Raw genomic sequence first — 72,089 nt, forward strand, 5'->3', positions numbered from 1 at the left:
TGTACATTTTAGACTTAGAATAAATTCTTAGACAATATTTAGACAAAGCAAAAGGCATAAATTCGATCCTTGGTTCGATTATCCCTAGTAAAGGCGTCAGGAACGGTCGAACCTTGTACCAAGAGCGAATCCCGTCTCTCCATTTTCCCGCAAACTTTCAAAAATGGAGGTGAGTAATTTTCAAAATCTTTTCAAAATTTAGGTCAAGTGAGACCTTTGCAAAGAAGTTCCTCTCTTTTTTTTTTCTTTTCACTTCTCTCTCTTCTTTTCTATCTTTTATTCCCCTTCAAAAAGGGAATAGAGGCTAGAAAGGCAAAGTGAAGGAAAAAGAAGGAACAAAGAGAAAAAATTTTGCAATGATCACAGATTTGGCGACCATGATGGGACTCATCTGCATTTGGTCAAATTTTTGCCTTTGCTTTGCTTTGATATTGTCTAAGTCTTTATTCTACAAATGACAGCTTCATTTTTCCATACAAACCTTAGGAGCGTAGACTTTGTCCTAGCTGACATAATGCATATAGGTTTTAGGAATGGTTTGGTAGGACCATATTGAGGAGATTATTGCATGCTCACTTAGACTTAGGTCTGAAATACAACTCTCTTCAATTCTAGGGATTAAATGCAAACAATGTATGCAATTGTATGCTTCTCTTTATTTAAATTCTATCTCTTTAGGACTTACATTAGAAACATCTGGTTTTATTGCATGTTGAACATGTTTTCAAAAACATCCCTACCTATATTGTCCCGGTCTTCACGTTGCTGGGCTGTCTCACTGAACCATAGTTCGGGAGAGAGCCTCACAACTGGACCACTTATTTGGGTTAACACCCCCCCTATCACATACTTAAGGGCCATAGTCCGAAGTATATCAGTAGATGCTCAAGGATGTTGGGAAGCCATTACCTTAGAACCGGAGAAATATTTTTATGCCACGTACTTCGAGCTTCGGCTTCAGTATATTGGCATATCTTGATCGAAATCAGATGATTTGAACCATAGAGTTAGGATTAAGGTCCTACCAGCCATTTCAAATATTGCATTTAGAGTCAGCTTTAGGGAGTATTGTTTGTGCATCCTTGTTTGTACAACTGTGATTTTGTGATATTTTATATTTCCATATATTTTTAAAAAATCCTGGGTATACTATTCAAAATTTCCTCTTTATTTTCAAAACCCAGGTGTATTTTTCTTTTTCTTCTTCTAATTTCTTCAATTCTTTTGATCCGGCTGTAAACACCCCAAATTTTTACCCTCATCTAGTGTTTACATTTCATATATCATCGCGATATCATTTCATCCATTCGGCATACCATTTCATTGCATTGCATAGCATTGCATGTCATCACATCTCATTTTCGAGATCCAACATTCTTGTTTTCAAAATATTCAATCCAGAATTGAGTTTTAAAGCTTTTCTTTCAAAAATCAATTTCAAAACCTGGGTTTTTATTCAATATTCTATCATTTTCCAACCCCATGACTTTATATTTCGAAATATTTTCTCAGAAAACAATCTGGATTCATTTTAAATTCAAATTTCAATTGATTTCAATGCTGAGATGAGACCCATTTAGGTGGTGTCGCTTCTGAATTCCTTTGTTTATCAAATTTCTTAGAAATCTAGATTTTCAGTCCGATCAGGACTCTGTCTCAGAGTCCTAATCCAGTCAGGAGTCTGTTTTGAAGTTCTGTTTTACTTCCATTTTCAATCTTTTCCGTTTGTTTTCAAAATTTAGGTCATTTTACAGAGTCCAGTTAATTCAGGACTCTATTTTTTTGAGTTTCGGTCAAGTTAAGATTCTAATCCTGATTGTATTTTCTGACTTATTTCATTATTTCTTGATAAAATCTTTCAAAAATTCTTTCATTTGGCTTTTAAAATCCAAAATCTCAGAATCCTAAGAGTTTAGGACTCTAACCCAGAGTCCCAGTTTGCTTGAGACTCTATTTTCAAAAATCTCAAATTTCAATTATTGATTTTAACCCCTTTTCAAAGTCATTTTTAGTGTTATTTCAAAGATTTCAAAAATCGATGTGGACCCACTCAGTTGGAACCATATCCAGAGGAGTTCTGACCCAGTTAGAACCCTATGCCATTTCAAAAAATTTAATTTCAAAGTTTATTTTTGAAAATCTTTTGAAAACATTCTCAATTTCAAGTTTTAAAATCGTTTTTTTTTAAACTCAAGTAGGGCCCACTCGGGGTGGCGCCATATTCGAGTAAGTCAGGGCTAGACTAGGGTTAGTCAGTGTCTTGATTAGTGTTAGAGGTTTAGAAGAGTCAAAAGCTATTTTAAAAACTCATTTTGAAGTTTGGATTTTAAAATTAGTGTTTTTAAAGGTTTTAAAAGAACTTTAAAAACCCAAATGTGGAAAATGCCAAGTGGCATCACATTTGGAGATTTTTTAGGTTTAGCTAGGGGCTAATTAGGACTTAATTAGGATAATCTAGGCTAGGGGTAGTTAGGTAAACTCACACCAAAATCGCCCCCCCTTGTTAGAGTCCAAAATTTTTAAAAGACTTGATTTTAAAACCTAATTTTTTATTATAAATAGAGGCTATAGGGGGGTCGATTTTTCCATCTCTCTCATTGAGGTTTCTTGAAGCTTATCTCTCCTCTCCAGCCCTTCCTCCATTGCTGTAACTCCAAGTTAAGAAATTTCATTAATTTCTTTAGTTTTATTTAATATTTTTCATGATTTAATGCTAGTTTAGCCATTGGTACCATCTATTTCATGGATTCAACCATGATTCAACCTCAAGAACCATCAAGAACGGTCCAAGAAGATGATCTAACATGGTTTTATTGTTTTTACAGGGATTCTAATCCATTAGAATCAATTTTAGCATGGGTCTTTACATTATTAACCAATAAAACATGTGATTTACCCTTTTAATGGGTTAAATCCATGCTTTTAAAGGTAAAATCAAATTTCAGCCATTGATTCCCTAAGTTTTATTTATTTCTTTGTTTGTTCATGTTTATTATACGTTTTCTAGCATAGAAATAATTTTTATTTTACTGTTTTAGTATTTCTTTTATTGCTTTCATTAGTTAATGCATATTTCATTAGATTTTATTAGATTTCTGTGTGTTTTTAGTTTAGAACAGAAAAGAGCATGCTGTTTTGGATTGAAATATTTACTGTTAATTCCTGTTTTTTTTATATGTGATATATGCATGTGTAATTGAACTACTGTAAAAAAATCAAAGGTTTTGAGATTCAGGAACCCTGTCAGAAAAATCAGACATCAAATCGGGTTTTTAAAACTTTAAAATCGTTGTTAAAATCAGAAGGGTAACTTGCACTTGTGTGGGTTTTCTCATCTGATGTCCGATTCAAAATCTGTAAAGTGCCATGGATTTATATTGATGAAATCTATTTACTGTGAAAATTTGGGAATTTTTTATCTTTGTTTAGTATTTTTCCTCTGTCAGAGAATCTAATTTTAAATTTAAAACTCGTTAGGGTTTACCAAACCACAGATCCGATTCATGATCTGTAAAAAATGAGTATTGTTATTTTTCTGTTCACTGTTCATTGCTAAAAGTTCAGAAATTTTTTATTAGGTTTGCTATTTATTTCTGTATTTTCAATCCTAAGTAGTTGTTTTAACCCCTGTTAGATTTGTTAGATTTTAGTTCAGATTGCCGGAAAGGTTTCTCTCTAACCGGAGATGATTTTTCTGATCTGTAAGTTGGGAAATCTCTGTTTTTTTTCCTAGTTTATCTCTGTAAAAATTCAAAAGTTTTCATGGAGGATTGACCCCTGATTCGGGTCTAACTCTGAAACTGGTTTGTGACTTAGGTTAAAAATAGCATATTTTAGGGTTTTAATGCAATTTTCGGATTGAAATAATGTCAAAAATTATTTTTATGATTTCAATCTGACTTCAGAGACATAACAAGTGCAGGTACCAATTTTTATGAAATTTGGAATCTTTTTGATGTCTGAATAGATCAAATTGCAAAACAGGGTACCTGAAAGATCCAAAAACACTGCCAAAATAATGATATTTGAGATCTTTCTTGATTTTTGTGTATAATTTCATGTTTTTAGGGTTATTCATGTTTATAATCATATTAAGGTGTTTCATGTTTGATTTTGTGTTTATTTCCATTATAAATCTCAAGTTTTATCAAAATCTATTTCAGAAAACCTTGATTTCAAGGCCATAGTCTTGCTATCAGGGGCATTTCAGTCATTTGACCTAAATTTCGAAATTCTAAACCCTAATTTTCATATTTTTAATCATGTCATATCATATTTGGTTTAATTTATCTTCATTTTAATTTTAAAACTTGCATTTTACAAAATATCTTTCTGAAAACCCTGATTTCAAGGCCATAGTCTTGCTATCAGGGGTATTTTGGTCAATTGACCCCAATTTCAAAATTTCAAATTCCATTTTCATATTCATTACATCTTATTTCATATTGTATTAAGTTTATACAAGAGAATCATATGGAAACTGGCTTATATCTAGCAAAATCCAGCAATTTCTAGATACTATTGGATAAATCTAGAAAAGCCAACATATTTTCACTAACCAGTTTTTCTAGTTTTGCAGGAACATTGAAGACTTTATTTTCTTTGTTTTCTGTATTTAAATTGGATTAGTGATGTAAATTATAATTAATTTTGGAATAAGAATTTCAATTCCTGCATAGAATAGGATGCATTGCATATAGTTTTAAACTTTGATATATTATAACTGCTATGTATGCCTAATTCATGCATATTTTTATCAATTCACTATGGTTTACATGAATGGCACGTGCACAAGCTCTTATGGAGTTGACAAACTTGGTGTAATTTATATTTATGGTCATAGTCAGAATACGAATGATACCTAGATTTGTAATCTTCGTATTAGCCACATTCAGCCTACACTCTTAGGCTAACTTCAAAATGCACTGCATTTCTCAAAAATACAAAAAGGATTTTCTCAATTCCTTAAAATCAAGTCTTTCAAGTCCATATTCATTCATTTCATTCATTTGCAAGTTCAAATTCCAAATTAGAAAATCAATTTTCTCAAAATTTTTCTAAGTCTTATTCAAAAATCGAATTTCTCAAAACATTGATTTTTCAATGATATTTCAAGTATTTCCCAAGTTCAAAATTCGATTTTCTAAGTTATATTTTCAATTTCAAAATTTGAATTCCAAGAAATCAAGTTTTCCAAAGCTATTTCACATTTCTCAAAATCGATTTTTACAAAAACCTCTAGATTCTTCAGAAATCGATTTTCACTTTCTCAAGTACAGTATCTCAATCATGATTCACGATTTTCCAAGTGTTATCTTTTCCAAGAATCTCAAAATATTTTCCAATATTCAAAGCAAACATCATGTTTTCAAATGTGCTTTTTCAGAAATTCATAGCACATGCCTGATTCTTTGTGCATTTAGGAAATAGAACATGATTTAGACAAGTTGAGCAAAACTAAGCACATAATTGATCCTTGGTTCAATTACCCCTGGTAAAGGTGCCAGGAACGGTTGAACCTCGTACCGACGGGCGAGTCCCATTCTTCGAAATTATCCCGCATTTTAAAACGGAGGCGAGTTATTTTCAAAAACTTTTTCAAAGGTGTGTTCGCCTGATCAATTGTGTGCTTAACTTAGTTCAAATTGTCAAAATCGTGTTCCATGGAATGTCAGCTTTTATTTCATGATATCATGTGAACCTAGGAGCCTAGACTCAAACGCAGCTGACAAGGATCTCATATAGACTAGGCATGGTTTGGTATGACCTTATTGAGGAGGAAATTTTCATGCTCACATAGACTTAGGTCTAATACAACCCTCCTTAATCTAGGTTTGATTGAAAACAATGCTTGCTTCTTCAAATATTTCAAAATCTCTATCTCTTTAGGACTTAGAGCCCTCTGTTTTCTTGCATGTGCTTATATTTCAAAAACCACCCCACCTATCTTTACCCGGTCTTCACGTTGCTGGGCTTTCTTCCAGAACCATAGTTCGGGACAAAGCCTCACAACTGGGCCACCTATTTGGGTGAAAAAAACCCTGCCACGTACCAAGGGCCATAGTTCAATGTATATCGGTAGGTGCTCAAGGATGTTAGAAAACTTGAACCTAGAACCGGAGAAATTGAATTTATGCCACGTACATCGAGCTTTGGCCCGAGTATATAGGCATAGAATGATTGGACACAGATGATCTGAACCTTAGAGTTAGGATTAAGGTCCTACAGCCATTTCAAAACTTGTGCATCTAGAGTCAGCTTTTAGGGAGTGTTGTATGTGCATACTTGTTTGTGCAGGATGTAATTGAATGTGTTATAGTCATTTCCTTGTTATTTTCCATATTTTCCCAATTTTCTAAAATACTGGACGATTTTTCAGAAATCCCCAATCCATTTCCATATACTGTCCATGCTTTAAACCTTGGACGATTTTTCAAATACTTCATTCTCCATTTTATGATGTATTCCTTCATATTTCATCAAACCCTGGACGATTTTCCAAATTTCCCTTAATTTCCTTCAAAACTCCAGGTGATTTTTCATCCTTTCTCTCTTCTGGATCTCAAATTTCCTACTTCATTTTATCCTGCTTGCATTTTTTCAAAATCTCTATATTTTCCCAAGTCTTATTCCAATTTTTCATGTTTTTCAGTCTGATGGCATCCAGTCAACTCGATTCAGTCTTTCCTGAAGGTCACATCTCCTACAAGGTGCGACAAGGTCTTCCAGAACATCGAGTCCTCAGCACCGGATCCTTCTTTACCCGGTGGTACTATTCATTGTTCAAGAACTTCTCTCGTATGTTTCCGGACCACTTGAACGATTGTGGGTTAGAACTGGTGTCCGCAGTGGGAAAGCAGACAGTCAACGACAATTTGATCCATGCACTAGCAGAACGGTGGAATCCGAGCACTTCTACTTTCTGGTTCCCATGAGGCGAGATGACAGTGCTGATAGATGAATTTTCAGAAATCATGGGATTGCCCGAGCCAGCCGATCAGCCTGGAGATCTATTAGAGAAACAATTTTTGATTAATGTCAAGGGTCTGGATCCCCGAGACGCTTTAGCTCGCATGACAGGACTAAAGTCCTAGCCCTTGATCGAAGAGGATGGAAATGAATATGTGAGCTTAATCGAGATCTATCGGCAGTATGGGGCATTTGTGGAAGTCAGCTCGTTATCTCGAACAGCCTAAGAGAGAATCCAGCATGCGATGGTCTTATGCACTGTGAGATTAACTCTCTTTCCCGATGGACAGAATTACATGGATATCAGGATAGTTCAACTTCTGCGAAGATGGGGAAGTCAACAGACCAGCCGCCTCTCGATAGCCATGGCCGCACTCGCTTTTCTGTACCAAGGGTTAACCTGCTTCACACTTGGAGAATCGATCCTAGTCGAAGGGTGCACCTATGCATTGCAATCTTGGTTCCTCCGGCATGTGTCAGCCCGAACCAGTTCATTCAGATACAATGGTGAAAAACTTCTGCCAGTTGCGCGATACCGGTTCTTGATCGATAACCTTCAGGAGGAAGAAGTCGTATGAGACTACTTTGATCGTCAGGAGTCACCTCCCAGATATACTTATGCATACGGCAAGCAGTTCAGGCTACTTGGTCCATTCTTTTGCGCATACTACCATCCAGAGCTGTGTGTCAGGCAATTCTCTCAAAGACAAAAGCGTGTCGAGATTCATCCACTATCAGGGGTCTTGCTAGAGTTTGATCTCACATCAGATCAGTGGTCCGGAGCATACCATTCTGCCAGACATGGCTGAGATTCTTTTGTTACTCTTACTATTTTTCCTGGTCCTTGAGTGTCCTCTGATTATCAGGAGTGGTGGAAAATTGTTTGTCCCCCTCCCCTCTGTCAAGTGTATTATTAAAATCATATTTTCAATAAAATTCCTTTAATCTTCATTTCACCTTGGTTTGACAACCTCGCCTAGGTAACAAGGCATATTTTCAGTTGTTTATTTTGCAAAGAATAGCAGCGCAATTGTCGTAACTCCAGCGACGACTCAATCCCTAGTAATGGGATACTCTTTCAAATTGTCTACCAAAATTCTCAACAAATATTTTCCTCCAACCAAATTTTCTTCAAAAGCCTAACCATTAGTTCTACCTTGCAAAGAGCATCAGTGACATTCAAGAGAACATTTTGTGATACTCGATGGTTCATATAAGGTCCGGAAAGAAAACCTTATCAGTTGAAGGTGTTGCATACTCAATCGCTTCAGAAGAAGAAATGGACTCACCTCGATCAGCCAAAAGTCAAGGACAGCAGGTTAAGGATGACATTGATCCTCAAATGTATGTTATGTTTAAGAAAATGATGACCAAGATGCTGGCAGAGCAAGCTGAAGCCAGTGCTGAGCAGACTCAGATCAAGCAGAAGGATAGGGGTCATGCAGCCAAGAATGTGAAAATCATCAAAAAGCAGAGTCGTCATGAAGAAATGTCTGACGGGTCAGAATCAACAGATGATACTGACAAGGAATATGAAAATAAACAGGAATTCAAAAGGTTGACTCAGGGGCAGGGGTCGGCTTATAAGTCCAGAAATCAGTCCGTTGACGACCCTACTCAGTCGCAACTCAAAGATATGATGAAAATGGTTAAAGACCTGCAGGCCCGCGACAAGGACAAGAAAGTCTTCACCAGCGAAGACTTCTATGATGGTTTGGATGGGGATGACAATCTGGATAATCTCCTCAGAAAGTTTATCAAGTTTGACGGTTCTGGCGACCCCTAGGCTCATCTCGCCATGTTCTTCGCTGAATGTTCAAGATTCAAGCGAGATAATCGGGCACTTTTCCTTTGTTTCCCTCGCATCCTGGAGGGAACGGCAGCCAAATGGTATTCAGAGCATGTCAACCCGATCAAGCTGAAAGAATTTGACAAAGTGGTGAACATGTTCATCGAGTGATTCCTCTTTAATGCTGAGGCGCTTTCCACCCTCAGTCCTCTCTGCGGCCTCAAGCAGAGAGAAAATGAAAAGGACAGAGATTTTATCCATCGTTGGAGGTCAGCCTGTAATAAGATGAGAGATCCCATATCAGAGGGGCATGCTTTGTCCCTAATATTGAGTAATTTCTCGCAGCCTCTGAAAGGTCTCATCTCCACCGCACCGTCCAGAACATTTATTGAGTTAACAGAGCGAGCCGAATGACTCGAGTTGAGTATGGAGAATGGTTTCTATGAAGGCTTTACCTTCACCAAGAACAGCAACCAAAACGAGTCGAAGAAGAAGACTCATTTCACTAATTCTGTCAGCAATAATAAATGGAATCATCACAAGGGGCAGAATAAAGACTTCTGTTATGGGGCAGAAAATTCAAGCAAGAACGATCAGAAAGGGAAGTCGATCCTACAATTCAGCAAACCACTTCAGTTAGAGCAGGGACCGAAACCCCGAGAGAAAGTAAAACATGAAGGATGGAGTTATGACAAGAAGTTCACTCCATTAGACCAATCACTCAAGACTGTGCTCGAGTACATGTTGACCAAGGAGATGGTCAAATTGCCTAGGCTGGTTGATCCTTCCGCTCCTATGGGAAAATTCAAAGACTAATTCTGCAAATTTCATAGAGTAGTAGGACATAATACCGAGAATTGCTTTGTTCTGAAGAATATTGTTCAAGATCTCATTGACAAGAATCTTCTGGTAGAGGGTGCCGAAGATGAAAATATGAACATTATGAAACAACCATTTCCCCCTCATAATACAGCGGTCATCTCTAAAGGAATGCACTAAGGGCATCTGCTTGTCTTTTCATTTTCATTCTTTTCCACATTTGGGATGATACCCCATTTCATTTTCATCACTGTCATTTTGATCAATTCTATCTTTTAATAAAGTTGCAAGTTTCCTTTATCTATCTGGATGCCTTTTGTCTCTTTACTTCTCATTATCAAATCTTTGCAAAATTGTCATTACGTTGATCTCTTATTTTTCCAATTATCTTCTCAATAAAAGCAATTTGTTTTATGATGGACGATTTTCCTGAATCAATTTACTCTCCAATTTTCAGAATGTTTGCCCGATCTATCAAGAAGCTCGTCCTTAATCCAAATGTCTATTCGAAGTCAGCAGTAATTCATCAGGTCAAAATAAGAACAGAATACAGACAGACTACAAAGCAGTCAGAAGAGTCTGCAGAGTTTGATTCAGTTCTTCAAGAGTTACCAGAATTTGCATCAGTTCAGAAACAAGATGAGCCATCATCCTTAGTTTAGGATCCGGCTGAGGACATCAATATCGGATCAGAAGATGATCCTAGAATTCTCAAGATTGGCAGCGGTTTGAGTCCGGGAGAGAAAGAAAGGCTCACTAATTTTCTCAAACAGCATGAAAAAGTATCCGCATGGACTTATGAGGATATGCCAGGTTTAGATCCTAAATTGGTAGAACATTGTCTCGTTCTGAAACCTGATGTGAAACCTGTTAAGCAGAAGTTAAGAAAAATGGATCCTCGAATCGAGCAACAGGTCAAGGAAGGACTGGAGGATCTGCTTAAAGCAGGATTCATTCAAGCAATTGATTATCCGGACTGGCTGGCAATTATCGTAGCAGTTCCCAAGAAGAATGGCAAGGTTCGAATCTGCATTGACTTCAGAGATCTCAATAAAGCCACTCCAAAGGATGATTATCCGCTCCCAAATATTGATCTCCTTGTTGATAGCACGGCTGGACATGCTATGTTTTCCTTTATGGACGGATACTCCGGATATAATCAGATCAAGTTGGCCACTCGTGACCAATCCAAAACGTCCTTCACCACTCCTTGGGGCACTTTCTGTTATACGGTTATGCCTTTTGGGCTTAAGAATGCTGGAGCCACTTATCAGCGTGCTATGGCCGTCATTTTCCATGACCAGATGCATAAAATCATGGATGCATATGTCGATGATATTCTGGTGAAATCCAAAGAAGAGAAAGATCACATCGAAGCTCTTAATCAAGTCTTCAAGCGACTCATTCTTTACAAGCTAAGACTCAATCCACAAAAATGTGTTTTTGGAGTCGAATCCGGCAAGTTGTTAGGCTTCTTGGTCAGCAAGAAGGGCATAAAAATGGATTTCGCTAAGGCCAAGGCTATCTTTGGCATGCCACCCCCGACTAATCTCAAAGAATTGCGTAGCCTTCAAGGACACATGCAATCAATTCGGCGATTTATTTCTAATTTGGCCATGAGATGTGAGCCTTTCAATCATTTGCTCAGAAAAGGAGTGAGGTTCGAATGGGGACCAGAGTGTGATCATGCATAATATTTGCATTTTATTAATCATTATTTATGCATGATCCGTGTGAAAAATCGCTCTAAAAACCCATTTTTATTGTTAATTCTGAGAAATCGCATTGAATCAAATTTTATCAGAAAATCGAGTTTTCAACGCTTTCTCTACGGTTTTAGTATTTTTATTAGATTTAGATTTTCTTAATGGTACTTTAGTTAGCTTAGGTTTGTATTAGCTAATTTGTAATTTTTAATTAGTTTAGGAAGTTTTCTTTTTAGACAATAAAATAGGTTTTACTAAAGTGGGTCTTTTTGAAAATTATTGAAAACTGTTGGACTTGTGTTGAAAAAATTGCTTTAACCTAATATTATATTATAAATAGTATACTAAAGCAAAAGGGAGACATTTTTCCCTGGTTGGAGTTCACGCCTCTCTCTCTCTCTCTCTCTCTCTCTCTCTCTCTCTCTTTCTCTCTCTCTCTCTCTCAAAACCGGCTTCCTTTCTTCTTCCTCTTCTTCTTCTTCCACTTCTTTCGTTTCCTTGTCTTCTTGCTATTAACTGCTTCATCGCTGGCTACCTCATCATCTTCAACAGAAAAGTGCAGCTGCAGCCCAGGGATCAACCGTTCTTCTCTCAACCCTTCTAGCGAATCACTCGGTAACCCTATTCGTCTCTCCCATCTTTGTGGATTTGAGCTTCATCGTATGGATATTTCTTCACGTTTTGCATGAGCATTGCATAGAGTATATTTTGTATTCTTTTGGTTGTCATTACAGCTAATTAGATTAATAGTTTTCAACCTTTGCAAAAAGAAAAAAAAAAGAAAAGAAAAAGAAAAAAAATTGTAGTATCGGTTTTGACGTTAAATTGTGAGGCCGTGTAGTTGGTTCCACGTTTTGTTAATGTGGCTGTCGGTTGTTTGATTTCTGGTAGTTAGTATTATTGAGTATTGGTTAGGTTAGAGTATAGTTTCAGCATCACATAGTGTGTTGGATTAGGCATAGTATTTACTTTGTTGATTGTCATCTATTTTCTTTTTTTTGAATAGTGGTTAAAAAAATAATATTAAGTTCACATCATTTTTTTTTCTGTTTTGAATTAGCTAGTGTCAGTTGTTACCTAATACCTTTTATGCATTAGTACAATAGTCGTTCTTTCTTTGGTGCATCATTTTAGTAGTTTATTGCATTAGCTGTTTGGAATTTAAGTTTCATTAGTTGTTTATGCCTAACGTTATGTCATTTTATTTCACCAGTAGGTTATTAGCTCTTAGTTATTAGTTGTTGATTTCTGCATTATTTATTTCATTAGACGTGGGGTACTTCATTAGTAATTGTTTGTTTTGGTTATTCATTACATGGGTCATTGATTGCATTATTCCATGGTTGCATTGATTTCATTAGTTTGAGTGCATTAGGCATATGTTTTAGTTATTTATTTCATTAGTTTATGTCACGTTATTTGTTTTAGAATTTTATTTCATATGTGATTCAGCCATCTTAATTCAGGTTGCTTAGTTTAGTTGATTCAACATAGGGTGATTAATTTGTTTTAGCTTAGCCATGCTTAATTAGATTTTTCGTATTATAGTGTCGTTCACGTTCTTCTCTACATTAGAAATCATTAATTTGCTTTGAGTCTATGCTATCGGTAGTTAGATCATAGTTGTTTACTCTAGATTCACGGGTGGTGTTTATAGTTTTATTTTAGTTTCTAAGTTGTTACAACAGATTGCTAGTTAGTTATACTAATTCGTCTTGTAGTGGTTTGCTAGAGTTAGTTTAGATCTGTTTTTAGTATTTTTAATCTTAGAATTGTTTTACTTCTATTCGTACTGCTGCGTTTTGTATTGTTGTTTTGCAGGAAAGCGTTTGGACGTGCGAGAGAAGTGATCTCAAGCCTCTGAAGATTCCTCAGTCCCTCAGGAAAGGCCCCTCAGAAAAGCCAAAGTTCAAGAAAACATACATTACCTCAAGAAGGGATAGGAAGCCTCAAGCACTGAAGACTTGCTTTTCTTTTTAGATTAGGATTTTATTTCATTTAATTCAATTCATTTGGGTTTGTTCGACCCGGACTCCACCACTCGTGCGAGCCGGTTTTTATATTTTTGGTGTCTGGCTTTCACTGAATTTTCATTAAAAATATTGTTTTAAAAAGGGTTTTCATAAAATTCACACCAAATTTTGGCGCCGTTGCCGGGGAACGGCGAAATACTAGTATTCACTTTATTGCCTTGTGTTTGTTCTCGTATTTATAGGTTGTTAGTTTAATTCAGTTCTTTAATTAGGATTATTTAGTTTGCTTTTCGCATTTAGGCTTAGAACCACGTGTGTGCATACCGTAGAGACAAGCTTACTTTTCTGCACAGCTCACCCATTAGGATCCCTTTAGAAGTGACTGTGTACGATTGGTACCGTGCACATAGATTTCATTTTCGTAAATTCTCTACTGAGTGCAACTGCGTGGTGCTTGTTTATTTCTTGTTTTTAGTAATTGTTTTTGTTACTCGCTTTGTGGTTTGTGTGGTTTGGCCGCTAGCACGTTAGTGAGGTAGAAAAACCCAATTTAGGACGGTTGCTGCACCGGTCTACCCTTTGGTGCATGCACGGGCGACATTCGCGTGAACCTGAGCTTGCCGAATTTGTTGAGGATCCCGAATCTTTCTTTAGGAGAGCCCATCAATCTAGCCCCATGGTTGAAGATCAGTAGTTGATCCGTCCTCTTAGGGAGTACTTCATGCCCAACACATACACTCCTGCCTCCTGCATCACATGACCTGATGTGGGAGCGAACCATTTTGAAATCGAGGCCAGTGTCATCCAGATGTTACCCTCCTTTTATGGCTTAGCAACGAAGACCCATACCGTCATCTCGACGAATTTCTCGAGATCTGCTCTACGGTGCGGATCAACAATTTTGGAGATGACGCGTTAAGGTTGACGTTATTCCCCTTCTCCCTTAAGGATAAAGCCAAGCATTGGCTGAAGGCCCTCGATACAGTTCAAATTACCACTTGGGAACATATGCAAAGGGAGTTTTTAAAGAAATACTTCCCAATTGGTAAGACGAACCAGTATAGAAAAGCCATCACTAGCTTTTCACAGATCGAGGGAGAAATGTTTCATGAAATGTGGGAGAGGTTGAAAGATCTTCTCTGCAAGTGTCCCCACCACCAGGTGCCCCGCTGGCAACTGGTGCAATATTTTTATGATGGTCTCACTGAGAAGAACCGTCAAATGGTTGACGCTGCCTGTGGGGGCACTTTTATGCTCAAAAGTGAAGATGAAGCATGTGCCCTTTTTGAGACCTTGAGCGAGAACTCCATGCACCATGCTTCTGCTTCACGATCTGAGAGGGCCACACCTGTGCAAGATGGCGCAAAGAAGGCTAGTATATTCGAGATAGGGATGCACCTTGAGTTGCAAAACAAGGTCGACCAGCTGTCCCAGAAATTGGATCAGTTGTTGTCGGGTCCCTCTCCAGTCCTACAGGTGTGTGCGTTGTGTGCTAGCCCTGCACACCATGTTGTTGATTGCCCCGTTGCGCCACAGTACCCTGAGTTTGTCCAGGAGCAAGCTCAGATGGCGCAGAGTTTCGCTAGGCCCGCACCCAATCCATATTCCAGTACATATAACCCGGGCTGGCGGAACCATCCTAATTTTTCATGGAGAAATCCACAAGCCCAACCTTCCAACCCTTCCCAAAGCCAACCCAGGCAAGGCGGTTATGCGCCTGGATTTCAGAGAACTAGCTACCCTTCAGCTCAGCCTACTTATAATCAACCCCAGTCTTAGCAGCCTTCGTTGAGCCAGTCCTTTGAGGACAAGATGCTGCAAGCCTTCTCGAATATCAAGGCAAATCTGAGCTCCCATACACATTCTATTGCGAAGCTTGAGACGCAAATGGGACAACTCGCCGAGGCGCTTAGCAGGCGGAGTGAGGGGGCTTTACCTAGCCAACCGGTGGTGAACCCTAGGGGTAAGGAGCCGATGCATGGCCTGCACATGACAGATGCCCATCAAGAGCAGGCTCAAGCGGTAATCACCCTTAGGAATGGGAAGCAATACCAGGCGAGGGAGGCTGCAGAAGAAAGAGAGAGAACGAGTAAGAAGCAGCCTGTCCCCACCGTCCCACCTCAGGAAAGCGAGAGGGCTCTAACATCTGAGCCTTCAAAGTCCTATATTCCCAAAGCCCCTTTTCCTGAGGCGTTAGAGAGGCCGAAGTCATTAGGCAAGCATGGAGTGAACATGCAGGAGATGCTTGAGATATTCAAGCACGTCCAGATAAACCTCCCCTTGCTTGATGCCATTCAGCAAGTCCCTGCATATGCAAAGTTCCTAAAGGAGCTTTGTACGCAGAAAAGAAAGTTGAAGTCACAAGTGCCGAAGAAGATATACTTGACTGAGCAGGTGAGTGTGGTGTTGCAACACCAAACCCCACCAAAGCTTAAGGACCCAGCGACTCCAATTATTTCGTGTGTCATAGGAGACATCACTGTCGAGCGTGCATTGCTCGACCTTGGGGCAAGTGTCAATATCTTGCCGGGTTTCTTTTATGACAAATTTGGATTAAAGGAGATGAAGCCAACACCTATGACCCTGCAGCTTGCAGATAGATCAATCAAGGTCCCGCGGGGGATTTTGGAAGATGTTCTAGTCAAGGTAGAGGACTTCTACTTCCCTGTTGACTTCATCATTTTAGATATGGAGGGAGTTAATGATATGCGACAGACCCCCATCATTCTTGGACGTCCCTTTCTGGCCACTGCCAATGCGTGCATTAATTGTCGCATAGGCGCGATGGACGTCTCATTTGGCAACAGGAAGATGAGGTTGAACATTTTTCATGCGGCGATGGGACCTACCGGCGATGAGGCTTCTTTCAAGGTCGACTTCATTCAGGACCTGGTAGAAGCAGAGCATACCTGGTTATTGAGTGATCCACCTCAAGAGGAGGTTGATGAATCACTCGAAGAAGATTGCCATGGGTCGATAGAGAGTCAGACAGGTGATCTGAGTTGGACCTGGCACTTCGAGCCGCTTCCTGAATTGGTAGAAAAGCCAGCCCGACCATCCATAGAGAGTCCGCCTGAGCTTGAGTTGAAGCCCTTATTGGCCTCACTCAAGTATGCCTTCCTAGGCAAGGATCAGACTCTCCCCGTCATTATTTCCGCAGACCTGACTGACACACAGGAGTGTCAGCTGTTACAGGTCTTGCACGAGCATAAAGAGGCGATTGGATGGTCGGTGGCAGATCTGAAGGGGATAGACCCCTCCTTTTGCATGCATCGGATTATCATGGATGAGGGGGCTAAACCCTCAAGAGAGGCGCAAAGGAGACTAAATCCCCATATGAAGGAGGTGGTAAAGAAGGAGGTAGTCAAATGGTTGGATGCTGGGATCATTTATTCCATCTCCGACAGTCAGTGGGTGAGCCCTACCCATGTTGTCCCCAAGAAGTCTGGGCTCACTGTAGAGATGAATGAAAAAGAAGAAAGTGTCCCCATGAGGACTACCACGGGATGGCGAGTATGCATAGATTATAGAAAGTTGAACAGTGCCACTAGGAAGGATCACTTCCCTCTGCCGTTCATCGACCAGATCTTGGAGAAACTCGCTGGCCAGCAATATTTTTGTTTCCTGGATGGTTATTCAGGATACAACCAGGTGGTCGTTCATCCCGAGGACCAGGAGAAGACGACGTTCACCTGTCCATATGGCACTTTTGCTTATAGGAGAATGCCGTTTGGGCTCTGCAATGCCCCGGCAACATTTCAGCGGTGCATGATGGCGATCTTCTCGCATATGATGGATGATGTCCTTGAGATTTTCATGGATGATTTTTCAGTCTATGGCTCTTCATTTGACGATTGTCTTCAAAAGTTATCTCGTGTGCTTCAGCGTTGTAGGGAGACAAATCTGGTTCTTAGTTGGGAAAAAAGTCATTTCATGGTGAGACAGGGGATTGTTCTTGGGCATATTGTGTTTGAGAAAGGAATCGAGGTTGATAAGGCCAAAGTGGAGACCATTGCTAGATTAGCTCCACCGACCTCTGTGCGGCATGTGCGATCATTTCTAGGGCACGCGGGTTTTTATAGAAGGTTCATTAAGGATTTTAGCCAGATTTCTCGACTGTTGTGCAACCTGCTATCAAAAGATCAGCCGTTTATGTTTGATGATGCCTGTCTGAAGGCATTCTTGGCCCTGAAGGAGGCTCTGACTACTGCTCCTATTCTTCGATCTTCTGAGTGGTCAGTGCCATTTGAGATTATGTGTGATGCGTCAGATTACATTGTTGGAGCGATTCTCGGTCAGAAGATTGACCGACGATCTCATGTGATTTATTATGCTAGTAGGACCCTCTCTGATGCGCAAATGCATTATACCACCACAGAGAAGGAATTACTAGCCGTAGTTTTTGCTCTTGAGAAGTTTTGCTCATATTTGTTAGGCTCCAAGGTCATCATTTACTCAGATCATGCAGCATTGCGATATTTGATGAGTAAAAAGGATGCCAAATCGCGTCTCATTCGATGGATCCTTCTGTTACAAGAATTTGATATCGAGATTCGAGATGAGAGTGGATGTGAGAATCTTGTAGCAGATCATTTATCCAGACTGACAGTGGAGACATCCACTGATCAGGGGCAGATTGATGATTCATTTCCGGATAAACAGCTCTTTCATGTCAAGCATCTGCCTTGGTTTGCGCATATAATCAACTTTTTGGTGACTGGAGAATACCCTGCGCACTGGAACCGCAATGAGAGAGATCGATTTTTCTCGCAGGTAAAGCACTATTTTTGGGATGAACCAGAGTTGTTTCGATTATGCCTAGATCAGATGATTCGAAGGTGTGTTCCTGAGGAGGAGTATGACTCCATTCTATTATTTTGTCATTCTTTGGCTTGTGGAGGCCATTTTTCTAGTCGAAAGACCGTCGCGAAGGTCCTCCAGTCAGGATTTTGGTGGCCGAAACTACATAGAGATGCCCATGATTTTTGTAGGAGGTGCTTGCGCTGTCAGCAGATGGGACGCATCGCCAAGCGTGATATGATGCCCCTCCTTCCTATTTTGATTATTGAGATTTTTGATGTGTGGGGCATTGATTTTATGGGTCCTTTCCCGCCTTCGTTCGGATTTATTTATATTCTAGTGGCGGTTGATTATGTCTCAAAATGGGTCGAGGCCGTGGCCACCCGAACCAATGATCATAAGGAGGTGCTTCGATTTATCAAGCACAACATTTTTAGTCGGTTCAGAGTCCCTAGAGCGATCATTAGTGATGGTGGTACGCACTTTCGTAATGTACAAGTAGCTTCCTTACTTAGGAAATACTCGGTACATCATCGGATTGCCACACCGTACCACCCACAGACTAGTGGCCAAGTTGAGGTCTCCAATAGGGAGATCAAGCGGATTCTTGAAAAAACAGTCCGGCCAGACCGCAAGGATTGGTCTCAGCGCCTTGATGATGCCCTTTGGGCCTATAGGACTGCTTTCAAGACTCCGATTGGCATGTCCCCATACCGATTGGTTTTTGGGAAACTATGTCACCTTCCTGTTGAATTGGAGCATAGGGCATATTGGGCTATCAAGAAGTTCAATTTTGATATGGCCCAAGCTGGCGCTGAGAGGAAGTTGCAGTTGAGTGAGCTTGAGGAGTTGCGCAATGAAGCCTACGAGAGTGCCAAAATATACAAGGCTCGAACCAAACATTTCCATGATCAACATATTGTGAGGAAGCAGTTCGAGCCTGGTCAAAAGGTGTGGCTTTATCATTCACGTATCCATCTTTTTCCAGAGAAGATGAAGTCCAGATGGGATGGACCATTCATAGTCCATAGAGTTTTTCCACATGGAGCGGTAGATCTTTTGGACCCTCGAACGGGTAGCATTTTCAAAGTTAATGGGCAGCGACTAAAGCACTACATTTCTGATATGGTGGTGCAGCAAGACATTGAGGCTATTAACCTCGTGGATGCATGAGGGGGAGCACAGGTTTGTATGTTGTATTGTTAGTAGGATCTAGTAAATATCATAGATGGTTTTTCGTTATTTTGCTTTGCTTTCTTATATCTCATGAGTATATTGTTAGATCAGGTATTCATTCTTGTGCATTCATAGGACATGCATCCATATGTCAGGTGACTTCTACTCTTTTCTTCCGATTATCTTGTTTTCATATGCAGTCCCTTAGTTTCATATAAGCATGGGGGAGGGTGTAGTTTGCACACCCAATTTTTTCATGTCTTTGTACTTGCATTTTTATGTCAACTTATAGAAATTAGGCTTTTAGGGAATGAGTTTGAACTTATATGACTGCTTTGCAACATCTAACATTTTTAGAGAATTTTTAAGCCCCACGAAAAACTTTTTCTAACACGAATCTAGAAAACCATGGCTATTTATGTGGATTTCAAAGAAATGATTATAGATGCATGTTAGAGTTTATTTTGAATCACAAGTATGGATATGCACAGTTTTATTTTTTTGAAAAACTAAGCAAATGAACAATATTGCATTTAAGAGCTCAAAAAGTGAAACGAGCATACGTTTAGTTGTTTGATATCTTCGTACTCCCTAATAGCTGGGCTTAGACACAAGTTGAAGTGTTTGAGTCCATGTTGAAAAGGATAACGAAGGAAGTCAATTCTTTGTCTACGTTGATATATGTGGCCTATTTTGTTCGAGCAAGTACAGCCTGAGGGGTGTTTACACCTGGTGCCCTAAAGCCATCTGGTTTGGGAGCCACCGGCCCGAAAGCTCGTTACATGGACTTTATAGAGAGCCTAATAGATATTGACATTGCACATGACAGAGAAGTAGACTATACGTAAACTATAGAAAATTGAAGGTCTAGTGACTCGAGCAATTAAGTCTGAGGGATACTTTGTATCTGATGCCCTAAGGTCGTCTGGCCTGGGAGTCACTAACCCAAAGCTCGTTACACGGGTCACAAAAACTGGAAATTGGGTATAGTGTTTAGAAAAAAAAATTGATTGAAAAATGTGGAAAATTGAAAATCAAGAAAGAGAAAAGAGCGTAAAAGAGAAAAGTTCATTGCTTAAAAGCAAATATTGAGAAAACCTGTGCAGAACACATATGAGTGAGGATAAGTAAATAATGATATGTATGTATTTGAATTTCTAAGGATGAAACATAAATGATTATGCTATTTAAAAAAGTGAAAGAAAATATTTTATTCTGTGGTGGCAAGTAGAAGACTCTAATCCTGTTTTGATGATGCAATGGCATGAAATATTTGTGGAAATGAACTCCTTAACTGCCTAATGCTTTGTGTTTTAAAATGCTTATGCATACTTGACACAGATGTTTGTGGGTAGCATCACTGCAAACCCTCACGAGACCTTACTCGTCCACTGGGGTAACTCAGGGGTTGAAAGGGCTTGTTGCATATGCTAAATGCAACCGTGATTCCTACGAAAGTGAGTTAGGTTTTTATTGTGTCTAGTTTAGTATTTTTGCTTTTGCTTCAGTTTGCTTGAGGACTAGCAAACGATAAGCATGGGGGTATTTGATCATGCATAATATTTGCATTTTATTAATCATTATTTATGCATGATCCGTGTGAAAAATCGCTCTAAAAACCCATTTTTATTGTTAATTCTGAGAAATCGCATTGAATCAAATTTTATCAGAAAATCGAGTTTTCAACGCTTTCTCTACGGTTTTAGTATTTTTATTAGATTTAGATTTTCTTAATGGTAGTTTAGTTAGCTTAGGTTTGTATTAGCTAATTTGTAATTTTTAATTAGTTTAGGAAGTTTTCTTTTTAGACAATAAAATAGGTTTTACTAAAGTGGGTCTTTTTGAAAATTATTGAAAATTGTTGGACTTGTGTTGAAAAAATTGCTTTAACCTAATATTATATTATAAATAGTATACTAAAGCAAAAGGGAGACATTTTTCCCTGGTTGGAGTTCACGCCTCTCTCTCTCTCTCTCTCTCTCTCTCTCTCTCTCTCTCTCTCAAAACCGGCTTCCTTTCTTCTTCCTCTTCTTCTTCTTCCACTTCTTTCGTTTCCTCGTCTTCTTGCTATTAACTGCTTCATCGCTGGCTACCTCATCATCTTCAACAGAAAAGTGCAGCTGCAGCCCAGGGATCAACCGTTCTTCTCTCAACCCTTCTAGCGAATCACTCGGTAACCCTATTCGTCTCTCCCATCTTTGTGGATTTGAGCTTCATCGTATGGATATTTCTTCACGTTTTGCATGAGCATTGCATAGAGTATATTTTGTATTCTTTTGGTTGTCATTACAGCTAATTAGATTAATAGTTTTCAACCTTTGCAAAAAGAAAAAAAAAAGAAAAGAAAAAGAAAAAAAATTGTAGTATCGGTTTTGACGTTAAATTGTGAGGCCGTGTAGTTGGTTCCACGTTTTGTTAATGTGGTTGTCGGTTGTTTGATTTCTGGTAGTTAGTATTATTGAGTATTGGTTAGGTTAGAGTATAGTTTCAGCATCACATAGTGTGTTGGATTAGGCATAGTATTTACTTTGTTGATTGTCATCTATTTTCTTTTTTTTGAATAGTGGTTAAAAAAATAATATTAAGTTCACATCATTTTTTTTTCTGTTTTGAATTAGCTAGTGTCATTTGTTACCTAATACCTTTTATGCATTAGTACAGTAGTCGTTCTTTCTTTGGTGCATCATTTTAGTAGTTTATTGCATTAGCTGTTTGGAATTTAAGTTTCATTAGTTGTTTATGCCTAACGTTATGTCATTTTATTTCACCAGTAGGTTATTAGCTCTTAGTTATTAGTTGTTGATTTCTGCATTATTTATTTCATTAGCCGTGGGGTACTTCATTAGTAATTGTTTGTTTTGGTTATTCATTACATGGGTCATTGATTGCATTATTCCATGGTTGCATTGATTTCATTAGTTTGAGTGCATTAGGCATATGTTTTAGTTATTTATTTCATTAGTTTATGTCACGTTATTTGTTTTAGAATTTTATTTCATATGTGATTCAGCCATCTTAATTCAGGTTGCTTAGTTTAGTTGATTCAACATAGGGTGATTAATTTGTTTTAGCTTAGCCATGCTTAATTAGATTTTTCGTATTATAGTGTCGTTCACGTTCTTCTCTACATTAGAAATCATTAATTTGCTTTGAGTCTATGTTATCGGTAGTTAGATCATAGTTGTTTACTCTAGATTCACGGGTTGTGTTTATAGTTTTATTTTAGTTTCTAAGTTGTTACAACAGATTGCTAGTTAGTTATACTAATTCATCTTGTAGTGGTTTGCTAGAGTTAGTTTAGATCTGTTTTTAGTATTTTTAATCTTAGAATTGTTTTACTTGTATTCGTACTGCTGCGTTTTGTATTATTGTTTTGCAGGAAAGCGTTTGGACGTGCGAGAGAAGTGATCTCAAGCCTCTGAAGATTCCTCAGTCCCTCAGGAAAGGCCCCTCAGAAAAGCCAAAGTTCAAGAAAACATACATTACCTCAAGAAGGGATAGGAAGCCTCAAGCACTGAAGACTTGCTTTTCTTTTTAGATTAGGATTTATTTCATTTAATTCAATTCATTTGGGTTTGTAATAAGGCACCTTAATTATTTGTTTAAGCACTCTGCGTAGGATAGTACACTTTAGATAGTCATTCATTTATTTAATTCTTTTTCTTTATTTTGGCAATAAAGAGTAGTGTAGTTGTGTGTTTGAATAAGAGTATTTCACGTTCCCTGAGTTCGACCCGGACTCCACCACTCGTGCGAGCCGGTTTTTATATTTTTGGTGTCTGGCTTTCACTGAATTTTCATTAAAAATATTGTTTTAAAAAGGGTTTTCATAAAATTCACACCAGAGTGTCAACAGTCGTTTGAACGCATCAAGAAATATCTTCTTAATCCTCCTGTTTTAAAGCCGCCAGAATTAGGGAAGCCCCTATTGCTATATATTTCAGTTAATCAGGTTGCTTGCGGCAGATTCTTGGCTCAATACGAAGAAGGTAGTCTAATAGAGCATGCCATTTACTATGTGAGCAAAACCTTCATTGATTATGAGAAGAAATACTCTCAAATAGAGAAGACATGTCTAGCTCTCGTTTGGATGTGTCAAAAATTAAGACACTATCTGCTGGCGTCTGAAGTCAAGATTCTATTCAAATTAAATCCTCTCAAGTACATTCTAGAGCAACCATTCCTCAGTGAACGGATTGCCAAATGGCAAGTTCTGTTAATGCAGTATGATCTGGAGTATGTCTCCCAACAATCTATCAAAGGCCAAGCAATTGCAGATCAATTGGCAGATTTTTCTCTGGCAGAGGATGTTAAAGCCGAAGACGATTTCCCCGATGAGAGGATTTGCAATGTTCTACAAACTCCAATTTCGAATTTATTCTTCGACGGTTCCAAGAATATGGCAGGCATAGGGATCGAGATCTTGCTGATCACACCAGAGAAGGAGATGTTTCCCTTTTCTCTCAAACTGGATTTTCAGTGCACGCATAATATGGCCGAGTATGAAGCTTTGATACAAGGTCTGAAAATTCTACAGGACTTCAATGTAAAAAGAGTGCATGCTTATGGCGACTCTTTGCTCGTCGTCAATCAAGTCCTAGCCGAATGTCAAGTGAAGGATCAAAAATTATTTCCTTATCAAAAGATCGTCTCAGCTCTCGTCGACAAATTCGAAGAATTCCAACTTTTCCATATCAAAAGAGACTTCAATCAAGTTGCAGACAGTTTAGCTAATCTGGGATCCATCATGTCTTTCAAGAGCGGAGAATCTTGTCGTTCCTTTGAAATTGGTAGACTTGATCAACCTGCTTTCGTCCCAGTAGAGCAGATAAACCAGGCTGAGCAAAAGAAGAAGCCCTGGTATCACGACATCAAGAATTTCATTAAAACTAGCGAATTTCCTCCAGAGTTCTCAAAGAAGGAGCAGCGAGCAATTCAGCGCATGTCTGCTTGATATTTTATTCTTGCCGACGTCCTTTATCGTCATGGATTCAGTTCTGAATATTCCAGATGTTTGGACGAAGATGAAGCCAAAGAAGTTGTGCAAGAAGCACATGAAGGTATTTGCGGTGGTCATGTTGGCTATCAAACTCTTGTCAAACAAATCATCCGAGCAAGATATTACTGGAGGACCATGCAACAAGATTGCTATCGTTTTATGAAGAAGTGTGTTCAATGTCAGATGCATGCACCTTTCATTCATGCGCCAGCGACATACTTGCAATCTGTCGTCTCGCCATGGCCTTTTTCCATGTGGGCTTTTGATGTTGTAGGCCCCATTACTCCATCTGCCTCAAATGGTCACAAATACTTTCTTGTCGCAATAGAGTATTTCACTAAATGGGTAGAAGCAGTCACTCTACGCACAGTAGAGGGTCGACACGTGGTTTCTTTCATTCACAAGAATATCCTTTGCCGTTTCGGCATACCGCATGATATTGTGTCAGACAATGGCAGTCATTTCAAGAATGAGAGAATGAGAACATTCTGCTCAAAGTTCTGAATTCATCATCATTTCTCCGCTCCTTATTATCCTCAAGGGAATGGTCAGACAGAAGCCACAAACAAGATTCTGATTCGAATTCTGGAGCGAACTTTGGAAACAGGCCGTGACTGGCACGAAAAGATTCATGATGCATTATGGGCATACAGAACCACTATTCGAACTCCAACTAATGCTACTCCGTCAGAACTTGTCTACGGAACTGAAGTAGTACTGCCTCTACATGTTCAGAAACCTGCTCTGAAATTTGCATCACTTCTAGAATTACCTCTTAATGAATATCAGCAACAGCGGCTAGTACAACTTGATTTGCTAGATGAGAAAAGGCTCAGAGCAGCAGAACACCCTCAATTGTATCGTCAAAGGATAGCCAGACAATATGCAAAATCTGTCATTGAAAGAAAAATTCGAGTCAATAATCTAGTGCTCAAATCAACGACTTATCTCAAACACCGCCCGGGTGGAAAGTGGTCACCAAATTGGGAAGGTCCCTATGTTGTCAAAGAGGCATTACCTCGTAACTCATATCGGCTCATCAATGCCGATGGAGTGGAATTACCAGATCCTATCAATGCTCGACATTTGAAAAAATTCTATACTTAATCATGTCCTATTCTTTGTAATTCCTCAAATTTTTATCAATAATGATCAAATTCTCCTCTCCCAGTTATACTGGGGCATTTTGAAATTTCGTCTTTATCTACCCTGTATGCAAGCAGGATAAACAAATCTCTCATTATTGCACATACGTGTATTCATTTATATCATTTTTGCATTAGCATACATCTGCATTCATTTGTATCGAATTTCATTGGCATGAATTTGCATCAAGTTCATTTCCCATTCAAGATAAGGGAAAATCCTGTGACCCCGATGATTATTCTTGTTATAATTCCCCAAGTATTTTGAGAGCGTCGGTTTCTTCCAAAAATTCAAATTTCAATTTAAAAACAAGGTATGTTTTCAAAATCCAATACCTATATTGGTACATTTTCAAACCCGGTATACATACTGGTATTCTTTTAAGATTGAGCACTCGTGTTAGTGTCTCACTGGTTGGTCGTGTCAGTCGACCTCTTGGGATCAGCCTTCGTGCTGATCGCTCATCAAAATTCCACTTTTCAATTTTCAATTTCCAAGTTTCGAATTCCAAATTTCCAATTTCGACCTTCGAGTCAATCAATTTTCAAATTTCAAATTTCAAACTTCAAGTTTTAAATTTCCAATTTCGACCTTTAGGTCAATCAATTCTCAATTCCAAATTTCAAACTTCAAATTCCAAATTTCCAATTTCGATTTTCGGGTCAATCAAATTTCCAATTTCGACTTTTGAGTCAATCAATTTCCAATTTTTAAATTCCCAATTACCAAATTTCAAATTTCCAAATTTCCAATTTCAAATTTTCAATTTCAAATTTCAAAAATCAAATTTCCAATTTCCAAATTCGACCCTTTTGGGTCGCCAAATATCCAATTTCAATCATTTTCTCTTGCGAGAGACCCTTTTTATAGGGAGAGTTCGAGGGAGCTCGTTCTTTTCGCATGCTATCCAATTCGTTCACTTAGCCCCTTTTTAGGGAGAGTTTGAAGGGACTCGTGTCTTTGTGAACCGTTTGCAAAACAAAATTCTAATTTCATACAAGGAACCCTTAGTTCAGGGAGAGCTTCGACGGAAGTTCGCTTTCCTTGTGACCATAATTTCAGACTAGGCCATTTCATCGTGAAGGACCCTCTTTTCAGGGAGAGTGTGATGAACTCGTTCCTTCATGACCAATTCACTGACCTCACCAATACCGGCCCCCTTTCCATAAGAGAAGCCTAATGTTAAGAAGTTTTGACGAAAGCTTAATTTCTCTTCGAAAGTTCATTTTGCAAACACCTCCTCTTCAGGGAAGAGAGGAGTAATTTCTAATTCCAATTTCTAAATCGTCTCCTTTGAGGAAAGGAGAAGAGAATTTCTGCCATGGATGTGTTGCGTTGTGCCTCAAATGCTCGCTTTCACAAGGGATTTCAAGAAAATTTTGCCAATTTGTCATCAAATATTTGTTGATTTCAAAAATCTTTATTGCACAAAATTATTACCTCAGAATACCCTCAGTATTACTTCCGAAAGGACAAAGCTTTCACGAAAAAGGATTCAAAGTTCAAAATCTTTCTATTGGCCAACCAAAAGGATGAAGAATAAATCTGCGATATGGCCAGCAAAGAAAATGCAATGTTGTTGCAAAGCCATAAGTGATTGATATTGATCGCAGTCAATGGCACATTTTTAAAGACCATTCTTGAAAAATAAAGCAATTGAAATATCCTGGGTGATACAGAAAAATCCATACAATCTCCATATCTCCTCAATCACCTAAGATGCAATTAAATATCTGCAAAAGGGATCTCTCAACTATCGTCAAGATGAAGGTGAATTAGGTGAGTAGACCCCTGGGGCCAAAGAAGATTTGAAACATCTCCAAGATGAAGGAGTTTGTGACGGATCCTTCTAGGGAAAGTCCAAAGCATTGTCGATATGAAGGCATATGCGATGAGCCTCTCGACAAACCCTAAAGGATATTTAATTTCTGCTATCATCAAGAGATTTCCATCCAAAGAGCCTATAACTGTCAATATAATCCCTGAGAGAAAAGAAGGATCAAAACATTTCTGAGATGGAGTTTGTGACGTACCCTTCCAAAAAAAAGAGAGAGAAAAGTCAGGACATCTCCAAAATGAAGGATGATGTAATTCCTAAAAAATCCAAGAGAGCTTCAATTCTGTTAAAAAGAGAGTGCAGAAAGATCATCATGAGAAAAGAATCCCAGGATATCAGACTGCCGAATCTATTAAGAATCTTCTTTAATTTTGTGAAATTCTTTTATCAATGTTCTTTCACCAATAGCTGATGATGCATGAAATGCACATCATGTAAAAAAGTTTTTCATGCATTTTGTATCAAGTTTAAGGTTTTAAACCCATGTTTAGATGTGTTTTGATAGTAAGGGGCTATGGTTCGAATTTCAGAAAAATCGGAGTTAAAATGAGAGAGTTATGGCTATTTCAGTGTTTGGGCACAGATTTCGAGGTGGATCGGATCCATATCCGACCCAATTAGGTTAATTGGACCTTGGATCAACTCTTTAAAAGTCTAAAACCCAACCCACACACCTATCCAGATCCATTTCAAAAAGTTTTTCTGAAAACCCCCCAAAAAGAGGCGCCTAGAAAATATTTTTTTTATAACATTGTTTTTGCAAATTCCAAAAAGTATAAATATACTTTTTAGAGAAGCCCTAGGCATCTTTGGCTGTGTTTGGACGCCCCCTACAGTGACTCTACAGCAGCAGCTCCTTCCTCTCCATCTTCCCCACGTGTTGGCCATTGAAGACCGATCTATGCTTGATTATCAAGCATATTTTCAAGCTTTCTTTGGTTTCTTTTCATTTCTTTCTTATTCCTTGTTGTCTTTTCACCATTTTTCTGTATTTTTGCAGGTGTAGCAGAGGTGGAGACCATTAACCTTGGGCGGAAGTGCGCAACACACCACCAAGGTGAGCCGGCCCTACCTCCATCCGGCTTTCTACACCCTCCGATTGCGAATCGGCTCACATTCCATCATCGGTGGATCTCCAACGTGTAGCAGCTGCAATAGGTGCCGTTTTTGGTGAAGTACAGCATCCTTGAACTGTAGAGGACGTCCATCTCCAGCCACGGTCCGCTCTTCTTCATCCCCCCGGTCGTCGGATCTTCCAAAAGGTAGGTCTTCTTCTTTCTTCTCTTCTAGATAAAACCGATTTGTGTGTGTGGATTGTGTTTTGTTATTTTCTGTATGTTTCTTAGTTTTCTTTTTGTTTCAACCTTAGAGTAGCATTCGTGCATAGACCAGCACGTTAGATTAGGTTTATGTGTTTGGTTGATTCGTTGGAATCGAGTTTTTATTGCTTTTTCATCCTTTTTATAAAAATCGGCTAGATCTTCATCTAGCCGATTCTTCAAGTTTGTCATAATTGTTCTTGGTGTTGTTTTACAGAAAATCCAATAAAGAAAGTGTTTATTTTGATTCATCTTAGTCGGTTTTGTGTGTGGGTTGCATTTGATTTTAATTGAAAATAAAAATTCAAAAATCGGCTAGACTTATTCTAGCCGATTCTTGATTTTTTAACAAAAATATTTTTCTGTTTTGATATTTTTGTTTTGTCCAGCATGTGTCTTGTATTGTGTTGCTGAAAATCTCATTAGGAAATGTCATTTTAGTTTATTCTAAGTCGTGGGTTGTGTTGGTGTTTCGTTTTGATTTTATTTTTTTTGAAAAAGAAAAAAATCGGCTAGAGATATTCTAGCCGATCTTTGTATCTTGGTTAAATGTTTGTGTTGATGTGGATACACCGTGGAGTTTGCTGTGTTTTTGTATGTTAACAGTAGTACAAATTGGTGTTTGTCATTTCATTGTTTTAGGATTGGTTTAATTAATTGTATTAATCATTTTTCGTTTTTGTGTTTTGAGTCTATAGTAGAAAATTACAAAAATCAAGTTTTTGTTTTCTCTCATGTTTTTAATTCCAGCATAGTGTTGTTCTTGTTAGCTTTTGTGTAATTATGAGTCATTTGAATTATTTTCTAAGTTAGTTTTATCAAAATAGTGATTATTTCGTTTATTGTTTTTTGCTAGTTTACAAATTTTATTTTTTTATTTTCGTGTGGTTCTTCTTCTTCCCCTAGGTGGGGCGGCAGCCATTAGAGCTCTCCTTGAGCTCTTGGTTGATTTTTAGAAAGTCTTAATGGTCATTAGTTGAGTTAGGAAAGTGTCTAGGTTCAATGTATTAGGTCTTTCTTTTCTAGCCGTTTTTAGAGGTTAATTAAGTAGGTTTTGAGAATTAGGTTAGCATTAAACTCTTAGAAAATTGTTTTTCTCTTTAATTCCTTTTATTCCCTAGGTAGATTTACTACTTTTTAGAAAGTGTAGCCATTTTTAGAGTTGACAATTTTTGAGAGGAGAAGCAATTAATGCATTGAAATGTGGAAAGTTTTTGGAAAAAGATAAGTTTCAAAAATCGTGTGGACTATTTAAAGAAAGATTTAATTCTTGAGTGCCTATTAATAGGGAGTTACAAATTGAGATTTGAAAAGCCAATTTGAAAATCAATTAAATTTCCAAAGTAGGTGTATGAATTCAAGAAAGAAGTAATTGCCCTAAATTCTTGGTTGGAAAGCTAAAATCGTGTGATTATCTAGGTTGGACGATTTGGCTTCTCAAAAAGAAATTAATTGCAATTAAAGGCTTTCCCTCACCTTGGTTTTGGAAATAGCATTACTCCTTGTTTCCCAAGGGGATTTAAAGGCTCTTTAAGGTTGTAACTCCCCATTAAAAAGGATGATTTTTGGACTTCTCCATTTCCAAAATTATCTTTGATTTTTTATTGGGTGCCTATCCTTCTAACCGACCCCAGTCAACCTAGTCCAAGACCTAGACCTAACCCAAACCGAGCCTAGGTCGAACCAAACCTAGTTCAACCCACTTGAGCCTAGTCAAGTCAACCTTAGTTTTAGTCAACCGAGTTTACCTTATCCTATTCGAACCTAGTTGACTAAGTCAAACTTAAACCGAGTTCAACCTAGTCTTAATAAGCCTAAGTCCAAGACCTAGACCTAGCCCTAGTCAAGACTAAGTCAAACCCTAACCTAGTCTAAGTCAAAGTTAAGACCAACCCGAGGTCGAGTCAACCTTAACCAAACCCAACCCAACCTTAGCTAAGGTCAAACCGAGTCCACCTAAGTCAACCGAACCTAGTTGACTAATGCAACTCAAAACCGAACCCAATTAGTGAGTCAACCTTAGCTCGAGCCTATCTCTTTCAACCTAGTCAAAATCGAGCCTACCTAATCCCACCCGAGTGCATCCAAACCCAATCTGAACCTACTCAAGCCAAAACCGATCATAGTCGAGTCAATCGAGTGAACCCTAACCTTAACCTTCGTTCTTTAGTGAAGTAAGTTCATTTAGTATTATTTCTTTTGATTTCTATATTAATTAGTTTATTTATCTAATTTAGTTTTAGTGTAGAAGTGTGTATACGTATAGCGTATTTGTTTAGTATGTGTGAAATGTGTTTTGTTGTGGTTTGAATGATAGTTAGATATTAGTTAACTTAGTAGTTAGATTGTATTTTATTATTTAGCATAGTTGCATTTCCATTGTTAGTTAACGTAGTTCTAGTCATAAATTGCTTGTCGTGTTTTGTTCGTCGTGCATTTAGTGTATTCATAATTATCATCTGCATATACACTGTTATACAGTGTCATTTAGATTGCATTAGGTGTAGATTGCGTTTGATAGTGTTTACATAGGTTCATAAAGCGAATAGTGCACTCAAATAAGAACCAGTTTTTTGCCCTGTTGCAACAGAATTATTTTCTGTGCAAAAATTCTGTGTTTTCCAAATGTTTTTATTCTATTCACTTTATTGATGTGTTATTTAACTGCAGACCAAATTTCAGCTCATTCGGAGTTGATTTGGTCTGATTTTTAAGCGTTTTGCGAAAACCGCTTTTTCTGGATTTTAAATTACAGGACTGGCGATATCCTGATTTTTCCCAGATGTGAAACGCTTATATCTGGAGTTCCAGATACTGTTTTTCAATTCTGTAAAAACTGTTGTTTTGTTCAATCTGTCAGTTGCAGAACAGAATAAATTTCGGGAAAATCGGACCTCGTTTGCCTTGTCAAACAGTGGTTTTCCAATAACCTGTCAGAATGCTATTTTACACTAGTTAGGGGCAGTTTCGTAATTTTCTTAGTTTCGGCATTTTAGATTTGTTTTCAGTAGTTTCTGCATTTTAGGAGTTGCATCATCATCATACAGCATTAGTAGAGTTAAATTGGTTAATGTTAGCATTAATTTAGTATTTGATTTAATGTTTGCTTGATAAATAGTATTTGTTTTACAATTTTCGTAAAATTAGAAATAGTTTTAGTTATTGTTTTCATTATTAGAATAGAAAACTAACTTTGTATTTTTCTGCATTTTTAGGTTGAAAAACATATTTAGTGTCCAGGGGTATTGTCCAAGTGAGAAGATTCTCTAAGTGGCAAAAAGACGGAAATACCCTTGGCGTGGAGCAGAAGACTGATTGCTTGTTTACTTTTCTTTTAGTGTTTAATTGTAGTTGTATTACTTTGTAATTGTAGGTTGACATTTGTCATTAATAAATTGAATTTTATAGAAATAGTGTGTTTAATTCCTGTTCCCTGTGGATTCGACCCGTACTTACCACTTGGTGGAAAGTCGGTTTTTAAAATTTTTGGTTGACGATTTTCCAAAGTTTTATTGCAAATAAGTGTTTTTAAAAAAAAAGAGCATCTCAAAATATCAACCAAATTTTGGCGCCGTTGCCGGGGAACGGCGAATTAATTACTTTATTTCTTAGAGTTTGATTTATTAATTTGTGTTAGTTAGTTAATTAGTCGTTTTATTTTTAGTTAGTAGGATTAGTAAGTGAATATAGGATTAACATAGTTAGTAAATATAGGATTCACGTTCTGTTCTTTCTAGGATTCACTTAAAATTCATTCTGCAAGGAGCGATTAGACAGGTGGGTTTTAGAAAAACATAGTTTGTGATTTCCTGTATTTATTTGTTTTAGCATTTTAGAATAGTTTACTTTGTTACTTAATCATTTAGTATAGAATTCTGACATAGCTATATAGCATATCTGTTTGTTTTTAGTTACTGTTATTTGTTTATTTACATTTTAGTATTTGTGTTAGTTTATATTTCTTAGAGTTAGGTCGTTCGCTTACATCTGGTCTTAGTACCAGTGTATGCAGGGTCGACGAGGTCTAGGAACCCCATTACACCCATTTGTTGACAACCTAGAGAGAATTTTACATTCTCATCGAAGTTCGGCAACAATGGCTGACATGGATCCTCCACCTCCACCCCCAGTTCTTTCACGCCCTCTGCGGGAATACTTCATTCCCACAGACTATGTTCAGGCATCCTGCATTCGGAGACCCGATGTAGGAGCGCCACATTATGAGATTAAGGCCAGCATTATTCAAATGCTTCCATCCTTTTATGGCCTTAGTCATGAGGATCCCTACCGACACTTAGATGAATTCCTCGAAATCTGTTCTACTGTTAAGATACAGAATTTCGATGATGATGCGTTGAGGTTGACTCTATTCTCCTTTTCATTGAAGGACAAAGCCAAGTATTGGCTAAAGTCCTTAGATTCTGTAGAAATAGAGTCCTGGGATCAGTTGCAACAGGAGTTTCTTCGGAAATACTTTCCCATTGGTCGCACGAACCAATATCGTAGAGCCATCACTAGCTTTTCAGAGCTAGATGGTGAGCGCTTTCATGAGACCTGGGAGAGAATGAAGGATCTCCTCAGGAAATGTCCCCATCATCAGGTGCCGAAATGGCAACTGGTGCAGAGCTTTTATGATGAATTGTCTGACAAGAATCGTCAGATGATCGACTCTTCATGCAGAGGGACATTCATGTTGAAGAGCGAGGACGAAGCATGGAGGCTATTTGATACATTGGCCGAGAATTCACTCCACCATGCTTCGAGCTCTCAATCTGATAGAGCCACACCCAGCATTCAGAAGAAAGCTGGTGTTCTTGAAGTTGGTCCATCTACTGCACTACAGTGCAAGGTAGACATGATTGCTCAGAAGCTGGACCAGCTTCTCTCAGGACCATCCACTACACAGCAGGTGTGTACTCTTTGTGCCAGTCTGGCACACGAGATCACTGAGTGCCCTTCGGCAACTCAGTACCCTGAATTTGTTCAAGAACAAGTTCAGGCAGCTCAGGGTTACGTCAGACCGCCGAATAACCCATTTTCATCGACATACAATCCGGGTTGGCGTAACCATCCCAATTTTTCATGGAAGAATCCACAGTCTTCCATGCAGATGCCTACATCCTCTCAGCCAGTTCGGCAGCCATCTTTTACTCAGTCATTTCAAATACCGAACTATGCTCAGTCTTCTTCTTCTTCTGTTACTCCCCCGATTCAGTAGGAGTCTGCCCCGCAGACATCTTTTGAGGAGAGACTTCTCCAGGCATTCCAAGAAGTGAAAACCTCTAATCAGAATGCCTTCGAGAAGTGTAGCCAGATTTTGAGCTCGCATACGCAGTCCATTGCGAAATTAGAGTCGCAAATGGGACAGTTAGCTGAGGCTATTAGTAGGAGACCCGAGGGTACATTGCCGAGTCAGGCTGTCATGAACCCGAAGGGTAAGGACCAGATGACTGGAGGCCTATTTCATACTGAGACACAGCAGCAAGCTAAATCAGTTATGGCCTTGAGGAGCGGACGTGAGTATCACGTCGAGAGCAGAGAGCGAGAGAGTAGAGAGAGGATAAAGGAGCCAGAGACCATTGTTTCACCTACGTCGGCTCAATCATCATCATCCCCATCCCCATCATCACCTTCACCAGCTTCATCATCTTCATCCTCAGAGAAGAAGAAGAAGGATAGAAGTGAGCCTTCTCACAAAGAGGAGGAACCAGCAGAGTATATTCCCCCACCACCCTATCCCAAAGCATTAGAGTATCCTGGTTATAGAAGGAAGCAAGGTGCGAAGATCCAGGACATGCTTGACATCTTCAAGCATGTGCAGATCAACCTACCTTTGCTCGATGCTATTCAGCAGGTGCCGGCATATGCCAAATTCCTGAAGGAACTATGTACGCAGAAGCGTAAATCTAGAGAGCGAGTTCCTAACAGGGTCCATCTGACTGAGCAGGTGAGTTCAGTACTTCAGCATCAGACACCACCAAAGCTCAAGGACCCTGGAGCCCCTATCATTGCTTGTACTATAGGGAACATCCGGATAGAACGCGCATTGCTCGATCTTGGAGCAAGCGTGAACATTATGCCCGGATATTTCTTCGATTCTTTCAGGCTAGGTGAGATGAGATCGACTCCGATTACACTGCAGCTGGCAGATTGTTCAGTCAAGGTACCGAGAGGTGTCTTGGAGGACGTGCTAGTTAAGGTGGATGACTTTTATTTTCCAGTCGATTTCATTATTCTTGATATGGAAGGAGTGGATAGCCAGCACCAGACTCCGATTATTTTAGGTAGACCATTCTTGGCAACTGCCAATGCGTGCATCAACTGTAGGACCGGAGCCATGGATCTCTCATTCGGCAATAGGAAGGTAAAGCTGAATATTTTCAATGCCGCAATGGGACCAGCAGGAGACATGGACTGCTTTCATGTAGACATTGCACAGGAGTTAGTGGAGGAGCAGCCAGAGTTGTACATTACTGAGGATTCTTTAGATTTGTACCATATAGAGAAGAATAGCGGTGTAGATAGTGTAGATGTGTCTAGAGTGTCGTCAGAGAGACCACCTTGGGGAGCGGTCAGAGAACCTCTTCCACCACTTGCTGAGACTCCCGCCAAATCGTCGATCGAGTCGCCTCCGAAACTTGAGTTGAAACCCTTACCGGATTCACTCAAGTATGCATACCTCGGAGATGATGAGACTCTGCCTGTGATCATCTCATCCTTGCTCATTGAGGAGCAGGAACAGAGATTGCTGACTATTCTTCGAGAGCACAAGGCAGCGATTGGATGGGGAGTTGCTGATCTAAAAGGGATTGATCCTTCATTCTGCATGCATAGGATCCATTGTAATGAGGAAGTCAAGCCATTTAGGGATATGCAGAGAAGGCTAAATCCCAACATGAAGGAAGTGGTGAAGAAAGAGGTGGTGAAGTGGTTGGATGCCGGAATCATTTACCCTATTTCTGATAGCCAGTGGGTCAGTCTGATTCAAGTTGTGTCGAAGAAGTCAGGACTCACTGTGGTTGAGAATGAGAAGGGTGAGAGAATTCCGATGAGGACCACTACAGGATGGCGAGTCTGCATCGATTATAGAAAGCTGAATGTGGCAACTAGGAAAGATCATTTCCCATTGCCATTCATTGATCAGATCTTAGAGAGACTCGCAGGACAAAGCTACTACTGCTTTCTAGATGGATATTCAGGATACAATCAGGTAGTTGTCCATCCTGACGACCAGGAGAAGACCACATTTACATGTCCTTATGGCACCTTCGCGTTTAGACGTATGCCGTTCGGGCTCTGTAATGCCCCGGCTACTTTTCAGAGGTGCATGCTTGCTATCTTCTCGGACATGATTGATGATGTGATGGAAGTTTTTATGGACGACTTTTCAGTGTATGGCTCTTCTTTTGAAGATTGCCTCCAAAAACTTGCTCGAGTACTGAGTAGGTGTGCAGAGACCAATCTCGTCCTGAGTTGGGAAAAGAGCCATTTTATGGTCCAGGAGGGGATTGTGCTAGGACACATTGTGTCCAAGCGTGGTATTGAGGTTGACAGAGCGAAGGTGGAATTCATTTCCCGTTTGACTCCACCCACCTCTGTGAGGCAGATTCGATCATTTTTAGGGCATGCGGGATTTTATAGGCGGTTCATAAAAGATTTCAGCAAAATCTCTCGACCGCTTTGCACGTTATTGGAGAAAGACCAGCCCTTTGTTTTCGGTGAGGATTGTATGAAGGCCTTTGAGATTCTCAAAGAGGCCTTGATTACTGCACCTATTTTGAGACCTCCAGATTGGACTCTCCCATTTGAGATTATGTGCGATGCATCTGATTACGCTATGGGGGCTATTTTAGGACAACGCATCGATAGGAAACCCTATGTGATCTACTATGCGAGTAGAACTCTGTCTGATGCCCAGATGAATTATACTACGACAGAGAAGGAACTACTTGCGGTAGTTTTCGCATTGGATAAATTTAGGTCCTATTTACTTGGTTCGAAGGTGGTTGTCTATTCTGACCATTCTGCATTGAAATATTTGTTGAATAAGAAAGACACCAAACCGAGATTGATTCGTTGGGTCCTACTACTACAGGAGTTTGATCTCGAGATTCGAGATAAGAAGGGAAGCGAAAATGTAGTAGCAGACCATCTTTCCAGACTGATCGTGGAGACCACGCAGGATCAGAAGCCGATCAATGATTCTTTCCCCGACGAGCAGATCATGTCAGTTAGTACATCGCAGTTACCCTAGTTTGCAGATATTGTGAACTATCTGGTTTCGAGGCAGATACCTGAGCATTGGAACAAGAATGAGCGTGAGAGATTCCTATCTCAGGTGAGGCACTATTATTGGGATGAACCAGAGTTGTTCAAATACTGTGCAGACCAGATCATTAGGAGATGTGTTCCGGAGGAAGAGTACCAGTCCATTCTGAATTTTTCTCATTCATTAGCCTGTGGAGGGCATTTTAGTAGTAGGAAGACGGCTGCAAAGGTTTTGCAGTCAGGATTTTATTGGCCTACACTCCACAGGGATGCTCATGAGTTCTGTAGGCGATGCCTGCGATGTCAGCAGATTGGGAATATGTCCAAGAGGGACATGATGCCCTTGCTTCCGATTTTGATAGTCGAGATTTTTTATGTTTGGGGCATTGATTTCATGGGACCATTTCCGCCTTCATTCGGAAATTTATACATTCTGGTGGTGGTTGATTATGTGTCCAAGTGGGTCGAGGCTGTGGCCACCAAGACCAATGATCACAGAGTAGTGCTTAAGTTCATTAAGCACAACATTTTCAGTCGTTTTGGTGTGCCATGTGCGATGATTAGCGATGGTGGCAAGCATTTTAGGAATATACAGATAGCTTCTCTGTTGAGAAGATATTCTGTCAATCATAGATTTACCACTCCATATCATCCGCAGACTAGTGGACAGGTTGAAGTGTCCAATAGGGAGATTAAGCGAATTTTAGAAAAGACAGTTCGTCCGGACCGCAAGGATTGGTCCCAGCGCTTAGATGATGCACTTTGGGCATATAGAACTGCATTTAAGACTCCCATTGGCATGTCCCCGTATCGCCTTGTATTCGGGAAAGCATGCCATCTTCCTGTCGAGCTAGAGCATAGAGCGTATTGGGCTATCAAGAAATTAAATTTTGACCTCACCCAGGCTGGCAAAGAGAGAGCACTGCAGCTCTCAGAATTAGAGGAACTCAGGAATGATGCATATGAGAATGCCAAATTATATAAAGCTCGCACAAAGGCATTTCATGATAAGCATATTGTCAGAAAAGTGTTTGAGCCAGATCAGAAAGTGTGGCTATACAATTCTCGTTTACATTTATTCCCAGGGAAGTTAAGATCGAGATGGACAGGTCCGTACATTGTGAAAGAAGTATTTCCCCATGGAGCAGTGACACTATTCGATCCTATGACCCAAGGTACATTCAAGGTAAATGGGCAAAGACTGAAGCCATTCATTTCAGATGCCTTGCAGGATGGTGAGTGTGAGATAGTGCATCTCACGAAGGCATGAGGGTTCGACCAGATGGATGTATCATATGTACATTATTTCTTTTTCATTTCAGAGTTTTTATTTATTTAGTATTTCATTTCACATGTGCTAATTTGTGTTTTGATGTATGCAGGATGAACTTAACAATTAGTGTATCAATTACCAGGTACAGAGAAGAGCTTTCAAAGAATTCAAGGATCAGAGGAAAATCAACTTCAGAAGCTCAGAGAAAATCAGGTTGTATCTATCCTTTCTCCCATATTTTTGTTAGTGTCTTTTAGTGTGCATTTGCATTACATTTTTATTCATTTTGTATGCCACTAGGGACAGTGTCATTCAAGCATGGGGGGGGGGGGGTTAGATGCATGCACACAAAAATTTAAAATTTTTTTGTATGACTGGTAATCAAAGTAGGCATTTCAGAACAAAGTGTAGCATATATGATTGTTTTTGACATAATCTAACAATTTATAAATTTTTAAGCCCCATAAAAAATTTTTATTTTCTGAACTGAGTCAAATAGAGTAGTATTCATGAGAAAATTCAAAGAAAAGATAGTATTTGACTGTTCGAAAATTTTGAATCACTTTAGTATAAGTATGCACAGTATGTTTTCTGAAAGAAATAAGCAATGGAAAGATGTGTTTGAAAAATGAGTTTAAAAGAATAGAGTTACGTTTAGTTGTTGATGTCTTCGTGAATCCTAGTAGTAGAACTCAGACACGAGATGAAGTGTTTGAATATCTTAACGAAAAGGATAACGAAGGAGATCATCTCTTGTCTAAGTCGATATCTGTGGCCTTTGTAGTTCGAGTAAGTAGAATCTGAAGGGTGTTTTACATCTGGTGCCCCAAAGCCAGCTGGTTTGGGAGCCATCGGTTCGAAAGCTTGTTACATGGACTGCATAGAAAGCATAAGAGATAGAGACATTGCACATGACGAGAGGAAGACTATACGTAAACTATTAGAATAGAAAGTCTAGTGACTCGAGCAATTAAGTCCGAGGGATACTTTGTATCTAGTGCCCTAAGGTCGGCCGACTTGGGAGTCACTGACCCAAAGCTCGCTACACGGGTCACGAAAACTGACTATTCGAAATAGTGCTCATATGAGAAGAATGCGCAAGAGATCAAAAGTTGAAAAAAAAAAAAAAAAAAGAGTGAAAATGAAAGAAAAGAATGTGCTGAATGAGAAATTTTTCATTGCTTAGGCATAAATATGTATTACTGTGCAGAAAATATACAAGTGAGAATAAATGAGTAAAACATGAGAATACTTGATTTTCAGAGAAAAATCATGAACTAGCTACAATATTAGAAAAGTGAAGAAAAAGAATTTTTACTGTGGCGGCATGAGATTTTAAACTTGTTTTGAGAATGTCAATTACATGAAATATTTGTTCCAACTGCATTCTTAAGAGCCTCATATTTTTGAAAAATCATCCTCGTATTTCATTTATGTTTGTGGGTAGCATCTCTGCAAACCCTCACGAGACCTTACTCGTCCACTAGTGTAAGCTAGGGGTTTAAAGGGCTTGTTGCATACGCTAAATGCAACCGTGATTCCTACGAAAGTGAGTTAGTATTATGCATTCATGCTTAGCATTTCTTGTCTTCAGTGCATATCATGATTAGGGTTTGTTAAGGGACTAACAAACATTCAAGCATGGGGGTATTTGATGATGCATGAAATGCACATCATGTAAACAAGTTTTTCATGCATTTTGTATCAAGTTTAAGGTTTTAAACCCATGTTTAGACGTGTTTTGATAGTAAGGGGCTATGGTTCGAATTTCAGAAAAATCGGAGTTAAAATGAGAGAGTTATGGCTATTTCAGTGTTTGGGCACGGATTTCGAGGTGGATCGGATCCATATCCGACCCAATTAGGTTAATTGGACCTTGGATCAACTCTTTAAAAGTCCAAAACCCAACCCACACGCCTATCCAGATCCATTTCAAAAAGTTTTTCTGAAAACCCCCCAAAAAGAGGCGCCTAGAAAATATTTTTTTTATAACATTGTTTTTGCAAATTCCAAAAAGTATAAATATACTTTTTAGAGAAGCCCTAGGCGTCTTTGGCTGTGTTTGGACGCCCCCTACAGTGACTCTACAGCAGCAGCTCCTTCCTCTCCATCTTCCCCACGTGTTGGCCATTGAAGACCGATCTATGCTTGATTATCAAGCATATTTTCAAGCTTTCTTTGGTTTCTTTTCATTTCTTTCTTATTCCTTGCTGTCTTTTCACCATTTTTCTGTATTTTTGTAGGTGTAGCAGAGGTGGAGACCATTAACCTTGGGCGGGAGTGCGCAACACACCACCAAGGTGAGCCGGCCCTACCTCCATCCGGCTTTCTACACCCTCCGATCGCGAATCGGCTCACATTCCATCATCGGTGGATCTCCAACGTGTAGCAGCTGCAATAGGTGCCGTTTTTGGTAAAGTACAGCATCCTTGAACTGTAGAGGACGTCCATCTCCAGCCACGGTCCGCTCTTCTTCATCCCCCCGGTCGTTGGATCTTCCAAAAGGTAGGTCTTCTTCTTTCTTCTCTTCTAGATAAAACCGATTTGTGTGTGTGGATTGTGTTTTGTTATTTTCTGTATGTTTCTTAGTTTTCTTTTTGTTTCAACCTTAGAGTAGCATTCGTGCATAGACCAGCACGTTAGATTAGGTTTATGTGTTTGGTTGATTCGTTGGAATCGAGTTTTTATTGCTTTTTCATCCTTTTTATAAAAATCGGCTAGATCTTCATCTAGCCGATTCTTCAAGTTTGTCATAATTGTTCTTGGTGTTGTTTTACAGAAAATCCAATAAAGAAAGTGTTTATTTTGATTCATCTTAGTCGGTTTTGTGTGTGGGTTGCATTTGATTTTAATTGAAAATAAAAATTCAAAAATCGGCTAGACTTATTCTAGCCGATTCTTGATTTTTTAACAAAAATATTTTTCTGTTTTGATATTTTTGTTTTGTCCAGCATGTGTCTTGTATTGTGTTGCTGAAAATCTCATTAGGAAATGTCATTTTAGTTTATTCTAAGTCGTGGGTTGTGTTGGTGTTTCGTTTTGATTTTATTTTTTTTGAAAAAGAAAAAAATCGGCTAGAGATATTCTAGCCGATCTTTGTATCTTGGTTAAATGTTTGTGTTGATGTGGATACACCGTGGAGTTTGCTGTGTTTTTGTATGTTAACAGTAGTACAAATTGGTGTTTGTCATTTCATTGTTTTAGGATTGGTTTAATTAATTGTATTAATCATTTTTCGTTTTTGTGTTTTGAGTCTATAGTAGAAAATTACAAAAATCAAGTTTTTGTTTTCTCTCATGTTTTTAATTCCAGCATAGTGCTGTTCTTGTTAGCTTTTGTGTAATTAGGAGTCATTTGAATTATTTTCTAAGTTAGTTTTATCAAAATAGTGATTATTTCGTTTATTGTTTTTTGCTAGTTTACAAATTTTATTTTTTTATTTTCGTGTGGTTCTTCTTCTTCCCCTAGGTGGGGCGGCAGCCATTAGAGCTCTCCTTGAGCTCTTGGTCGATTTTTAGAAAGTCTTAATGGTCATTAGTTGAGTTAGGAAGGTGTCTAGGTTCAATGTATTAGGTCTTTCTTTTCTAGCCGTTTTTAGAGGTTAATTAAGTAGGTTTTGAGAATTAGGTTAGCATTAAACTCTTAGGAAATCGTTTTTCTCTTTAATTCCTTTTATTCCCTAGGTAGATTTACTACTTTTTAGAAAGTGTAGCCATTTTTAGAGTTGACAATTTTTGAGAGGAGAAGCAATTAATGCATTGAAATGTGGAAAGTTTTTGGAAAAAGATAAGTTTCAAAAATCGTGTGGACTATTTGAAGAAAGATTTAATTCTTGAGTGCCTATTAATAGGGAGTTACAAATTGAGATTTGAAAAGCCAATTTGAAAATCAATTAAATTTCCAAAGTAGGTGTATGAATTCAAGAAAGAAGTAATTGCCCTAAATTCTTGGTTGGAAAGGTAAAATCGTGTGATTATCTAGGTTGGACGATTTGGCTTCTCAAAAAGAAATTAATTGCAATTAAAGGCTTTCCCTCACCTTGGTTTTGGAAATAGCATTACTCCTTGTTTCCCAAGGGGATTTAAAAGCTCTTTAAGGTTGTAACTCCCCATTAAAAAGGATGATTTTTGGACTTCTCCATTTCCAAAATTATCTTTGATTTTTTATTGGGTGCCTATCCTTCTAACCGACCCCAGTCAACCTAGTCCAAGACCTAGACCTAACCCAAACCGAGCCTAGGTCGAACCAAACCTAGTTCAACCCACTTGAGCCTAGTCAAGTCAACCTTAGTTTTAGTCAACCGAGTTTACCTTATCCTATTCGAACCTAGTTGACTAAGTCAAACTTAAACCGAGTTCAACCTAGTCTTAATAAGCCTAAGTCCAAGACCTAGACCTAGCCCTAGTCAAGACTAAGTCAAACCCTAACCTAGTCTAAGTCAAAGTTAAGACCAACCCGAGGTCGAGTCAACCTTAACCAAACCCAACCCAACCTTAGCTAAGGTCAAACCGAGTCCACCTAAGTCAACCGAACCTAGTTGACTAATGCAACTCAAAACCGAACCCACTTAGTGAGTCAACCTTAGCTCGAGCCTATCTCTTTCAACCTAGTCAAAATCGAGCCTACCTAATCCCACCCGAGTGCATCCAAACCCAATCCGAAGCTACTCAAGCCAAAACCGATCATAGTCGAGTCAATCGAGTGAACCCTAACCTTAACCTTCGTTCTTTAGTGAAGTAAGTTCATTTAGTATTATTTCTTTTGATTTCTATATTAATTAGTTTATTTATCTAATTTAGTTTTAGTGTAGAAGTGTGTATACGTATAGCGTATTTGTTTAGTATGTGTGAAATGTGTTTTGTTGTGGTTTGAATGATAGTTAGATATTAGTTAACTTAGTAGTTAGATTGTATTTTATTATTTAGCATAGTTGCATTTCCATTGTTAGTTAACGTAGTTCTAGTCATAAATTGCTTGTCGTGTTTTGTTCGTCGTGCATTTAGTGTATTCATAATTATCATCTGCATATACACTGTTATACAGTGTCATTTAGATTGCATTAGGTGTAGATTGCATTTGATAGTGTTTACATAGGTTCATAAAGTGAATAGTGCACTCAAATAAGAACCAGTTTTTTGCCCTGTTGCAACAGAATTATTTTCTGTGCAAAAATTCTGTGTTTTCCAAATGTTTTTATTCTATTCACTTTATTGACGTGTTATTTAACTGCAGACCAAATTTCAGCTCATTCGGAGTTGATTTGGTCTGATTTTTAAGCGTTTTGCGAAAACCGCTTTTTCTGGATTTTAAATTACAGGACTGGCGATATCCTGATTTTTCCCAGATGTGAAACGCTTATATCTGGAGTTCCAGATACTGTTTTTCAATTCTGTAAAAACTGTTGTTTTGTTCAATCTGTCAGTTGCAGAACAGAATAAATTTCGGGAAAATCGGACCTCGTTTGCCTTGTCAAACAGTGGTTTTCCAATAACCTGTCAGAATGCTATTTTACACTAGTTAGGGGCAGTTTCGTAATTTTCTTAGTTTCGGCATTTTAGATTTGTTTTCAGTAGTTTCTGCATTTTAGGAGTTGCATCATCATCATACAGCATTAGTAGAGTTAAATTGGTTAATGTTAGCATTAATTTAGTATTTTATTTAATGTTTGCTTGATAAATAGTATTTGTTTTACAATTTTTGTAAAATTAGAAATAGTTTTAGTTATTGTTTTCATTATTAGAATAGAAAACTAACTTTGTATTTTTCTGCATTTTTAGGTTGAAAAACATATTTAGTGTCCAGGGGTATTGTCCAAGTGAGAAGATTCTCTAAGTGGCAAAAAGACGGAAATACCCTTGGCGTGGAGCAGAAGACTGATTGCTTGTTTACTTTTCTTTTAGTGTTTAATTGTAGTTGTATTACTTTGTAATTGTAGGTTGACATTTGTCATTAATAAATTGAATTTTATAGAAATAGTGTGTTTAATTCCTGTTCCCTGTGGATTCGACCTGTACTTACCACTTGGTGGAAAGTCGGTTTTTAAAATTTTTGGTTGACGATTTTCCAAAGTTTTATTGCAAATAAGTGTTTTTAAAAAAAAAGAGCATCTCAAAATATCAACCAGTAGCTCTCGCAATATCAAGAATACTTTCTTTTCCGTCCATGTCAAGGAAATTGATAGCCTCCTAGAAAGAAAGCCAATCGCAAGCAATTTGAATTTGATCTTGATTCTACAGGCTTAAGCCCAGTCGGAGGTAATACTTTCAGTAGATAAGAAGGAATATCTTCAAAACAATGTGCATCACTTTCAATCATTTTAAATCAACAACAATTTTTCAACATTTTGACAATATTTTCTAGCTATCCTGGCATGAATCGAGAGCTTGAGGTTCATCTTTAGCACATCCTGACACCATCCTTTTTAGGATTTGATAACGAGAGTTTTCAAGATTCCTTCCCTTCTTTGGTATAATCTGAGCGCCTGGGCTCTCAGATTCGCACACTTTCCTGTGTCTCCACTGTCCCACCATAGACAGTCCAATTTTGGCTCGAGGTTAAGCCACCAATTCCAGCAAAAGGCAATTTCAAAAGTTATTTAGTCTCAGCCATGAGGCGCCCAAAATCCAATCCCTTTTCAAACTTTAGGGACCCCAATTTTCATCCTTTTGCAAAACCCCTATCGGATTCATTGTGCGGAAATCCGAAGGTTCCATCACGGTCTCTTCTTTCGAAGATTCCGTTCATTTTTACCCGATCAGGTTAAGGGTATAAACCTGAGCCTCCTTTGATAAGGTATTCCATTTTTTTTCACCCAATCAGGTCAAGGGGTAAATCTGAGCCTCATTTTGATGAGGTATTCCATTTCTCGTCCCATCCAGGTTAAGGGCAAAACCTGAATCTCACTTCTTTTTGAAGTAAAATTCCTCATTCTATATCTACCCCCATCATCGGAACTAATTCTTTCATACCCAGTCAGATTTATCTAACTGGGGCATTTTTATAGTCTGAATTTGGTGTATTTTCTTTGCCACTAAGCTCGGCCCTATACCGACTTAGTAGCAAAGAGGGGCATCTGTAACCACCCCAAATTTTCACCCTCATCTAGTGTTTACATTTCATATATCATCGCGATATCATTTCATCCATTAGGCATACCATTTCATTGCATTGCATAGCATTGCATGTCATCACATCTCATTTTCGAGATCCAACATTCTTGTTTTCAAAATATTCAATCCAGAATTGAGTTTTAAAGCTTTTCTTTCAAAAATCAATTTCAAAACCTGGGTTTTTATTCAATATTCTGTCATTTTTCAACTCCAGGACTTTATATTTCGAAATATTTTCTCAGAAAACAATCTGGATTCATTTTAAATTCAAATTTCAATTGATTTCAATGCTCAGATGACACCCATTTAGGTCGTGTCGCTTCTGAATTTCTTTGTTTATCAAATTTCTCAGAAATTTAGAGTTTCAGTCCGATCAAGACTTTGTCCTAGAGTCCTAATCCAGTCAGGAGTCTGTTTTGAAGTTCTGTTTTACTTCCATTTTCAATCTCTTTCGTTTGTTTTCAAAATTTAGGTCATTTTACAGAGTCCAGTTAATTCAGGACTCTATTTTTTTGAGTTTCGGTCAAGTTAGGAGTCTAACCCTGACTGTATTTTCTGACTTATTTCATCATTTCTTGATAAAATCTTTCGAAAATTCTTTCATTTGGCTTTTAAAATCCAAAATCTCAGAATCTTAAGAGTTCAGGACTCTAACCCGGAATCCCAGTTCGCTTGAGACTCTATTTTCAAAAATCTCAAATTTCAATTATTGATTTTAACCCTTTTTCAAAGTCATTTTCAGTGTTATTTCAAAGATTTCAAAAATCGATGTGGCCCACTCAGTTGGAACCATATCCAGAGGCGTTCTGACCCAGTTAGAACCCTATGTCATTTCCAAAATTTTAATTTCAAAGTTTACTTTTGAAAATCTTTTGAAAACTTTCTCAATTTCAAGTTTTAAAATCGTTTTTTTTTTTAACTCAAGTAGGGCCCACTCGGGGTGGCGCCATATTCGAGTAAGTCAGGGCTAGACTAGGGTTAGTCAGTATCTTGGTTAGTGTTAGAGGTTTAGAAGAGTCAAAAGCTATTTTAAAAACTCATTTTGAAGTTTGTTTTTAAAATTAGTGTTTTTAAAGGTTTTAAAAGAACTTTAAAAACCCAAATGTGGAAAATGCCAAGTGGCATCACATTTGGAGATTTTTTAGGTTTAGCTAGGGGCTAATTAGGACTTAATTAGGATAATCTAGGCTAGGGGTAGTTAGGTAAACTCACACCAAAATCGCCCCCCCTTGTTAGAGTCCAAAATTTTTAAAAGACTTGATTTTAAAACCTAATTTTTTATTATAAATAGAGGCCATAGGGGGGTCGATTTTTCCATCTCTCTCATTGAGGTTTCTTGAAGCTTCTCTCTCCTCTCCAGCCCTTCCTCCATTGCTGCAACTCCAAGTTAAGAAATTTCATTAATTTCTTTAGTTTATTTAATATTTTTCATGATTTAATGCTAGTTTAGCCATTGGTACCATCTATTTCATGGATTCAACCATGATTCAACCTCAAGAACCATCAAGAACGGTCCAAGAAGATGATCTAACATGGTTTTATTGTTTTTACAGGGATTCTAATCCATTAGAATCAATTTTAGCATGAGTCTTTACATTATTAACCAATAAAACATGTGATTTACCCTTTTAATGGGTTAAATCCATGCTTTTAAAGGTAAAATCAAATTCCAGCCATTGATTCCCTAAGTTTTATTTATTTCTTTGTTTGTTCATGTTTATTATACGTTTTTCAGCATAGAAATAATTTTTATTTTACTGTTTTAGTATTTCTTTTATTGCTTTCATTAGTTAATGCATATTTTATTAGATTTTATTAGATTTCTGTGTGTTTTTAGTTTAGAACAGAAAAAAGCATGCTGTTTCGGATTGAAATATTTATTGTTAATTCCTGATTTTCTTATATGTGATACATGCATGTGTAATTTAACTACTGTAAAAAAATCAGAGGTTTTGGTATTCGGGAACCCTGCTAGAAAAATCAGACATCAAATCGGGTTTTTAAAACTTTAAAATCATTGTTAAAATCAAAAGGGTAACTTGCACTTGTGTGGGTTTTCTCATCCGATGTCTGATTCAAGATCTGTAAAGTGTTATGGATTTATATTGATGAGATCTATTTACTGTGAAATTTTGGGAATTTTTTATTTCTGTTTAGTATTTTGCCTCTGTCAGAGAATCTGATTTTAAATTTAAAACTCGTTAGGGTTTACCAAAACCCTAATCAGACTTGTGTTATTCATAGATCCCAAACCACAAATTCGATTCATGATCTGTAAAAAGTGAGTATTGTTACTTTTCTGTTCACTGTTCACTGATAAAATTTCAGAAATGTTTTATTAGATTTGCTATTTATTTTTGTATTTTCAATCCTAAGTAGCTGTTTTAACCTCTGTTAGATTTGTTAGATTTTAGTTCAGATTGCCGGAAAGGTTTCTCCCTAACCGGAGATGCTTTTTCTGATCTGTAAGTTGGGAAATCTCTGTTTTGATTCCTAGTTTATGTCTTCAAAAATTCAAAAGTTTTCATGGAGGATTGACCCCTTATTTGGGTCTAACTCTGAAACTGGTTTGTGACTTAGGTTAAAAATAGCATATTTTAGGGTTTTAATGCAATTTTCGGATTAAAATAATGTCAAAAAATCATTTTTATGATTTCAATCTGACTTCAAAGACATAACAAGTGCAGGTACCAATTTTTTATGAAATTTGGAATCCGTTTGATGTCTGAATAGATCAAATTGCAAAACAGGGTACTTGAAAGATCCAAAAACACTGCCAAAATCATGATATATGGATATTTCTTGATTTTTGTGTATAATTTCATGTTTTTAGGGTTATTCATGTTTAGAATCATATTAAGGTGTTTCATGTTTTATTTTGTGTTTATTTCCATTATAAATCTCAAGTTTTATCAAAATCTATTTCAGAAAACCCTGATTTCAAGGCCATAGTCTTGCTATCAGGGGCATTTTGGTCATTTGACCTAAATTTCGAAATTCTAAACCCTAATTTTCATATTTTTAATCATGTCACATCATATTTGGTTTAATTTATCTTCATTTTAATTTTAAAACTTGCATTTTACAAAATATCTTTCTGAAAAACCTGATTTCAAGGTCATAGTCTTGCTATCAGGGGTATTTTGGTCATTTTGACCCTAATTTCGAAATTTCAAATTTCATTTTCATATTCATTATATCTTATTTCATATTGTATTAAGTTTATATAAGGGAATCATATGGAAAATGACTTATATATAGCAAAATCCAGCAATTTCTAGATATTACTGGATAAATCTAGAAAAGCCAACATATTTTCACTAACCAGTTTTTCTAGTTTTGCAAGAACATTGAAGACTTTATTTCCTGTATTTAAATTTGATTAGTGATGTAAATTGTAATTAATTTTGGAATAAAAATTTCAATTCCTGCATAGAATAGGATGCATTGCATATAGTTTTAAACTTTGATATATAACTGCTATGTATGCCTAATTCATGCATATTTTTATCAATTCACTATGCTCTACACAAATGACACGTGCACAAGCTCTTATGGAGTTGACAAACTTGGTGGAATTTGTATTTATGGTCATAGTCAGAATACGAATGATACCTAGATTTGTAATCTTCATATTAGCCACATTCAGCCTACACTCTTAGGCTAACTTCAAAATGCACTGCATTTCTCAAAAATACAAATAGGATTTTCTCAATTCCTTAAAATCAAGTCTCTCAAGTCCATATTCATTCATTTCATTCATTTGCAAGTTCAAATTCCAAATCAGAAAATCAATTTTCTCAAAAATTTTCTAAGTCTTATTCAAAAATCGATTTTCTCAAAACATTGATTTTCCAATAATCATGTATTTCCCAAGTTCAAAATTCGATTTTCTAAGTTATATTTTCAATTTCAAATTTTGAATTCCAAGAAATCAAGTTTTCCAAAGCTATTTCACATTTCTCAAAATCGATTTTCACAAAAACCTCTAGATTCTTCATAAATCGATTTTCACTTTCTCAAGTACAGTATCTCAATCATGATTCACGATTTTCCAAGTATTATCTTTTTCAAGAATCTCCAAATATTTTCCAATATTCAAAGCAAACATCATGTTTTCAAATATGCATTTTCAGAAATTCATAGCACATGCCTGGTTCTTTGTGCATTTAGGAAATAGAACATGATTTAGACAAGTTGAGCAAAGCTAAGCACATAATTGATCCTTGGTTCAATTACCCCTGGTAAAGGCGCCAGGAACGGTTGAACCTCGTACCGAAAGGCGAGTCCCATTCTTCGGAATTATCCCTCATTTTAAAACGGAGGCGAGTTATTTTCAAAAACTTTTTTAAAGGTCAGTTTGACTTGCAAAAGTAAAATTTTGCGATAATAACACCGACCTACAATCCTTCAAATTTTAAATCTTTGCCATCTATTTTCAAACTCTTCTTTCTTCATATCTTCCAGTGTATCTTCTAATTCTATTTCAAAAATTCTTGTTTACCTTTTCATAAATGAAGTCTCTTTTTGTCAAGAGATATCCTTTTTAAGATAACATTTTCCTTTATATTCTAGTTGTTTATTCCTCCCCACGGAGTAACAATGCAATTGTCACAAATTCTGTGACGACTCAATCCCTAGTAATGGGATATCATTTTCAAATCTATTAACCTGATTCTTTCTCTTGTCAAAAATTTCTCTCAAAAAATCTTCAGTCTGAACCCTCCCTTTTCTCTGCAGAAAACATTGGTATTCAATATGGTTCAGACAAAGATAGGAAAGGGGACTTTTCAGAAGTACAGTGACAACAAAATAGAAGGGATGGACTCTCCCAGGTCATCTAGAGGACAGTGTCAGGACAGAGGGGATGATGTAGATCCCGTCATTTACAGCTTGTTCCAAAAGATGATGGCCAAAATGGTGTCTGAGCAAGCCGAGGCCAGTCTGAAGAAGGCAGCTCCTAAGAACAAACTGAGGAAGAAGCCTGCTAGAAAGCATATCAGGATCACCAGAAAGAAGGTTCGGCCAGACAATACTTCTAAGGGTACTGAGTCAGTAGAGGAAGAAGATTCAGAGGATGAACAGTTCGTGTTCAGTTAGAATCACCCGCGGCAGTCCATGAAAATAGATGAAGAGCCTGAATCAGTAAACAAACCCAAGTATGGGATTCCAGCAGAGGATCCGATGTGCAAGCAATTGAGGGAAGTAACCCGCGCAGTCAAGGACATATAGGCCAAGAACAAGGGCAAGCAGACCTATACTAGCGAAGATTTCTACGATGACCTAGATGGAGGTGATAATCTAGAGAACCTTCCCCCGTAAATTTCTCAAGTTTGACGGAACTGGTAATCCAAAGGCTCATCTGACCACTTTTTATGTAAATGCAGCCGCTTTAGGAAGGATAACAGGGCCTTGTTCATTTGCTTCATCCGTAGCCTAGAAGGTACAGCGGCCAGGTGGTATGAGGACAACATCAATCCTATCGAACTACGAGAGTTCGATAAGGTGGTAAATTTGTTCATCGAGCGCTTCTTGTTCAACACTGAGGCTTCGCCTACGCTCAATCACCTTTATAACCTGAAGCAGAATAAAAATGAAAAAGCTGGAGAATTCATCCACAGGTGGAGAAGCACCTGTAATAAAATGAAAATCCCCATTCCAGAGGAACATGCACTGCAGATAATCCTCAACAATTTTTCTCAACCCCTGAGGAGCCTCATCACCACTTCTCCAGCGAAGTCCTTCATTAAATTGATTGAGCGAGCCGAATGGCTCGAGACAGGAATGGAGAATGGACTCTGTGAAGGCATGACTCTGGTAAAAAATATACAAGACCAGAAGAAGAATGTGCAATTCACTCACTCAGCTGATACCTCCGGGAATAATCATGGCAGCAGTAGTAGGAGAAACAAAAATAACAGTAAAAGTGGCCAGAACCACAGTGCAGCTCAAGGAGAAAAGTCTTCTGAGCATAATAGCAAGTTGTCTCAAACCAACTTTCCACAAAAGGAAAAGATAAAACGCGAAGGTTGGAGTAATGATCGTGTGTTCACTCCTCTCAAACAAACGCTCGAAGAAGCCCTTGAATTCATGCTTACCAAGGGATTAGTGAAGCTCCCAAAGGCCACAAATCCTCCCACAATCATGAGAAGGTTCATGAATCAGTTCTGCAAGTTTCATCGGGCAGTGGGGCATGACATCGATCATTGTTTTGTCTTCAAAAATATTGTTCAGGACTGCATTGACAAGAGTCTCCTTGTTGAAGACGAAGAGGAAGACGAGTTGGCCATCCTGACCAAGCTTTTCCCAGACCACTCAGAAAATTGATGCCAAAGTTTTTTGCTTTCTACCCTTTTTTGCCAATTACCTTGTAGGGGCAGGTCAGCCCCAGTCTTTTTGTGACCTTTGGTCAAGTACTTGTAAATATGCAGTATTTTGTTATCAGCTTTGCTTATCAATAAAGTGTCAATTTTCTTCGTATCTTTGATATCCAATACTTTTTTCTTTTGCCACACTAGGTACCTTTTTTAAAATAATATTTTCATTTCAAGAATCTTCTTTGCCATCGGCTTCTATTAAGCCGCATTAAATTCCTATTCTTTTCAGGATGAGAAACAATCCCGATATCATCCACGAGAGAAATGAAATTACCTACGAAGGTTTTTGTCCGAAATTATGAAATTTTTAGAATTTCTACAAATTTTTTTTCATGATCGCCAAGGCTTCAATATTTTTGTCCAATCTTTTTTCAAATCAACCCTCGTGTTGATCTTCTTATCCAAAATTGGTTTCGAACCATTGTCTTCAAAAAATCAACCCTTGTGTTGATCTTCTTTTTCAAAATAGGTTTTGAACCATTGTCTTCAAAAGTCAACCCTTGTGTTGATCTTCTATTCCAAAAATTGGTTTTAAACCATTGTCTTCAAAAATCAACTCTCATGTTGATCTCTCTTCAAAATCAACCCTCGTGTTGATTCTTCTTCAAAAGATCAGCTCCTGTGTTGATCATTCTTCAAAATCAACCTCGCGGTTGATCCTTTTCCCAAAAATGATTTTTCACTTGTCTCTCAAATGAACCTTATCCTCTCACTTTAAAGACCCCATGTGCAGACAGGATCAAGTAAACTCTTTCTTTTATCAATTTTTTTATCAATTTTCATTTATCTTTTGTCAATCTTTATCAATTTTACTAATTTTTATATTATTTTGTTAAATTTTATCGATTTTTCATCAACTCTTTCAAATTTTGGTCAAAATCTATTTCTTACCCTTTCAGGTTAAGGGATAAACCTGATGCCTCTTTCTAATAAGGTATTCTTTTCTCATTTTTCCCGCTCAGGTTAAGGGATAAACCTGAACCTCGGTCGTCGAGGAATTTTCCTTTCAGGTTAAGGGATAAACCTGAACCTCCTTCTAACGAGGTATTTCTTCAATTTTCCACTCAGGTTAAGGGACAAATCTGAATTTCCCTCTCAGGTTAAGGGATAAACCTAAACCTCGTTCGTCGAGGTATTTCTTTTTTCTCTTTAGGATAAGGGATAATCCTGAAATCTTTTATCATCTTTCAATTCTCCACCAATTTTCACCAAACTTTCGTCTGTGTTTATCAATTTTTATTCTTTGTCAATTTTTATCAATTTTATTGATTCTTTATCAATTTTTATCAATTTTATTGATTCTTCGTCAATCTTTATCAATTTTTTTCTTTGTTAATTTTATTGATTCTTCATCAACTTTTTATCAATTTTTTTCTTTCTCCCCCTTCAGGTTAAGGGTTAAACCTGAACCTCGTTCTCCGAGGTATTTTCCTTTCAGGTTAAGGGATAAAACCTAAATCATTTTCCATAATTTTCTCAAAAATTCTCATCAATTTTTATTTTTTCCCGTTAAGGATAAGGGATAATCCTGAAACCCTGGCAATCATTCTCGCTTCGATTTCCAAATATCTTTAGAATGTCGGTCTCCTTTCAAAATTCAAATTGGAAAATAGTGTCAGCTTTTTTTCAAAAAATCAGTGCTCGAACTAGTGCATTTTAAAACCCAGCGCTCGTACTGGTGTATTTTCAAAAATTCAGTGCTCGTACTGGTATATATTTTCAAAATCCAGTGCTCGTACTGGTACATTTTTAAAAATTCAGTGCTTGTACTGGTATGCTTTCAAAATCCAATGCTCGTACTGGCGCATTTTCAAAATCCAGTGCTCGTACAAGTGCAATTTCAAAGCTCAGTGCTCATACTGGAGCATTTTTCAAAAACCTATTTCTCGTATTGATGCATCTTCAAAAATCCAGAGTTCGCACTGGTGCATTTTTCAAAATCCAGTGCTTGTACTGGTGCATCTTCAAAAAAACCAACTTTACTCTCATCTGCAACCAGTAATCTCCAACCCACACTACTTTATCAATAACCAGAACAGTGGCACCCACTGTAGCCTTACATACAACATAGCTCTTGTGCCTCACACACCATCTTCCCCTGTTACAAAGTTTGTTGCTGCCTCACATTCCCTTTACCTGCCAACCAATCTTCATCCAGCGCCCACAGCATGTCCATTCATTCTTGCACAACACTCTTCAGCATACACTCTATACACTGGCTGAACTTGTTGCTTTTACAACAACAACACATCTTTTGTTTCATATGTTACATTCACTTGCTACCGCTGCAACTTCTTGCATCCTACCATTTTCACAGCACGTATACAGCTTCCAGCAGCTGTGTGCTACCACCAATACCAGCTCTACCCTCCATGCCCACTTTCTCTATTTTTTTTATCATTGCATTTCATCCTGTATATCCTTCGTTGCATGTTCATAGACACTAAGTTAGCTAATTCACTTGAGTTTCAGCATATCTATAGGGTTAGTATGTCACTTTCAATGATTATGTCGCTATGCTTGTAAGGTTTCGCCATAATCAGTGTATTTCCACCTCTTAGTGAATATGTGCAATAAATGATGAAATTTTCAACCTTTTAGCTTTTTATCTGGATATTGCTGTATGTACATTCCTACATCCCACATTACATATACATCCCAATCAGCTTAAGATATCATTCATATATCTCAGCATTTATTTTTCACCACTAGTTTAGGAGATTTCAAGTATAGTTTGATATTCACTCTTCATTAGTTTAACACATTATTCCAATATACGTTTTGTCATTTTCATTGCATTTTCATTGGTGTAGAATATATGCATGAACACTTTATTAATGGCACTCCAAGTTCAATGTAATATTTTACAGATTTCCATATGCATCTTTGGTCTTTTACTAACTCTGTTTTGCAGAAAAAATGTAAGTTATTAAATTTCTTTTCCAGATTAGGAATTTGAGTTTCAATGCAATTTCAACAATGTAATAGCTAGATTATAATGAGAATTTTACATTTCCTACACTAGATTAGAATGTATGAGCATGTATATCTTTTAGAAATGCTTGTTTCATGTCATTTTCTCATTTATTTCAAAATTCACAAATGGGAACACGAATGGCACATGCACTATTCTAATAAAAGGTGATTAAATCCTAAGTTGATGATTTGCATCAATGGCCATAGTCAAGGTGTGAACAAAACTTAGGATTTTCATCTTTTATGGAATAATATTGGATCCACACTGAATCTTTTTCAAAAATCATTATATTTTTTCTAAATATTTTCTTCATTTATCAAAGTTTTACTTAAAATTAACTCAAATTATATATCAATGGCCATAGTCAGGATATATTGAGAGTTAATTTCATTTTTAAACTCTATAAAGGCACCAAAATATGTTTTATTCTTTATTTGAATTTAAATATGATTATTATATAATACATTTTATGACCATAGTCAGAAATGTATTATATCTTCAATCTTATTTCAATTCATTTAAAGAATAAAATATGCGTTTCAAAAAACCCAATTTCAAATTCTTTTAAATGCATTCATCATTTAGGATAGAATTACATCATATTTTCAAAATTCCTTTTATTTCAAAATCCAAATGATTTTGAGATAATTCTTCAAATATCTTCTTCACTTCTCAAATCAATCCTTATTTATAAAATCAAATTCATCTTTCTATTCTCAAATTCTATCTCATTCAAAACTTCAATTTCAAAGTCCAATTTGACTTTGAAAATTTGAATTCACTTCTATATTCAAAATCCAATTTCCAATCCAATTTCAAAGTTCAATTCAACTTTAAAAATTCAAATTCATTTTCCATTTTTAGGATTCGGTTTTAAATTCAATTCAATATCCCAGATTGTATTTTAAAGTTCAATTTAAACTTTGGAATTCCTAGATTCATTTCAAAAATTCAAGTTTTAAAGTCAAGTTTTATTCTTTATTCTTAACTTCAGGTTCCCAAATCTTCAAGATCATCTTTTGATTTCAGAATTCAAGTCTGGATTCAAGATTTATTCTTTAAATTTTCAAAATTCCCAAAATTCTAAGTCTTAAATCCTAAATCGAACTTTAAAACTTAGTATTCACTCTGAAAATTGATTTTTTTTCTAAAATTCATCCTCCTTTTCAATTTCAAAATCGATTTAGGATTTCTCAAATCCAGTTTCGTCTTGGATTCCAGAATTTAGGATCCAATTCCGTCTAGAGCTCCGGATTTTGGATCCGATCTCATCTAGGATTCCAGATTTCAAAACCAATTCCATTTAGGATTCCAGATTTTGGATCCAAATCCATCTTGGATTCCAGGCTTCGGATCCAATTCCATCTAAAATTCCAGATTTCAGATCAAATTCCATCTAAGATTCCAGACTTCCAATCCAGTTCCATTTCCAATTTCTATTTCCAAAACCATTTTCAAATCTATTCCTTAAAATCAAAATCCAAATTCAATTTCTCTTTCAAGTTCTGAAATTAAGAATTCCTTTTTCAGAATCGATCCATCCAAATTCAAAGTCCATTTTGACTTTAAAACTCTATTTTTCCTCAAAAATTCTATCTCAAGTTCCAAATCTCCTTTTCTTTTCTTTTCATTTCTTCAATTCAAAATCCATTTTCCAAACTCTGTTTATTCCAAGACTTGGAATTTCAAGTCTCTTCTTCCATATCTATTTCAAGTTCTAAGTTAGATTCAAAATCTAACTTCTTCCAAGTCAATCTTCAACTTTCAAAAACCATTTCTTCACAATATTCTCAAATTTATTTTAAAATCACTTGGAAAATCCCAAAAAATTCTAAATTATTCTTTTCAAAAGCATATATTTCTGCATTTGCATTGCACAAGCATGATTCTTTATGCATTTTAGACTTAGAATAAATTCTTAGACAATATTTAGACAAAGCAAAATTCATAAATTCGATCCTTGGTTTGATTACCCCTGGTAAAGGTGCCAGGAATGGTCGAACCTTGTACCCATGAGCGAATCCCGTCTCTCCATTTTCCTACAAACTTTCAAAAATAGAGGCGAGTAATTTTCAAAATCTTTTCAAAATTTAGGTCAAGTGAGACCTTTGCAAAAGAGTTCCTCTCTTCTTTCTTTTCTTTTCTCTTCTCTCTTTTCTTTTCTATCTTTTATTCCCTTTCAAAAAGGGAATAGAGGCTAGAAAGGCAAAGAGAAGGAAAAAGAAGGAACAAAGAGGAAAAATTTTGCAATGATCACAGAGTGCCACTTCGAATGTGTTGTCTGTGATGTTGTTGGCAACTTCCTCCATTGTGGCAATGGCCCTCGAACTCACCATCTTCAATATCTGCATTTCCACATCATCATACACCTAGGGGTGTCAGTCCACTTCATCTCAGCGTCATCTCGGTTCATGAGTAGAGCATCTGTGCTTTCAGTTTCATAGTTATCACTTGATATCACCTGGTGTTGTTTGATAATATCATTGAACCCCATTGAATATTTACATTATACACTGCAATGCTCACCATTTACCTACGTTTTCAGCTTCATATCAATCATTCAAAGTCACCTGATATCAATCGATGACATCTCTTGTCTTCGGTATATCGATTGCCATTTCATATGCCTTGCACCCATTCCCCATACTGCATTGTAGCATCGCACATCTTCATAGCCTATGGTGCATCCATCTTACCTTTCATGATCTTCATCATACCTCCTGTAAATGTCATCCCAGTGCTATTTCCTCATGATGAAGGTGGGTTGCATAAACTACATTGATGATCCCACCTCTTGCAGCACTGACAAAAACCAAGTTGCTTTCAAAGTGACTAGTACTCAGCCTTCTGGTTTTACCTACTGTATAGGAATCCCACATTGTATGCCTTTTAGTAATGTGCGTTGGTTGCCTTGGCTTCAACCTCTGCCCCTATGGGTTCACTCTTTCAAGGAAAGGTTCTCCCGAGATGCTTCTCAAGTTCCTATGGGGTGTCCATCTCCATCTGAATAACATCCCTGAGATACAGGAACCATATAATGCTTGGTTAGCATGAGCCCTGGTCGTCCCCTTTCTGTGACATCCTAATTCCTTTGCTGTCACCACAGCATCAGCCCTTATCATTCCAACATTTATGCACCTGCTGCTACAACCCCATTTGCAGTAGCAGGTGCATGTTTTTTTTTTTTTTGCAGCTCACTTCAAACTTCACTACCAACAGTTACACCCATTGTGGCTTCTTGTGCTTCAATAGCACAGCAGCCCTAAGGCTGCCATAGCCTTCTATGCTTTTGTAGCATCACTACATACCACATTTTGCACCTTCCATCTTCATATTCCAGCAACTTACAACACTCTCCACCATTTACCTTCCCCACTTCTTGCTATACCTCCATCAACAACACCCACATTGTCACGCCCCTGATGCCCATCCCTTCAGCACTTCTGCACTCCACGTCAGTCACATACATACCAACACTTTATCATAGCACATTATTTCCACTGCATAATCATTTCCTACTTCATTACTTGCACTCACAATACAGCAAGCATCACTGTACTTACAACAACATATGTGTTGTCCTGTTACACATCCATTCCCTACCTCAACCATCCCACTTCAGCAGTACAGCATGCATTCTTATAACCTCCCTGCACATGCACACTATCCCTTTTACAACATCTTAGCTCCAGCTTGTCGTGTGCATATGCACAGCATATCATCCATTCCCTTTTCGGCACTTTGTTGTGCAAATGCACAATATGTCACATATTTTACTAATGTGCCGCTATGCATATCATGTCATCTTTCCTAGTGAACTTGCATGTCCCTTTTCTCATATAGACCTTTGTTGGCTATTAGGCAAATGTATGTAGACTCCCATTTAGTATAAGGCATTACATGTGCCTTCTCATATGTAGGTTTTCACTTGCCTAAGATGTTACACATATGGGCTCATACATATGTTTTCTTATAAAGTGTGTACGTGAGCATTTCATCATCAATATAGGCATGGCCACTTGCCTATTCATTTCTTTATTAGAATAGGCTCAAATCCTATGCATTTCCAATTCCAATATGATATTCACAATTTCTCTCTGCATTTGAATATCACTTTGTGCTGACTTGGTTTCTACAGGAAAAACATGAGAAATGTTGATTTCTTTCTCAGATTAAAGGCTTTATTATTTTAATTTCAATTCCAAGATTGTAATAAATTAGATATTAATGAGAATCTTTACTTTATAGCTTAGCATAGAATGTATGAGCATTGTAGATATCCTAAATTGTTTGTTTCATATCATCTTTTCTTTCAAAAACTTCATAAATGGGAACACGAGTGGCACATGCACAATTCTAATAAAAGGAGATTAAATCCTAAGTTGATGATTTGCATCAATGGTCATAGTCAAGGTGTGAGCAAAACTTAGGATTTTCATCTTTTATGGAATAACATTGGATCCACACTGGGTCTCTTCTCAAAAATTATCATATTTTTAAATATTTTATTCTTTTATCAAAGTTTAACCTAAAATTAACTCAAAATATATATCAATGGTCATAGTCAGGATATATTGAGAGTTAATTTCATTTCAAACTCTATAAAGGTGCCAAAATATGTTTTATTCTTCATTTGAATTTAAATACGATTATTATATAATACACTTTATGACCATAGTCAGAAATGTAGTATATTTTCGATCTTATTTCAATTCATCCAAAAAATGAAATACGCTTTTCAATATCCAATTTTCAAAATTCTTTAATTCATTCATCATTTGGGATAGAATTACATCATATTTTCAAAAAAAAAATCATATTATTTCAAAATCCAAGTGATTTTGAGATAATTTTTCAAATAACTTCTTCATTTCTCAAATCAATCTTCAATTTTTATTTAAAAATTCAAATTCATCTTTCTATCAAAATTCAAACTCCAATTTCAAAGTCCAATTTGACTTTGAAATTTCGAATTCATCTCTAAGATTCAAAATTCAATTTCCAACTCAAAATCGAATTTCAAAGTTCAACTCAACTTTGAAAATTCCAAATTCATTTCCATTTTGAGGATTCGATTCAAAATTCAATTCAATATTTCAGATTGAATTTCAAAGTTTAAATTTTGGAATTTCCAGATTCATCCCCTGATTTCAAAATTTGAGTTTAAAATCAAGCCTATTCTTTATTTTTTTTCAAAATCTCCAAAGCTCCATCTAAAGATTGAGTCTTGATTCTCAATTCAATTCATTTATCCAAAATCATGGTTTTGAGATTGATTCTGAATCTCAAAATTTGATTTTCCCTAAATTCAAAGCCCACTTTTAAATTCAATCTGGATTTCAAAATCCAGATCCATCTTCAAAGTCCCATTTGGATTTTCAAAATCCAATTCCATCTTGGATTCTAGATTTAGAACCCAATTCCATCCTAGATCTAGATTTTCAAGTACAATCTCATCTTGGATTCCAGATTGCAAAATTCAATTCCATCTTGGATTCCAGATTTCGGATCCAATCCAATCCCATCTAGGATTCTAGACTTCAAATCCAATTCCATGTTGGATTCCAGATTTAAAACTCAATTCCATCTTGGATTTCAGGTTTCAGATCCAACTCTATCTAGGATTCCAGATTTTAGAACCAATTTCATCTAGGATTTCAGATTTCAAATTTGATCCCATCTTGGATTCAGATTTTCAAATCCAATCCTATTTTCCAATTTGATTCCCAATTCCATTTTCAAACCTCATCTGGATGTCAATTTTCAATTTTCTATTTTCAAAACCATTTCCAAGTCTAAATTCCATTTCCAAATTTGGATTCCTATTTCAGGTTCTGAATTCAAAACTCAAGATCAAAGATCCCTTTTTAAAATCGATTTTTGAGAATCGAATTCAAAGTTCATTTTTAACTTTGAAATTTCATTCTTACTTCAAAAAATTCTAAATTCTAAATTCAAATTCCAATTCTCCTTTTTCTCTTCATTCAAAATTTATTTTCCAAACCCTGATTATTCCAAGACTTGGAATTTCAAGTTTCTTTTCTCCCAGATCTATTTCCAAAAAAATCTAAATTAGATTCAAAATCTAACTTTTTCAAATCAATTCCAACCCCTTTAAATCATTTCTTCACTACATTATCAAATTTATTTCAGAATCACTTGGAAAATCCCAAAATTTCTAAATTATTTTCTCAAAAGCATACATCTCTACATTTGCATTTCACAAGCATGATTCTTTGTGCATTTTTAAACTTAGAATAAATTCTTAGATAATATTTAGGTAAAACAAAAGGCATAAGTTTGATCCTTGGTTCGATTACCCCTGGTAAAGGCACCAGGGACGATCGAACCTCGTACCGACGAGTGAATCCCGTCTCTCCATTTTCATGCAAATTTTTAAAACGGAGGTGAGTAATTTCAAAATATTTTTTTTTTAAAAAAAGGTCAAGTGAGACCTTTGCAAAAGAGTTCCTCTCTCTTATTTCTTTTCTCTTCTCTCTTATTTTCTATCTTTTATCCCCCTTCAAAAAGAGAATAGAGGCTAGAAAGGCAATGAGAAGGAAAAGAGAGAATGCAAGAGGAAAAATTTTGCAATAATCACAAGGGAAAATTTTTGCGATGATAACAGATGACAATCTGCTCCCCAACATTGATCTCCTAATCGAGAGTACAGCAAGTCATGCCATGTTCTTCTCGATGGATGGATACTCTGGATATAATCAGATCAAGCTGGCCGCTCGTGACCAGGTCAAGACGTCCTTCACCACACCGTGGGGCACTTTCTACTACACAGTCATGCCATTTGGGCTTAAGAATGCTAGGGCAACTTATCAGCGTACAATGGCAGTCATTTTCTATGACCAAATGCACAAGATTATGGATGCATATGTCAATGATATCCTGGTCAAGTCCAAGGAGGAAGAAGACCACATTGATGCTCTTGGTCAAGTCTTCAAGCGACTCATTTTATTCAAGTTGAGACTCAATCCTCATAAATGTGTTTTCGGAGTAGAGTCAGGCAAGTTACTTGAATTCATGGTCAGCAAAAAGGGGATAGATGTAGATCTCGCTAAGGCAAAGGCTATTATTGATATGCTACTTATGACCAAACTCAAAGAGTTGCGTAGTCTTCAAGAATGTATGCAGTCAATCCGACGATTCATATCTAATTTGGCCATGAGGTGCGAACCCTTCAATCATCTATTAAGAAAAGGAGTAAAGTTTGAATGGAGACTAGAGTGTCATCAGTCACTCAAGCGCATTAAGAAGTATCTTCTCAATCTTCCCGTTCTGAAGTCGCTAGAATTGGGAAAGCCTCTTTTGTTATATGTCTCAGTCAATCAAACAGCTTGTGGTGGATTCTTGGCACAGTATGAAGAAGGTAGTCGGGTAGAGCATGCCATCTACTATGTGAGCAAGACCTTCATCGACTACGAGAAGAACTATTCTCAAATAGAGAAGACATGCCTAGCACGAGTCTGGATGTGTCAGAAATTGAGGCATTACTTATTAGCATCAGAAATCAAGATTCTATCGAAGCTTAATCCTCTCAAGTATATTCTCGAACAACCATTTCTCCGTGGACAGATCGCCAAGTGGCAAGTTCTGTTAATGCAGTATGACCTAGAGTATGTTTCTCAAAAGTCAATTAAAGGTCAAGTTATTGCTGACCAGCTAGCCGATTTTCCTTTAACAGAAGATATAAAGGTCGAGGATGATTTCCCTGATGAGCGCATTCATAACGTCCAACAGTCTTCGTTTTGGAGTTTATTTTTTAATGGTTTCAAGAATATGGCTGGTATAAGAATCAGGATCCTATTAATAACACCTGAGAAAGAGATGATCTATTTCTCCCTCAAACTTGATTTTCAATGCACTAATAACATGGCCGAATATGAAGCTTTAATACAAGGTCTGAGAATTCTACAAGATTTCAACATCAAGAGACTTCACACCTTTGGTGACTCACTGCTCGTCATCAGATAGGTCAAAGTCGAATGGCAGGTGAAGGATCAAAAACTACTTCCTTATCAGAAGATTGTTTTAGCTCTCATCGACAATTTCGATGAATTTCAGCTTTATCATATCAAAAGAAAATTCAATCAAATAGCTGACGGCTTAGCTAGCCTAGGCTCCATAATGTCTTTCAGAGATGGCAAATCATGTCACTTTTTTAAAATTGGCAAACTCGATCAACATGCCTTCATTCCAGTTATGCAAATTAACGAGGCTGAGCAAAAGAAGAAGCCTTGGTACCAAGATATCAAGAACTTTATTGAAACTGGTGAGCTTCCACTAGAATTGTCAAAGAGGGAGCAGAAAGCGATTCAATGTATGTTTGTCCGATATTTTATTCTTGCCGATGTGCTTTATCGTCGTGGATTCAGTGCCGAGTATTCCAGATACTTGGACGAAGAAGAAGCCAAGGAAGTCATTTGAGAAGCACATGAAGATATTTATGGTGGCCACATCAGTTATCAAACTCTTGTTAAGCAGATCATTCGGGCAGAGTATTATTGGAAAACCATGCAACAAGATTGCTATCATTTTGTGAAGAAATGCGTTCAATGCCAGATGCACGCACCTTCCATTCATGCGCCAGCCACATATTTGCAATCAGTCGTATCTCCATGGTTGTTTTCTATGTGGGCTTTCGATATGGTTGGACCAATTACCCCTTCTGCTTCCAATGGCCATAAGTATTTCCTTGCCGCAACAGAATACTTCACCAAGTGGGTTGAGGTGTCACTTTGCGTACAGTGGAAGGCCGACATGTGATCTCGTTCATCCACAACAATATTCTTTGTCATTTTGGTATACCACATGATATCGTTTCAGATAATGGTACTCACTTCAAGAATGAGATAATGAAGATCTTTTGTTCAAAATTCAGAATTTATCATCATTTCTCAGCTCCCTACTATCCCCAAGGGAACGGTTAGACAAAAGTTACAAATAAAATTCTGATTCGCGTCTTGGAAAGGACCGTTGAGACGGATTGTGATTGGCATAAGAAAATCCATGATGCACTATGGGCATATTGAACCATCATTCGGACCCCAACCAACGCAACTTTTTCAGAGCTTGTTTATGGAACCGAGGTGGTACTGCCTCTTCATGTTCAGAAGCCCACTCTTAAATTTGCATCTCTACTAGAGCTACCGCTTGATCAGTATCAGCAACAGAGGTTGGTACAACTTGATCTACTCGATGAGAGAAGACTCAAGGCGGTGGAGCACGCTCAATCTTATCGTCAGAGGATAGCTAGGCAATATGCCAAGTCAGTCATCGAAAGAAGATTTCGAGTTAATGATCTGGTCCTTAGATCAACGGCTCATCTCTAGCACCACCCTCGTGGCAAATGGTCACCAAATTGGGAAGGTCCCTACGTGATCAAAGAAGCATTACCACGCAATTCATATCGTTTGATTAATGCAGATGGGATGAAATTATCTGATCCTATCAATGCCCAACATTTAAAGAAATTCTACACTTAGAAAACTTATATTCTATCTTTTGTATTCCTCAATGAATTTCCTTCAAATAATGATTAACTATTCTTTTATCTGAACATCTTCCTCTCAGACTACATTGGGGCATCTTTTGTTATGAAAACTTGTCTTTTATTTGGAATACCCTGTATGCAGGCAGAATCAAACAAAATCTCTCACCATCTATTTGTATTCATCTGCATTTTGCATTCATTTGCATATATTTACATTCATTGGCATTTGTTTGCATTCATCTACATCCATTTGCATTTGCATCTAATTTAATTACCCATTCAGGATAAGGGATAATCCTGAGACCCCAACATTTGTTCAGGTCATCGTAAGGGTGAAGATTGAAAATCTCACATCACAATCATCAAGCGCTTTCTAAACACCAGTCTTTTTCAAATCCGACCTTCGGGTCGAGTCTTTTATCAAAATCATTTTCGCCAATCTTGTCAAAATCAACCTTCGGGTTAAGATTTTCAAAACCCAGTGTTTGTGCTGGTATTTTTCCAAAATCCAGTGTTCATGCTAGTACTTTTTCAAAACCCAGTGCTCGTGTCGGTACTTTGTCTTCAAAACCCAGTGTTCATGTTAGTACTTTTCCAAAATCCAGTGTTTGTGCTGGTACTTTTTTAAAACTCAGTGCTCGTGCTGGTACTTTGTCTTCAAACCCAGTGTTTGTGTTGGTACTTTTCCAAAATCCAGTATTCGTGCTGGTACTTTTTCAAAACCCAGTGCTCATGTTGGTACTTTGTTTTCAAAATCCAGTGTCCGTGCTAGTGCTTCTTCAAAATTCGATTTTCATACTGGTCGCAATCCAAACACTAGTCTCGCATTAGGGTTCAGGCTCAATGCCGATCTTTAGATCTGCAAGCCAAACAATCATTTTCAGACCTCTAGGTCAATCAATTTTTATCAATCTTTATCAATCAGACCTGTGGGTCACCCATTTCATCAATTTTGCCAGTCAGACCTATGGTCATTAATTTTTATCAAGCAAACCTTCGGGTTATCAATTCTATCAAAGTCAATCATTATTTTCCAACCTTCGGGTTGCAGCCGTCAATCATGGTCTATCAAGAGTCAACCTTTGTATCGAACTCATCTGCCAATTGGCTCAAAATCAATTATCAATCATTTCTCTTGCGAGGGACCCTTTCTTATAGGAAGAGTTTGAGGGAGCTTGTTCTTTTCAAATGCAATTTTGTTGGTTTGTTGAACCCCTTTTTAGGGAGAGTTTAAAGGGACTCGTGTTTCGCGAATAGTTTGCAAAGCAATTTTTTATTATCACACAAGAAACCCTTTTTCTAGGGAGAGCTTTGATGGAAGCTCGTGCCCCTTATAACCCCTCAATATTTTTTGTTAGGCCATCCTGTCATCGAGGACCCTTTTTCCAGGGAGAGTGTGATGGATTCACTCCTCTATGATATTTTTCTCGACCTTTGTTATCGGCCACCTTTCCATAAGAGAAGCCTAGAGGTAGGGAGTTTTGACGAAAACTTTATTTCTCTTCGAAAGTTCATTTGTAAACACCTTCTCTTCTGGGAAGAGAGGAGTATTTCTTATTACCTGTTCAGGTAAGGGTCAAGCCTGAGTCTCTCCTTTGGAGAAAGGAGAGGAGAATTTAGCAACAGATATGTCAATTGGACCTCAAGCGATTTCTTTCACCAAGATTTTCAAGAATATTTTGCCAATTTGTTATCAAAATAGTTGTTGATCTCAATATCCTTATTGTACAAAATTTTACCTCATATTACTTTCAGTATTTCTTCCAAAACGACAAGACTTTTACGAAGAAAGAAGAAAATTCAAACTCTTTTTTGTTGGTCAACTAAAAGGATAAAGAAAAATCCTTGATATGATCGGCAAAGGAAAAATTCAATGATGTTGAAAAGCCATAAGTGAATTGATATTGATCATAACTATGATACATTTTTAAAGATCATTTTTCTAGTAATAAGGCAGTGGAAATATCCTGAGCGAAAAGGAATCCACTCAATTTCAATATCTCTCCAATCAATCAAGTTATAATCAACTATCTGCAAAGGGATTCTCTCAATCAACATCAAGTTGAAGATTGATGGATGATCTAGACCTCTGGGGCCAAAGAAGACTCAGATCATCTCCAAGTTGAAGGAGTTTGTGACGTGTCCTTCCAGGGAAAGTTTAAATCATCGTCAAGTTAAAGGCTGATGCGATGAACCTCCTGCCAATCCCTAAAAGATATTTGATCACTGTTATCATAAAGAGATTTTCAATCCAAGAGACAATATTATCAATATAATTCTTTGGACCAAAGAAGACTCAAATCATCTCTGAGTTGAAGGAGCATGTGATGTGTCCTTCCAGAGAAAATCAGAACATCGTTGAGTTGAAGGCTGATGTGACGAAATTCAAACCAAACCCCAAGAAAGCTCAATCTCTATGTCTCCAAAGAGTGCAAAAAGATTATCATGAATAAACTTCAGATATCAAACTACCAAAACTGTCAAGAATTATCTTTATTTATATGAAATTCTTTTATCAATATACTTTCATCAATTGCTTTTATGATACTGAGAACAAATAAATTTCTTTTCGTATCAAGGAAATGGATAGCTTCCTTGAAGAAACTTAATGGTAATAAATTTGATTTTGATTCTAGATTCTACGGAGTTAGCTCGATTGGAGGTAATACTCTAGGCAGAAGAGGGAATATCTTTCAAACAAATGTGCTTACATTTCAATTATTTTGAATCAACTACAATTTTTATCTTATTGACAATATTTTTAGGTTATCTTGACATGAAGTGAAAGCTTATGTCTATTTTGATATATCCTGGCATTGTTATTATCCCTTTTTAGGACTTGATAACAGAAGTTTTCAAGATCCTTTCTTTTTTATTTTGATCTAAGCACATGGGCTCTCATATTCGCACACTTCCCTATGTTGCCCACTGTCCCACCATAGACAGTTCCCGTTCAGGGTAAGGGTTAAACCTGAATTATTTTTTTGCGAAAGGTCATCTGTTTCAAAAGCCATTCAGTCTCAGCAATGAGACGCCCAAGATCAATCCCTTTTCAAGCTTTAGGGACCCCCATTTTCTTCCTTTTACAAACCCCTCTCGAATTTATTATGCTAAATTCGAAGGTTCCATCATGGTTTCTTCATTTGAGGATTTTGTTTCTTATCCCTTTCAGGTTAAGGGTCAAGCCTGAGCCTTGTTCTTCCATGAGGTATTTTTCGTCCCTTTCAGGTTAAGGGTGAAACCTGAACCTCGTTCTTCCACGAGGTATTTTTTATCCCATCCAAGTTAAGGGCTAAGCCTGAGCCTCATTCTGATGAGGTGAATTTTCTTCTCTACTCTCTATTTTATACCTACCATAATCATCAAAACCAATTCTTTCATACCCAGTCAGATTATTCTAACTGGGGCATTTTTATAGCCTAAATTTGGTGTGTTTTTCTTTATGTCATTGCATGTGATTCCATCGCATTGCATCTCATTCTCGAGATTCATCACTCCTGTTTTTCAAAATATTCAATCTAGGTTCGATTTTAAAACTTTTCTTTCAAAATCAATTTCAAATACTTGGATTTTAAATTGACATTTTGCCATTTGTTAATCCCTAGGATCTTATATTCTTTTATTTTAAAATATTTTCTTTACAAAATGATCTGGATTCATTTTAAAATCAATTCTTAACTGATCTTAGTTCTCAGATGAGACCCATCTAGATGGTGTCGCTTCTGGATTCCTTCATTTCTCAAATTTCTCAAAATTTTAGAGTCCTAGTCGGATTAAGACTCTGTCTTTTCACCTTTTTAAGCATTTTCAAAATTCTATTTCTGTTTTAAACCAGAAGTAGCCATACCCCTTTGTCCATTCCTTTCATTTTGGCCAAAATTTTAGAGTTTCAGTTGGACTAGGTCTTTGTCCCAGAGTTTCAGTCAAACTAGGACTCTATCCTGATTTTATTCTTTACTCATGTTTCTCACTTGTTTTCAAAAACCTTCTCATATGACTTTTAAAAGAGCCAAAATCTTAGAGTCCCAGTTGGATTAACACTCTTTTTCAGAGTCTCAGTCGGATTAGGATCCTACGTTTTACTACTATTTCTACCTATTTTTGAAAAAACCTTTCAAAATCTTTCATTTTGGCTCAAAATTTTAGAGTTTCAGTCAGATTAGGACTCTTCTTCAGAGTTTCAGTCGGATTAGGACTCTATCTTTCATTGCTATTTTCATCTATTTTTTAGGAAATCTTCTAAAATCTTTCGAAAGAAGTCTAAAACTCAGAGTTTTAGTTAAACCTGGACTTTATTCAAAGAGCCCCAGTTGGATCAAGACTCTGTCCCTGACTTCAATTTTGAGAGAATCTTTCAAAAATCTCTTCATTTATCTTTTCAGAAACCAAATTTCAAAATTCTGGGACTCTATCGTAGAGTCCCAGTTGATCAAGACTCTGACCCCGGTCTCATATTTTGTTCATTTTCATCAGTTTAAGAGCAAATCTTTCAAAATCTTGTTATTTTCCTTCAGGAACTTCTAAAAATAAAGAGTTTCAAAATTTCAGGACTCTATCCCAGAGTCCTAATCGAATCAGGACTCTATCTTGATTTCATTTTATTGTTTTATTTCTACTTGTTTTCAAAAGTCCTTTTAAAATCTCATCATTTGCTTCCCGAAAAACTAAAAATTCTCAGGGTTCTAGTCGAATTAGAACTCTTCTTCAGAATCCTAGTTAGATCAGGACTCTAAACCTGACTTCAATTTCTATCTTATTTTCACCTATTTTCTAAAACCCTCTCATTTGTTTTCTCAGAAAATCAAAAACTTTAAGAGTTTTAGTCAAATTAGGACTCTATCTCAGAGTCCTAATTGGATCAGGACTCTAATTCTGATTTCAGTTTTCATCTTGTTCTCATATATTTTGCAAAAAGCTTTTAAAATCCTCTTGTTTGTTCAAAATTTTGAGAGTTCTAGTCAAATTAGGACTCTATTCCCAGAGTCCTAGTTAGATAGGAACTCTATTCTTATTTCGCTACTTGTTGCTATTTTCACTGGTTTTCAAAAAAAAATTTATCTGTTTTTCAAAAAAACCAAAAAAATTAGAGTTTTGATCCGATTAGGACTCTGCCTCAGAGTCCTAATCGAATCTGGACTCTATCTCGGTTATTGTTTCTGCTTCCATTTTCATTTTCTTAACTTGATTTTCAAAAATTAATCCATTTCGCAGAGTTCCAATTGATTCAGGATTCTATTTCAGAGTTTCGATTGAATTAGGACTCTAACCCTCACTGCTTTTTCTGACTTATTTTCACCAATTTTGATAAGATCTTTCAAAAACTTCTTTGTTTGGCTTTTAAAAACCTAAATCTCAGAGTTTTAGTGGGTTTATGACTCTAGTCTAGAGTTTCAGTATGCTAAAGTGTCTATTTTCAAAACCTCTGATTTTTATTTAGTGATTTTAACTCTATTTTAAAAACCATTTTCAGTCTTTATTTCAACTCTTTCAAAACCCTAATGTGGGGCATGCACAGTTGGCATCATATTTGGAGGAGTCTCGATCCATTCAGAACTCTGATGGATTCAAAACATTCAATTTCAAATCCAATTTCCTTTTAACCTCTTTCAAAATCTCTTATTTTCTAGTTTTAAAATCGTTTCTGAAAAAAAATCAAGTTGGGCCCACTCTGGGTGGTGCCACATTTGAAAGAGTTAGGGTTAGTCAGTGTCCTAGTTAGGTTAGGAGTTAAAAGAGTCAAAATCAATTTTAAAAATCCATTTTTTATTTTAGTGTTTTCAAACTTGTTTTATTTAAAGTTTTAAAAAAATAAATGTGGGCCCACAGTAGGTGGCGCCACATTTGGATTTTTTTCTTAGACTCATTAGGACTCAATTAGGTTTAATTAGGTTAGTTAGAGTTAGATTAGGGTAGGATTCTTCAAGCAAAATTGCCCCCCCCCCTAATTAATCCAATTAGGAAGTGTTTTGAAATTTCTAAACTCTTTAATTAAAGAGTTTGAAAAACTATAAATAGGGCCAAAAGGGGAGGTCGACCCCTAGGCTCTCTCTCATTATTTCTTGCTCTCTCTCTCTCTCTTCTCCCGCAGTTCTCCTTCCTCCATTGAAGCTGCAGCCCCAAGGTAATCTTCTTCCACATTATTTCACTAGTTTTAGTAATTTTTTAATGTTTATTTCGTATATCTCGCCATTATTGCCTCTTGTGTGTTGGATTCAAGCTTAGATTTCATTCAAGAACCATTAAATTGATTCATGAAAGCGATACAATACTATTTAATGGCATTTTTCAGGATTTTAATCCGTTGGAATCATTTAAATTGTTATTTTTTATGTTTATGCCAAATAAAAGATGAGATTCGCCCATTTAATGGGTTGAATCCCTCTTTTCAAAGACTAAATCAAATCCAACCGTGTATTCCCTAAATTTTTTTTATTTTCTTATCATATTAATGTTTATTTTACTTATTTAAGCATCAAATCCAATTTTGTTGTGTTATTTATATATTTTCTTCATTATTTTTCATATTTAGATTAGGGTTTTTAATGTTTTATCGAATATCCATGTGTTTCAATCTCGGGCATGCGAAAGTCATGTTATTTTATGTTTAAGTTTTAGTCAAAAAAATATGATTTTTTATGGTTAGTTCAAAGGTTTGTCAGTGATTTCCCATAAAAAATCACATTATTTTGGGTTCTGTAACCCTATCAAAAAAATAAGAAACCGAACCATGATTTTTAAACTATGAAATCGCTATGGGAATTCGGAAACTTACAGAGACGATATCTCCCTTGTCAGAGATTCGATTGACAATACGTAAGTTACAATGGTTTTGTATTGATGTCTATTATTTACCGTAAATATTTCATATTTTTATGCATCTGTTTGCTATTTTCCTCTATCAGAAAGTAGAGTCTGTTTTTCAGAGCTTGTTATACTTTGTTTAAACCCTAGATCGACTTATGTCGATTGTATCTCCCTAACCAAATACCCAATCGATGATCCATAAAACAGAAAATCTTCCTCTGTGTGTTTTATGTTAACTTATAAAATTTTATAATTTTTTAATGTGATTTGCTATATTTTCCTGTACCCGAAACTGGATGCATGTATTTCAACTTGTTAGATATTCGTTGGAATTGAGTATATATTGCTGGAGCAATATCTCCCTAACCAAAGATGGTTTTTCCGATCTGTAAAAAGGGAAATCTTTTTTTTTATGTCTAGTATCTCTTTGTAAATTTTTGTGAATTTTTATGGTGATTTGATCTATGATTTGGGTTTGACACTGTGACAGGTATGTGTCCGTGTGCAAAATCGCATATTTTAGGGTTTTATTCAATTTTTATATTAAAATAATATTAAAAAATATATTTTTTTGAATGCAATTTAATTTTAAAGTCATCAAAACTATACATGTCATTTTTTTAAATTTTTTAGTTCATTTGATATGTTATTAAATTAAATCATGAAAATAGGGTACCCGCAGAGTCCCGATTCGAGTAAAACACTATCAAAATCACTATTTTTGTGATATTTTGATTTTTTATGCATGTTTTTTATATATTTAGTGTTTGATCATGTTTATAATTATGCTAGGGAGCTTCACACCCGATTTTGTGTTTATTTGATTCCATTTGAGTCCTAAATTCAAAGTTTTACAAAAATATTTTCTGAAAACTCTGATTTCAAGGCCATAGTCTTGTTTTTAGGGGTATTTTTGTCATTTTTCTTCAAAATCCAAATTTTAAAGTTGTTTATTTTTATTATTTCTTCAATTTTACATCATATTTTATTATATTTATCTTAAGAAAACTTGGAAAAATGCTTATATCTAGATAAATCTAGTGATTTCTAGATATTACTGGATAAATACAAAAAAGCCAACATATTTTCACTAATAAGTTGTCTAGTTTTGCAGATATTTTCGAAAGTGTATTTTATTTTATTTCCTTTTCTTTTCTTATGTAAATTTTAATTATGAATTTAGAATAAGAGTTTAAATTCCTGCTTAGATTAGGGTTTGCATGTGCATATAGTTTAATTTTTT

At 37.0% G+C, this 72,089-nt stretch overlaps 2 non-coding genes across 2 annotated transcripts; both read right to left on the minus strand.

Annotated features, from left to right (window-relative positions):
- Positions 1–14,313: 14,313 nt before the first annotated feature.
- On the minus strand, positions 14,314–14,419 carry LOC149830085 (small nucleolar RNA R71). The gene has a single exon (XR_016433978.1). It is a non-coding gene; the product is annotated as a small nucleolar RNA R71 (small nucleolar RNA).
- An 18,613-nt stretch (positions 14,420–33,032) lies between these two features.
- On the minus strand, positions 33,033–33,135 carry LOC149830086 (small nucleolar RNA R71). The gene has a single exon (XR_016433994.1). It is a non-coding gene; the product is annotated as a small nucleolar RNA R71 (small nucleolar RNA).
- Positions 33,136–72,089: the final 38,954 nt, after the last annotated feature.

The sequence above is a fragment of the Nuphar pumila genome, chromosome 8 (assembly GCF_984573655.1).
Source record: "Nuphar pumila chromosome 8, dmNupPumi1.hap1.1, whole genome shotgun sequence".
In the NCBI taxonomy this organism is placed as follows: Eukaryota; Viridiplantae; Streptophyta; class Magnoliopsida; order Nymphaeales; family Nymphaeaceae; genus Nuphar; species Nuphar pumila.